The sequence below is a fragment of the Rhinoderma darwinii genome, chromosome 3 (assembly GCF_050947455.1).
Source record: "Rhinoderma darwinii isolate aRhiDar2 chromosome 3, aRhiDar2.hap1, whole genome shotgun sequence".
In the NCBI taxonomy this organism is placed as follows: Eukaryota; Metazoa; Chordata; class Amphibia; order Anura; family Rhinodermatidae; genus Rhinoderma; species Rhinoderma darwinii.
The window spans coordinates 157,032,047-157,104,135 of record NC_134689.1 but is presented as its reverse complement, the minus strand read 5'-3'; the positions used below and the strand labels follow the sequence as shown (position 1 = coordinate 157,104,135).

At 42.0% G+C, this 72,089-nt stretch overlaps 6 long non-coding RNA genes across 6 annotated transcripts; all 6 read left to right on the top strand.

Annotated features, from left to right (window-relative positions):
• The first annotated feature begins 16,710 nt into the window (after positions 1 to 16,710).
• On the top strand, positions 16,711 to 17,232 carry LOC142747902 (uncharacterized). Its single transcript, XR_012882089.1, has 3 exons — positions 16,711 to 16,803; positions 16,903 to 16,977; positions 17,101 to 17,232. It is a non-coding gene; the product is annotated as an uncharacterized LOC142747902 (long non-coding RNA).
• Positions 17,233 to 27,693: 10,461 nt separating this feature from the next.
• Positions 27,694 to 28,134, top strand: LOC142747901 (uncharacterized). Its single transcript, XR_012882088.1, has 3 exons — positions 27,694 to 27,785; positions 27,885 to 27,959; positions 28,081 to 28,134. It is a non-coding gene; the product is annotated as an uncharacterized LOC142747901 (long non-coding RNA).
• Positions 28,135 to 33,072: 4,938 nt separating this feature from the next.
• LOC142747900 (uncharacterized) lies at positions 33,073 to 33,594 on the top strand. The gene is made up of 3 exons (XR_012882087.1): positions 33,073 to 33,165; positions 33,265 to 33,339; positions 33,463 to 33,594. It is a non-coding gene; the product is annotated as an uncharacterized LOC142747900 (long non-coding RNA).
• Positions 33,595 to 45,108: 11,514 nt separating this feature from the next.
• LOC142747899 (uncharacterized) lies at positions 45,109 to 45,549 on the top strand. The gene is made up of 3 exons (XR_012882086.1): positions 45,109 to 45,200; positions 45,300 to 45,374; positions 45,496 to 45,549. It is a non-coding gene; the product is annotated as an uncharacterized LOC142747899 (long non-coding RNA).
• A 4,938-nt stretch (positions 45,550 to 50,487) lies between these two features.
• On the top strand, positions 50,488 to 51,009 carry LOC142747898 (uncharacterized). The gene is made up of 3 exons (XR_012882085.1): positions 50,488 to 50,580; positions 50,680 to 50,754; positions 50,878 to 51,009. It is a non-coding gene; the product is annotated as an uncharacterized LOC142747898 (long non-coding RNA).
• A 9,257-nt stretch (positions 51,010 to 60,266) lies between these two features.
• LOC142747897 (uncharacterized) lies at positions 60,267 to 60,707 on the top strand. Its single transcript, XR_012882084.1, has 3 exons — positions 60,267 to 60,358; positions 60,458 to 60,532; positions 60,654 to 60,707. It is a non-coding gene; the product is annotated as an uncharacterized LOC142747897 (long non-coding RNA).
• The last annotated feature ends 11,382 nt before the right edge of the window (positions 60,708 to 72,089 follow it).

Here is a 72,089-nt window from a genome sequence, read left to right as displayed (position 1 = left end):
TCCTTGTTCCCTCAGGAAAAGTGCCTGATTTCTGTAACAGTTGTGTGAATGTGTTTTAGGTAAAGAATGAGTTTTTGATCATGCCTCACTCATGCTAGGATTGGTTTTTTTTATTGTATTTTTTGGAGTTTTGTTACTATATTGGATTGGTCTGGGTGTGGGTGAGTGTCAGAGACCCCGGTACACAGTTTAAAGCTCTGGCCAGAGTAGTTTGTGGGTGACTGTAGAAAATAGATAGTAAGTGAGTATCTATCGTCACCGTCCCAGTAGACAAGGTGATGCTGGGACAAGTACGTGTTTGGGTGACTGTAGATAGATAGTAAGTGAGTATCTATCAGTCTGTCCTATTCCAGTAGACAAGTTGATGCTGGGACACGTAGCGTGACCAAGATGGGGAATTTAGTGACACTGACACCCCAGATGAAGAAACCCGGAGTTTCCCCTGTGGATATAGTAAAACAAAGGGAAGGGAGAGATGCAGCCAAAAACCTGAGGAGATTTATGAAAGGGGTGAGGTATGTAGAACCCATAGAGGATGGTTGAAAGATAAGATAAAAAGTTTACGGAGCAAGAGAATGCTTGGGTAAAAGTGTCCAAGGAAGTACAGAGAGGAGGGGCGAGGGAAATCGAATGTGGAGGAAAGAGATATATTCATATATTATGAATGTTGTGATGGTAAGAGATGGGGATGACGTCGGGAACAGAGAAAGGAATGAGGAAGTGAAAGAGAAAAAGGGATTTATCCTTTATAGAAGAGTTAAAGAGACCCATAATAGAAGCTGTAGGAGTAGCCTGTCCTGAATGGAGGAGCCTAGACCCACGAGACCTCATGAAAGTGGCGCAAGGGGTAGAACACAGTTAGAAACAACGGAGAAAGAAAAATCCTGTGGCAGGAATGGCTCCCTACTACCCCCAGAATCAGAATCAAGGGGGACAGGGCAGGGGACCCCGAAAACAGATAATTTGTTACAATTGTGATAAGCCTGGACATATTTCCAGAAATTGTAAAGCCCCAAAGAGACCTAGAGACCCCAATTGGCAGCCACGAGCTCAGTCGCAGGAAGGAGCTCAAGAACAACCTCCTCTGCAGCGCTTGGGCAGGCATCGCCTGAATCAGGAGGATTATGGGTAACGATCATGAGAAATTGGCAATCCAGGAGCTGGCACAATAGCTTCAATCCTGCCCATTAAAATAGGACCCGTCCCGTTAGTATCTCTATATATAGAAGGTAATAATTCACTGTATTTTAACGATATATATTGTGCTCCCACAAATATGAACATTTGAAAATTCACTGAAGTGATAAATGAGTAAAATGTATAATTTTTATTTCATAGCTATCTAAAAACAGGGGTACAATCACCACTGTGAAAAGCCCAACCGTGTATTTAAAAACGTATTAAACACAATACTCCCAGTCCTAGTTCGTTTGCGAACCCTTTGTGACTGGGTATGTAAACAGAGATATCAAAATATGGAATCATCTATGCGTGCATGCTTCCGTGTTGTGCAGTAGAATACCTGCTGCTGAAGATATATCGCTGGCATCCTGGCCAGACTGACAGACCCCTGATGATAAGTATAGAAACGCGTAGGGTCAGGTGAAGTGAGGGAATTTTGCGTAGGGGGCAGTGGCATTGTTGTGCATCTGTACATTGGGAGAATCTGGTGCGGTTAACGCAGGCTCCTGTGTGAACGAGGGTCCAAACCACTGCTTTACCAATGTTATACGCTGATTCCATATTTTGATATCTCTGTTTACATACCCAGTCACAAAGGGTTCGCAAACGAACTAGGACTGGGAGTATTGTGTTTAATACGTTTTTAAATACACGGTTGGGCTTTTCACAGTGGTGATTGTACCCCTGTTTTTAGATAGCTAGGAAACAAAAATTATACATTTTACTCATTTATCACTTCAGTGAATTTTCTATCCATAGAAGGGCAGAGGCCAATTCCTTTTCTCATTGATACTGGAGCAGCCACAACAGTAGTAAGTGCCAGTCAAATACCCACTCATTTTATCTCTGGTGAAACACAACCATGTGTGGGGATAGAGGGGAAAGTAGTCCAGAACCACCTCACAAAGCCACTTGTCCTCTCGTTTGGTCCTCACAAATCTGTAATCACTCGCATCGTCACTAGTGAAACTACCCCTGTAAATTTATTAGGAGCAGATTTGTTACAGAGGCTCAGGGCCAGTATACAATATCTAAAAGATGGGATAGTGCAGCGGACAGGACACTGGGGAGAGGAAGAATTATGTCTTATTGCCTCGTGTAATCTTAACCCTTGGGATGAATGGCCGTCGTCTCAAGTGCTATGTTTGTCCCCATCAGAAGTGGAGACACTCCTTAGCGTGATACCACTCAGCCTATGGGCAGCTGGTCCTACGAATGTAGGAGTTCTTCCAGTCCCACCAGTGACTGTAAGTCTCAATCCTGGCCACCCACTCCCACAGAAGACACAATACCCCTTGAGTATGGCTCAGTCAGAAGCCATTTCTGCTAGTGTTCAGGTGTTAAGGATCTGCCAGGCACAGCTTCTGTATCCACTAAATCATTTATGTATAGGATGAAACAATTATCTCTCGTAGATTTGTGGAGACAAGATCATCCCCTAGATAAGGATTTCTCGTTTTATTCCGCAGTACATGACAGTTATTCTCGGATTGACGACATCCTAACTTCCTCCCAGCTATCTGTTAGACCACACAATACCTCATACTGTAAAGGATCTGCCAGGCACAGCTTCGGGGTTAACTCCCATAGGTAATCAGTCTGCACCTGCTTCTATGTCTGAGAGACTGACTCCATCTTCCACCACTCAGGATGGCAGGCTTAGGAGTGGGAGAGCCTATCACAGCCTGGCCAGACGGAGCTAGCTCCCGCCCTCTGTCTATTTATACCTGCCTTTCCTGTTCCTCCTTGCTTGTGATTCTTCTCGTTTTGTTTCCTGGCCCTGCTGCAGCTTCTTGTACCATTTGACCCTGCTTCATATTGACCCTGGCTTACTGACTACTCTCCTGCTCTGCGTTTGGTACCTTGTACACTCCTGGTTTGACTCGGCTTGTTCACTACTCTCCTGCTCTGCGTCTGGTACCTCGTACACTCCTGGTTTGACTCGGCTCGTTCACTACTCTTGTTGCTCACGGTGTTGCCGTGGGCACCTGCCCCTTTTCCCTTGCTTGTGTACCCTTATCTGTTTGTCTGTCGTGCACTTATTGAGCGTAGGGACCGTCGCCCAGTTGTACCCCGTTGGACCACGGTGATATTTTTGGGCCACTGTGTGTCGCAGGGAATTAGACACCTAACACCTGAAAGGGTGCAAATAGTTTCCAGAATACCTCCACCACAAACTTTTAGTGCCCTACGTATCTTTTTAGGGCTAGTATCATATTGTCACCCCTGGATCCGCAATGCTTCGGCTCTTATGCAACCACTTTATGATTGTCTTAAAGCTGAACCTTTTTCTCTCACAGAAGAGGCACTGGATAGTTTTTATTCTCTTAAAATAGCCATAAAACAGCACCCGCTTTAGGAACTCCAGATTATGCCAAACCCTTCAAGCTTTATTGCACTGAATTACACAGACATGCCTGCGCTGTCCTTACACAGTCACATGGTCAACAACACCGTCCTGTTGCTTACTACTCTGTCAGACCGGACCCGGTAGCCAGGGGGGCCCCTTCTTGTGTCAGGGCAATAGTAGCAGTGCAGGCAGTCCTGGACAAGGCAGCAGATCTTGTACTCCACCACCCTGTGACTGTTTACGCCCCCCATGATATTTCAGCAGTACTCACACAGGTCTACCCGAAACACCTGTCTACTGCTCGACATCTGAGATTACAATGTGCTTTGTTTCTTCCTGAGCAGGTGACCCTCCAGAGATGTACCACCCTGAATCCAGCTACCTCAATGCCTCTGGAGCAAGGGGGAGAAGATACAGGTATTTGGTCTAAATTTCTTCCTTCCATGGAAGATCATGATTGCATGGCCATTATGGCCATTGCATAACCCTGACTTTATTCTCTTTGTAGATGGTTCAAGGTACTTCGAGGATGGTAATTTCCATACAGGATATGCAGTAGTAGATACACAAGTAATACACAAAGCCGAGGAACTACCAACACACATGGTCAGCACAGGAAGCGGAGGCACTACCATTACACATGTCAGCACAGGAAGCGGAGGCACTACCATCACACATGTCAGCACAGGAAGTGGAGGCACTACCATCACACATGTCAGCACAGGAAGCGGAGGCGCTACCATCACACATGTCAGCACAGGAAGCTGAGTTGAAAGCTCTCGCAGAAGCCTGTAGGTTAGCAAAAGATAAGACAGCTAACATATATACGGACTCAAGGTATGCTTTTGGGATTGCTCATGATTATGGCCCTGTATGGAAAGCTAGAGCGTTCCTCACGACAGCAGGCACACCTATCAAAAACTCAGACCTGGTAAAAGTCTTAATGGAAGCCCTTATGGAACCTACTGAGGTAGCCATTATAAAAATATAAAAATAAAAGCACACTAACGTGAACAACATGGAAACTAAGGGTAAAGACTTAGCAGATAGAGCAGCCAAAGAAGCAGCCAAAACATCTGCCCCCCCCTGCTACCACAATGACTGTACTACACCCGGAGGATGTGCGTGACTTTGTTAACCCTAAAATGTTACAAGTTCTACAGAAACAAGCCAGCCCAGAGGAACAGCGGACATGGCAGGAAAAAGCTGCCATCCAAGGAGGAGATGGGTTATGCTCTTTGAAAGACAGGCTCTGCCTACTCAGAACGTTACATTCTATGATGGCCCAGGTAACTCACGGTTCGCCAGAAGCTTTCCCAGTGGTCAAAGCGACTGCAATATACACTGCCAAGAAAATAATGGCTGAAGTGGTATGCCGGTATGGAGTACCCGAGGTAATTGAGAGTGACAGAGGTTCTCACTTCACAGGAGAGGTAATGACTCAGATCCATACACCATACCATGCACAAAGTAGTGGGAAGGTCGAGAGGTTAAATGGGACTCTAAAATTAAAAATCCAAAAGGCAATGGTGGAAACCGGGAAACCATGGACCGGGTTTTTACCATTAGCCCTCTTTTTGGTGAGATGCACACCCAACAAAAGGACAGGATTGAGTCCATATGAAGTTTTATTTGGCTCGGTTCCTAGGCTAGGATGTTATTTTCCACAGTTGCTCTAGATGCAGTATGGTAGGTTACTTGATTATGTACAAGCTTTACATGGGCACAGTTTTCTCTTCCATTCCAGATCCAGACAATTGTGAAGGCTTCATAAGCTTCAGCCTGGAGGGTGGGTTGTGATAAAGAGATCTTGACCCCAGATACGATGGTTTTTTCCAGGTGTTGCTAACCACAAGTACCTCGGTGAAACTTGAAGGAAAACCCAACTTCACGCCAGCCACTGTAAAATGGTTCTACATCCCAAGGAGGAGGACACGTAAGAACTCTAAAATTATGAAATTGTTTATTTACTTACAAGTACAATGTCTTCAATATAACGCGTTCAAGATCTGATTGCCCCTGGTACATTGGGAGAAGAGACAGACACAGAGTTGTCTTTGTTAAAATAGACCAAGGAGTAGTTCATTTAACTTATACCATGTTAATATGACTTGATGTGATTTCACCTATAGACAAAAGATCGCACAGTTAAAAGTCACTTCAGCATTGAAATTTGCTGAACTAACGCAGGTGTCTGAATCACTCTATACCAAGTCCCATGTTATTGAATGGGACCATACAAATATTTATGCGCACCCATATTGACACCAACATCAAGACGCATAATATAGACTTATGTCAGCTAACAGACCAAGGGTATGTATTTAACCAACGATCTTCTATGTATGAACCCTGTTTAATGGAACACGTAGACAACGTATGTGCATTCACAATAATACCTAGTGAATACCTACATGTATATGTCGAAATCAGTCCACAGCATATATATATAATAACTAACACACCAGAAACTCTAACACCCGTCAGTAAAACCGGTGCCTTTTCAGGATGTACAGTGGAGGAAATAAGTATTTGATCGCTTGCTGATTTTGTAAGTTTGCCCACTGTCAAAGTCATGAACGGTCTAGAATTTTTAGGCTAGGTTAATTTTACCAGTGAGAGATAGATTATATTAAAAAAAATAAAGAAAATCACATAGTCAAAATTATATATATTTATTTGCATTGTGCACAGAGAAATAAGTATTTGATCCCCTACCAACCATTAAGAGTTCAGCCTCCTCCAGACCAGTTACACGCTCCAAATCAACTTGGTGCCTGCATTAAAGACAGCTGTCTTACATGGTCACCTGTATAAAAGACTCCTGTCCACAGACTCAATTAATCAGTCTGACTCTAACCACTACAACATGGGCAAGACCAAAGAGCTTTCTAAGGATGTCAGGGACAAGATCATAGACCTGCACAAGGCAGGAATGGGCTACAAAACCATAAGTAAGACATTGGGTGAGAAGGAGACTACTGTTGGTGCAATAGTAAGAAAATGGAAGACATACAAAATGACTGTCAATCGACATCGATCTGGGGCTCCATGCAAAGTCTCACCTTGTGGGGTATCCTTGATCCTGAGGAAGGTGAGAGCTCAGCTGAAAACTACACGGGGGGAACTTGTTAATGATCTCAAGGCAGCTGGGACCACAGTCACCAAGAAAACCATTGGTAACACATTACGCCGTAATGGATTAAAATCCTGCAGTGCCCGCAAGGTCCCCCTGCTCAAGAAGGCACATGTACAGGCCCGTCTGAAGTTTGCAAATGAACATCTGGATGATTCTGAGAGTGATTGGGAAAAGGTGCTGTGGTCAGATGAGACTAAAATTGAGCTCTTTGGCATTAACTCAACTCGCCGTGTTTGGAGGAAGAAAAATGCTGCCTATGACCCAAAGAACACTGTCCCCACTGTCAAGCATGGAGGTGGAAACATTATGTTTTGGGGGTGTTTCTCTGCTAAGGGCCCAGGACTACTTCACCGCATCAATGGGAGAATGGATGGAGCCATGTACCGTCAAATCCTGAGTGACAACCTCCTTCCCTCCACCAGGACATTAAAAATGGCTCGTGGCTGGGTCTTTCAGCACGACAATGACCCGAAACATACAGCCAAGGCAACAAAGGAGTGGCTCAAAAAGAAGCACATTAAGGTCATGGAGTGGCCTAGCCAGTCTCCAGACCTTAATCCCATCGAAAACTTATGGAGGGAGCTGAAGATCCGAGTTGCCAAGCGACAGCCTCGAACTCTTAATGATTTACAGATGATCTGCAAAGAGGAGTGGGCCAAAATTCCATCTAACATGTGTGCAAACCTCATCATCAACTACAAAAAAACGTCTGACTGCTGTGCTTGCCAACAAGGGTTTTGCCACCAAGTATTAAGTCTTGTTTGCCAAAGGGATCAAATACTTATTTCTCTGTGCACAATGCAAATAAATATATATAATTTTGACAATGTGATTTTCAGTTTTTTTTTTCATATAATCTATCTCTCACTGGTAAAATTAACCTAGCCTAAAAATTCTAGACTGTTCATGTCTTTGACAGTGGGCAAACTTACAAAATCAGCAAGGGATCAAATACTTATTTCCTTCACTGTATGTATGATATTATACACATACAGTGGAACAACCAAACCATTGTGTTTCTTCCTAATCTAGAGGAAACTATTAGTACAGTATGGGTACCAAAACCTCTACCCTACCAAAATCTTACTTTACCCCTGAATAAACTTAGGGAAATATTACAAGTGTCTGACCAGGTGAGGAAAATGATGACCGCGCACAATGTCACTTTACAAACGGTGAAAATGGAAGCCACTATTACTGGAGGCCATTTAACACATTTGGCATCGCAACTGCAGGATGTCACCACACATCATTGGTATGACATCTTTACAGGGTTCTCATCCATGGCCTCAAAAATATTAAGTTACCTGTTTCAACCACTTATATGTTTAATGATTTTGTTTGTGATATGAACATGTTTTAATTGTTATGCTTTTTGTAAAATAAGGAGGGCTTTTGGTAAAAGGCCTCGATTATATAATGAAAGATTGTTGTGAGATATTATGTCACTGATCTATGGTGAGCCAGGTGAACAAAACCTTCCGTAAGCCCTGACTTTGCTGAAGGAAGTAGCCAAAGTTCCATTTATGGGTAATTCAGGAACCGAATTGATCACAAAAGGTGGGATTTGTTAAGGAATAATTTCAAAATTCCATGTTTTGTATTTTTATGTCAGTATACACTGCACAGTGTAATATTCATTTTTGTTTTTTTTTGTTTGCCTTGTAATGATCTGCAGATGCTCTGCAGAATACTCAGCTATTTCTCTTTGGCAGTAAAACAGTTTATACAAGTAACAGTTCGGGATGGCGCTCAAGGTCAGAGGGAGGAATTCTCCCTTTGCTGATTACGCTCTATGAGTTATGCTCTTTGTTCTGTGTCCTATAAATATACGCTGTATATGATAATAAATAAGAATCTTTCCAATTGAGAACTTGGTCTCAGCATCACTGATTCTCCAGCTTGTATATACCTACTTCTAATATGGAACCTACAGAAATCAAGGCGTAGTGGTACCGTTGCGACCACAGGCTGCCAAGTGTGCAACTGTGAATGACACATAAGATTAAATTAATGAAGAAAATGTTATGCATACATAATATGATATAACATCTCAATAATCCGACATTATATTTTGTTAGATCTTCATTCAGATGATGCATGTGGATTTCTAATGTAATTATATATACGAAGTTCTGAGCAAGTTAACAGGTTTTTCAAAGATATAGTAAAGGACCTAAACAATTTAAATAAAAACACAAATAATTGAAATGCACAGAAAAAATAATAATAACAAATAATTATTCAATTACCTAGTATACCTGCCACATTGCCAATGGTCAAATAAACTCCGCAAAACCCATTACCTCATTGAGACCTTTCGGTTGCATGGTGTTGAGTCGCCAAATCCATTTACATTCACATTGTAATCGTCTTTTTTTAAAATCACCTCCCCTTATGCCAAGATCGATATGATCAATTCCTTTCAGTTTGAGTCGTTTGTGATGGCATTTATGATGCAATCGGAAGTGTTTGGGAATGGTTTTAAGTTTCTCAATGTCTTCCACTTCTTGCACTCCCTTTATATCCCGAACATGTTCCCTTACTCTTATTCTCAACTCTCTAGTAGTCATCCCAATATAAATTTTGGGGCATGGACAGGTGGCATAATAAATGACGCCTTTAGTAGTACAGTTAATAGGCCAAGTTATTTTGAATGTTTGTACATTATCAGAGTCTTGAAAGGTCAATCACTTTTCTATGTTGGGGCAAATAATACAGGCCCCGCAAGGTTTACAACCCCATTTAGGGTTTGGTGTATCTAAGATGTTTTTTGGTTTGTCTGGACAGAGATGGCTGTTAGCCAGGGTGTCTCTCAAATTTTTGGAGCGTAGTCATAGACGGACGGTCTGATATAAATTTTGATAAAATGGGGTCTGTATGTAAAAATGGCCAATATTTCAAAAGGGTTTATTTAACGCCTCATATCCCATCTTGTGTTAAATGTAGATCTTATCTGTTGTTTGATGTTGAGTTTTTGGTTAAAGCAATTGATTTCTAGGCGTATGTTTTGCTCTATTAAATGCTCTTTTTATGCAGCGTTTGCTGTAACTCCTTTCAGTAAATCTTTGTTTAAGATCTTCGGATCTAGACATAAAATCTTCCTCAGTTGAGCAGACCTTACGCATTCTCAAATATTGCCCAATTGGTATAGCGTTTACTGTTTGTCTCGGATGTGATGATGTGGCATGTAGAAGTGAATTAGTAGATGTAGGTTTACGAAACAGATCTGTTTGAATAAAATTGAAATAATCACGTTTAATCGAAATATCCAAAAAATCTATTTCCTGTTTGTTCCACTTAGATGTCAATCTTATATTTCTGTCATTGCAATTCCATTGTGAAATGAAACTATTTAGTTGATCTAGTGACCCCTGCCAGATCATGAAGATATCGTCAATGTAGCGGGCCCATTAAAATAGCACCCCCTGGTGTTCAATCTGTATAGTAATGTGCACATCCTCCGACTGCGCTAATTGAAGGAGGACGCACATGCTCACTTCCACTATCCATCTGCCACCAGCCAATAGAAAATGCCTCCTCTGCTTGTCAGAAAAGTAGTAGACAAGTAGCTTTATTTCAGAAACACCGCTGGTCTTCTTCAGTTATGTAGGGCTGGGCTCTCCCTCTAAAAAAACATGTAATGGGGGCATTTGTAAAGCTTCTCCTAGAGAGGAGGCAGTGAAACAGAACGATCTGCCCATACAAACTATTACAGCGAGGGGGAGGAGCTGATGCAGAAAGGACACGCCCCCTTAGCTGCCAGCCTGGAGAAAATCTAGCAAACCAATTGGAGTAATGAATGGGTAGATCTCGGGATCCGTGTAAGATACAGAACTGGTTGTAGCTTTCTTAGAAAAAGATTGGCACGCACTGTATTATGTCTGATTTTCTCTTTTTCCCAATAATTCTAGGACAACCCCTTTTAAGGGGTTAAATAAAATTATTGATCACCAAAAATTATAAACACCATTTTTAATATAATTCATGTTAATGTTTTTTGATGTTGAGGTTTGCGCAGTAAACTTTTATTAAATTTGTTAATAGTATTTCTATCCTGCAAATTTACTTAATTCATTCTATTTGGAACATTTTTGTATTTCCTTTAAGGAATTATTACTAATAATTTCCTAGCGCATGTCTGTAACAAATGTCCTAACAACCGGCAATATAAGAAGACTTTCCTGGGGTCTATTTAGTCCCAATCAACGTGCTCAACCGGAACATTCACCCCGCTGTGCTGTAATGTATTAAGTGCTCAGCAACCCTGACATCATACATGGTGCATAAACGGGTTAAGAATTAAATAGTCAAATATAACCCTGTTACAATGTAGCACTCTGTATAGGCGCTACTATATACTTATATACATTTCCCTGTAGTGTTGATGATTAAAAATACAGTGTAGAAGCTTGTGTCTGTTGCTGTGATGATGTCCCAATAGTGGGTGTGGCTTGGAGATGACAACACAGTGTTGTGTCTGGTGCTGTGATGATGTCACAATGGTGGGGGTGGCTTGGAGATGACATCACGCAGTGTGTCTGGTGCTGAGATGATGTCACAATGGTGGGTTTGGCTTGGACATGACATCACACAATGTATTGTGACATCATGGTGGTATATAAGGGGCCGCCATCCACCTGCAGCCTTTTTCTGGATTACCATATTTTGGTGACAGGAGATTTTTCTTGGAGACAATGAGGTTTATTCTTCTACTTGTGTTTCTGGATATAATCCACCCAACACAATGTGTTTCACTGCCGGTGAGTATTTAACTTTTATTACACACTGAACCCCTGGATCTGGCTGTACTGTGGGGGATGGGATATATGTGAATATACTGATCTCCTTGTGTCTTCCAGGACTTTTCATACTGGATTAATGTCATTCTGACCTATGAAAGTCAAACCCAACACCTGAGGCCATGGAAGTTTGAGGTAAGTCTCCATTCTCTCCGTATAATAGATGAAGTCCTATTCCTCATGATAAGATTAGGACATTCTTTGTATATATATCTGTATCTTCTTGTCTGGGATCGAATATCAGATCTTGTCTTTCAGGACTTCCAGTCAGAGGACATCGTTCCTCACATAAGGATAATATTACAGCTCTATGGGGTGAGTGATAATTCCAGTATAATACTTTATTATTATTATACTTCACATAAAGCACCAGTCCATCTATAAAACAACTTATACATAGGGGTGCATACTAAAGAGGGGGGACCGCGCACATTTATTATGGAGCTCCTCACGATGTACCGAATGGCCCGGAGGGCACAGCACACATATAATATGAAGCTCCTCCCCATGTACAGAACGGCCGGGGGCACAGCACACTTATAATATTGGGCCCTTCCCCTTGTACACAGCAGCACATATATACATCACTAACGTTCCCTGCCCCCACTGTACACAGTCCCATGTAACAGACTTTGTTTCCTCCGATTGCAGGAATTTGTATCTGACCCCGTTGGTGACCCGTATGTTCCACCTGGTCATAGACGAACACGAGAGCGGTGCATTGGCGTAAGTTCAGCTGATACTTAAACTTTTTTTTATTTATAAATCTGTGATCCTGGGACCCCTGTACTAATTCTCATCACTCCCCTTATAGAATAATCTATCAAAGTCCACTGCCGCCCCCCGAGAGAAGCTGACAATATTACAGAGGACTTATAAATGGATCACAGCGAAGGTCTTTGGGGTAAGTGATAAGTTCTTGGTATTGGGTTTCGGTTAAAGTGCAAGCAGAGCTCGGTCTTATGGCTTCCAACTTATTCTTTGTGTTGGTTCTTTGTATTACAGGACACGCCTCCACCTGTGGTCCCCAGAATGGAGCTCGCTGCGTGTAACGTAAGACGCCGTGATCGGATCATCCATGGTGTGGTGTGTGCTGGACTCATGTCACCGCTCATTGCACTGCAGATCTTGGCTGCATGTGTACTAAGTCAGGGAGAGGATGACAAGACCCATAAACATCTGAAACTCTCCGATGCCAAGAACAAACAAAACCTGCAGATCATCAATAGAGCGGTGGACACTCCACTGGAGGCCGATTCCAAAACTGCGCAAGGCCCAGTAAGATCAGTTGATGTGCCCGAACCATTCCCACTGCCGAAATTCACACCGTTGATGGAAAGGCACCTTTATGAAAAAAGTGACTTGGCCATGTACGTGGAGAAAAAATACATCAAGACTTTGGAGGAGATCATTGTCAAGAAACGTCTTGAGGTGTTCCTTGGGATCAAATCATCAGATGCTGAACCGATGGTGAAGATACCAAACCATCCCCCACTGTTTCAGCAGGTGTATTACCAGACATCTGCCGCTGACAACCAGCAACAAGGGGCTCAGACATCTGCCGCTGACAACCAGCAACAAGGGGCTCAGACATCTGCCGCTGACAACCAGGAACAAGGGGCTCAGTGCATCCGCAAGGGAACATCCGCGGTGCTCAATCAAGACCATCCAGCACCTTCCAAGGCTTCTTCTCCCCAGGAAGCGGAAAATAACAAAACAACTATTGCTCCTGGGGAATCCATCCTCCATGACACCCATGGCGAGAAAATGTCACTCAAACGTAATGTGCGGTTCAGTAATGTCGTCCGTGTCCGACCAATTCGTCCTGACCACCTGTATATGCATGCTCGTACCTCTGAAGAACATTCCGAAAGAATATTCATCTATGACTATGACCTCGACACCGAAGAGAGCGACCTGGACTCCGAAGAGAGCGATCTAGAGAATCAAGAATGCTGCATCTTCATACGGATCCTGCGCCTCATTAAAAACATATTCTGCTGTAACTTGTGCTGCTCAGAAGTCGAGGAAAACTGAGGTACAAAAGAGGAACCGGACAGCTTTTCTGGAGGACATTTCCACCATCAGAATCCTCCACAGTGAGGTCGGACCGGACAATAATATCACAGAGATTAATAAAACATCTTCACTCTGATCCCAGGTGTTAATGTGCCGTGTGTACCGGTAAATGCCCCTAACCGGGGGTCCGGTCTGTGGGTCCTTATTAGTTTAGGGGGTCGGGTCTGGGGTCTGTATTAGTTTAGGGGGTCGGGTCTGGGGTCTGTATTAGTTTTGGGGTGTGATGAAGGAGTTATATGCTCTTGGTACTATCAGGGGCGTAACGAGGCTGGGCTCCATAGCAAACTTTTGAATGGGGGCCCCCCATTGAGTATGAACATTCCCCTTCTCCATGTGAAAGTTATAGAGTACCACATTCACCTTATCTATTTTATTTATATAAAGTATTTTTTTATAGCATTTGTTTTTTAATAATAATTTATTTTTCAGGTGATAAAGTTTTTTTAAATAGAACAGATAGTGTGAAAGTGGTTCTCTTCAGAAGGACACAAAAATAAAATAAAAGTACAACTAGACTACCAAGTTTGCAAAAATGTGAATGACATATAAGATTAAATTATTGAAGAAAATGTTATGCATACATAATATGATATAACATCTCAATAATCCGACATTATATTTTGTTAGATCTTCATTCAGATGATACATGTGGATTTCTAATGTAATTATATATACGAAGTTCTGAGCAAGTTAACAGGTTTTTCAAAGATATAGTAAAGGACCTAAACAATTTAAATAAAAACACAAATAATTGAAATGCACAGAAAAAATAATAATAACAAATAATTATTCAATTACCTAGTATACCTGCCACATTGCGAATGGTCAAATAAACTCTGCAAAACCCATTACCTCATTGAGACCTTTCGGTTGCATGGTGTTGAGTCGCCAAATCCATTTACATTCACATTGTAATCGTCTTTTTTTAATATCACCTCCCCTTATACCAAGATCGATATGATCAATTCATTTCAGTTTGAGTCGTTTGTGATGGCATTTATGATGCAATCGGAAGTGTTTGGGAATGGTTTTAAGTTTCTCAATGTCTTCCACTTCTTGCGCTCCCTTTATATCCTGAACATGTTCCCTTACTCTTATTCTCAACTCTCTAGTAGTCATCCCAATATAAATTTTGTGGCATGGACAGGTGGCATAATAAATGACGCCTTTAGTAGTACAGTTAATAGGCCAAGTTATTTTGAATGTTTGTACATTATCAGAGTCTTGAAAGGTCAATGACTTTTCTATGTTGGTGCAACTAATACAGGCCCCGCAAGGTTTACAACCCCATTTAGGGTTTGGTGTATCGAAGATGTTTTTTGGTTTGTCTGGACAGAGATGGCTGTTAGCCAGGGTGTCTCTCAAATTTTTGGAGCGTAGTCATAGACGGACGGTCTGATATAAATTTTGATAAAATGGGGTCTGTATGTAAAAATGGCCAATATTTCAAAAGGGTTTATTTAACGCCTCATATCCCATCTTGTGTTAAATGTAGATCTTATCTTATCTGTTGTTTGATGTTGAGTTTTTGGTTGAAGCAATTGATTTCTAGGCGTATGTTTTGCTCTATTAAATGCTCTTTTTATGCAGCGTTTGCTGTAACCCCTTTCAGTAAATCTTTGTTTAAGATCTTCGGATCTAGGCATAAAATCTTCCTCAGTTGAGCAGACCTAACGCATTCTCAAAAATTGCCCAATCGGTATAGCGTTTACTGTTTGTCTTGGATGTGATGATGTGGCATGTAGGAGTGAATTAGTAGATGTAGGTTTACAAAACAGATCTGTTTGAATAAAATTTAAATGATCACGTTTAATCGAAATATCCAAAAAATCTATTTCCTGTTTGTTCCACTTAAATGTCAATCTTATATTTCTGTCATTGCAATTCCATTGTGAAATAAAACTATTTAGTTGATCTGGTGACCCCTGCCAGATCATGAAGATATCATCAATGTAGGGGGCCCATTAAAATAGCACCCCCTGGTGTTCAATCAGTATAGTAATGTGCACATCCTCCTACTGCGCTAACTGAGGGAGGATGCACATGCTCACTTCCACTATCCATCTGCCACCAGCCAATAGAAAATGCCTCCTCTGCTTGTCAGTAAATTAGTAGATAAGTAGCTTTATTTCAGAAACACTGCTGTTCTTCTTCAGTTATGTTGGGCTGGGCTCTCCCTCTAAAAAAACATGTAATGGGGGCGTTTGTAAAGCTTCTCCTAGAGAGGAGGCAGTGAAACAGAACAATCTGCCCATACAAGCTATGACAGCGAGGGGGAGGACCTGACGCAGAAAGTACATGCCCCCTTAGCTGCCAGCCTGGAGAAAATATAGCAAACCAATTGGAGTAATGAATGGGTAGATCTCGGGATCCGTGTAAGATACAGAACTGGTTCTAGCTTTCTTAGAAAAAGATTGGCACTCACTATATTATGTCTGATTTTCTCTTTTTCCCAATAATTCTGGGACAACCCCTTTTAAGGGGTTAAATAAAATTATCGATAACCAAAAATGCTAAACACCATTTTTAATATAATTCATGTTAATGTTTTTTGCTGTTGAGGTTTGCGCAGTAAACTTTTATTAAATTTGTTAATAGTATTTCTATCCTCCAAATTTACCTAATTCATTCTATTTGGAACATTTTTGTATTCCCTTTAAGGAATTATTACTAATAATTTCCTAGCGCATGTCTGTAACAAATGTCCTAACAACCGGCAATATAAGAAGACTTTCCTTGGGTCTATTTAGTCCCAATCAACGTGCTCAACCGGAACATTCACCCCGCTGTGCTGTAATGTATTAAGTGCTCAGCAACCCTGACATCATACATGGTGCATAAACGGGTTAAGAATTAAATAGTCAAATATAACCCTGTTACAATGTAGCACTCTGTATAGGCGCTACTATATACTTATATACATTTCCCTGTAGTGTTGATGATTGAAGATACAGTGTAGAAGCTTGTGTCTGTTGCTGTGATGATGTCACAATAGTGGGTGTGGCTTGGAGATGACATCACACAGTGTGTCTGGTGCTGTGATGATGTCACAATGGTGTGTTCGGCTTGGACATGACATCACACAATGTATTGTGACATCATGGTGGTATATAAGGGGCGCCATCCACCTGCAGCCTTTTTCTGGATTACCATATTTTGGTGACAGGAGATTCTTCTTGGAGACAATGAGGTTTATTCTTCTACTTGTGTTTCTGGATATAATCCACCCAACACATTGTGTTTCACTGCCGGTGAGTATTTACCTTTTATTACACCCTGAACCCCTGGACCAGGCTGTACTGTGGGGGATGGGATATATGTGAATATACTGATCTCCTTGTGTCTTCCAGGACTTTTCATACTGGATTAATGTCATTCTGACCTATGAAAGTCCAACCCAACACCTGAGGCCATGGAAGTTTGAGGTAAGTCTCCATTCTCTCCGTATAATAGATGAAGTCCTATTCCTCATGATAAGATTAGGACATTCTTTGTATATATATCTGTATCTTCTTGTCTGGGATCGAATATCAGATCTTGTCTTTCAGGACTTCCAGTCGGAGGACATCGTTCCTCACATAAGGATAATATTACAACTCTATGGGGTGAGTGATAATTCCAGTATAATACTTTATTATTATTATACTTCATATAAAGCACCAGTCCATCTATAAAACGACTTATACATAGGGGTGCATACTAAAGAGGGGGGACCGCGCACATTTATTATGGAGCTCCTCACGATGTACCGAATGGCCCGGAGGGCACAGCACACATATAATATGAAGCTCCTCCTCATGTACAGAACGGCCGGGGGCACAGCACACTTATAATATTGGGCCCTTCCCCTTGTACACAGCAGCACATATATACATCACTAACGTTCCCTGCCCCCACTGTACACAGTCCCATGTAACAGACTTTGTTTCCTCCGATTGCAGGAATTTGTATCTGACCCCGTTGGTGACCCGTATGTTCCACCTGGTCATAGACGGACACGAGAGCGGTGCATTGGCGTAAGTTCAGCTGATACTTAAACTTTTTTTTATTTATAAATCTGTGATCCTGGGACCCCTGTACTAATTCTCATCACTCCCCTTATAGAATAATCTATCAAAGTCCACTGCCGCCCCCCGAGAGAAGCTGACAATATTACAGAGGACTTATAAATGGATCACAGCGAAGGTCTTTGGGGTAAGTGACAAGTTCTTGGTATTGGGTTTCGGTTAAAGTGCAAGTAGAGCTCGGTCTTATGGCTTCCAACTTATTCTTTGTGTTGGTTCTTTGTATTACAGGACACGCCTCCACCTGTGGTCCCCAGAATGGAGCTCGCTGCGTGTAACGTAAGACGCCGTGATCGGATCATCCATGGTGTGGTGTGTGCTGGACTCATGTCACCGCTCATTGCACTGCAGATCTTGGCTGCATGGCTTGTACTAAGTCAGGGAGAGGATGACAAGACCCATAAACATCTGAAACTCTCCGATGCCAAGAACAAACAAAACCTGCAGATCATCAAGAGAGCGGTGGACACTCCACTGGAGGCCGATTCCAAAACTGCGCAAGGCCCAGTAAGATCAGTTGATGTGCTCGAACCATTCCCACTGCCGAAATTCACACCGTTGATGGAAAGGCACCTTTATGAAAAAAGTGACTTGGCCATGTACGTGGAGAAAAAATACATCAAGACTTTGGAGGAGATCATTGTCAAGAAACGTCTTGAGGTGTTCCTTGGGATCAAATCATCAGATGCTGAACCGATGGTGAAGATACCAAACCATCCCCCACTGTTTCAGCAGGTGTATTACCAGACATCTGCCGCTGACAACCAGCAACAAGGGGCTCAGACATCTGCCGCTGACAACCAGCAACAAGGGGCTCAGACATCTGCCGCTGACAACCAGGAACAAGGGGCTCAGTGCATCCGCAAGGGAACATCCGCGGTGCTCAATCAAGATCATCCAGCACCTTCCAAGGCTTCTTCTCCCCAGGAAGCGGAAAATAACAAAACAACTATTGCTCCTGGGGAATCCATCCTCCATGACACCCATGGCGAGAAAATGTCACTCAAACGTAATGTGCGGTTCAGTAATGTCGTCCGTGTCCGACCAATTCGTCCTGACCACCTGTATATGCATGCTCGTACCTCTGAAGAACATTCTGAAAGAATATTCATCTATGACTATGACCTCGACACCGAAGAGAGCGACCTGGACTCCGAAGAGAGCGATCTAGAGAATCAAGAATGCTGCATCTTCATACGGATCCTGCGCCTCATTAAAAACATATTCTGCTGTAACTTGTGCTGCTCAGAAGTCGAGGAAAACTGAGGTAAAAATGAGGAACCGGACAGCTTTTCTGGAGGACATTTCCACCATTAGAATCCTCCACAGTGAGGTCAGACCGGACAATAATATCACAGAGATTAATAAAACATCTTCACTCTGATCCCAGGTGTTAATGTGCGGTGTGTACCGGTAAATGCCCCTAACCGGGGGTCCGGTCTGGGGGTCCTTATTAGTTTAGGGGGTCGGGTCTGGGGTCTGTATTAGTTTAGGGGGTCGGGTCTGGGGTCTGTATTAGTTTTGGGGTGTGATGAAGGAGTTATATGCTCTTGGTACTATCAGGGGCGTAACTAGGCTGGGCTCCATAGCAAACTTTTGAATGGGGGCCCCCCATTGAGTATGAACATTCCCCTTCTCCATGTGAAAGTTATAGAGTACCACATTCACCTTATCTATTTTATTTATATAAAGTATTTTTTTATAGCATTTTTTTTTTTTTTCAACATTAATTTTTTATTGTAATTTTCAAGTAAACAACATATGTTACATAGATAAAGTGCATCGTATAGAAGTATACATCAATGCTTTAAAGTAGTCCATCTTGCACGCATAACTTTTAACAGAGAACCAGAAACAATGGGAGGATCAGGGGGGGAAGGTTAGGAGGGGAGGGAAATTGCTGAAATCTGTGTTATCTCTACATCCACTTTATGATATATTATCCAGGGATTCCAAAAGGCCATATAAGAAGCATACCTATGTTGTCTTGGTAAAAAATGCGTTCATATATACAATGCGTTGACACTCTGGCTACCACCTCCTCTCGAGTGGGTGATATTGGAGACTTCCAGGCCTTAGCTATCAGTAACTTCGCTGTGAGCAAGACATGGCACACTAAGCGTCGGTAAATCGGCAGGAACTTTTCTATCTCTAAGGATAGTAATGCTAACCCTGGTTCCTGAACAACAGGAATCTTCAAGACCTCTGAGAGTAATTTAAAAATATCGGCCCAAAAAGTCACTAGGTGGGGACATCCCCAAAATATGTGATATAGCGAGCCCTCTTTGCCACAATTACGCCAACATAGTTTAGAGGAGTGAGGATATATCCTCGCCAGTTTGGTCGGAGTGTAGTACCAACGTAACAGGACCTTATGGAAGACTTCCAAAAGGTTCTTACACACTGAGGACTTCAAAGTCCATTTAATCGCTGCTTCCCATTGTACTATAGAGAAAGATTTCCCCATGTCCCTCTCCCAGTTCAAGAAGTTTGCTCGTCTAGAAGTCTCCACATCCCCATTCATTGCATCATATATTCTAGCAGTAAGGTTGCTGCCACCCCAGCCAGATCCAGACATAAGTGCTACCGTTGATTTGGAAGCTTGAAGCCCGGTCAAAGGCGAGGACGTCAGATAAGATTTAATCTGAGTATATTTATAGATATCTCTATCTGAGATTCCAAACTGTTTCTGAATGTTGATAAAGGACTTAATCTCTTTCCCCAAAAATAGATCAGAAACGTACTGGATGCCGTTCCCCGGCCAGTGTTTGATTCCTAGGTTGGGAATTAATGTTTCAAGCACCCCCACCGGTATCTGAGTCGTGCCTCTTCCCGGAATCTCCGCGGGTTGCGCTATGAAATGAAGCCAACATTGTATTGCAACTTTAATTGTAGGGATATTAGGAAGGGGAAGGTCAGGCCTCAAGGCATAGGCCATCAGTACTGTGGACAACGGAGGGCCCCCTATCAAGTGTTGTTCAATCGCTGGCCAGCTAACTCCAGAAGAGAAAGTAAACCACTTTTCAGATTGTTTAACTACAAATGTTCTATGATAAGCTAAGAGATTAGGTACTCCTAGCCCTCCTCTATGTTTCCGCTTTAACAAGAGGGATGCTGCTATCCGAGGCCTCCTACCTCCCCACAAAAAGTTCCGAAGCTGCTTCTGGAACCTAGAGATCCATATTTGTGGTATAGGGATTGGCAGGGTGCGTAAGTAGTATAATATTTTGGGTAATATGAACATCTTATAGCACACGTTGCGACCTAACCATGAAGGCTCATGTAAAGCAATTTGATCCAATTCCTTCTGTAAGGACGTTAGAAGAGGATCAAAATTTATTTTTGGAAGTTGCGACAAGGGATAGCTGATTTGAATTCCCAGATAAGGAATTGAAGAGCTTTCCCATTGATATGGGAACTCGGTTATTATAGATTGTTTCAGGGACGGGGAGATAAAGATCCCAAGAATTTGAGATTTAGATGCATTCACTTTGTAATAGGATACTAAACCAAATTTAGAGATAACTTGAGAAATTTCTCTTAGGGAGGATAAAGGGTCAGTAATGGTCAAAATTATATCGTCCGCGAATAAACCAATTTTATGTTGCCGAAACCCTACTGGGACTCCCCGAATCCGCAAGTTAGATCTTATAGATTCTGCTAGAGGTTCCATAACTAGTGTAAACAGTAAGGGGGACAGCGGGCACCCCTGCCTTGTACCATTAGAAATATTAAATGGGGTAGACAAGAAACCATTTGAGAGAACTTTAGCAGTAGGTAGAGTATATAGTGCTTGAATAGCCTTAAATATGTTCCCTTCGAATCCAAATTTCCTCAAAGTCGAAAATGCGAACTCCCAGTGTATTCTATCGAACGCCTTCTCTGCATCCAGGGTGAGGAGGAGAGAAGGCGCTCGAGATTGATTTATTTTAGTTATAAGGTCAATTACCCTTCTAGTTCCATCCGGAGCCTGCCTTCCCTTCGTGAATCCCACCTGATCGGAATGTACTAATGTGGGTAGAATATCAATCAAGCGGGTGGCTATAAGTTTAGCGTATAATTTAGTATCACAGTTAAGGAGGGAAATGGGTCTGAAATTGGCCGGGGTTGTAGGGGATTTCCCAGGTTTAGGGATCGTCACTATCGTGGCTTCCAGCATTTCTTGGGGCATATTTCCTTCTGACATTGCCTTATTAAAGACTGCAGTTAGATGGGGGGCGAGAATGGTATTAAAGGTTCTGTAATATTCGTTGGAAAACCCATCCGGACCAGGGGATTTGTTGGTTTTAGATAAATTAATAATTTTAGACACCTCTAAAAGCGATACCGGGGCGTTTAAACTGGATAATTAATCCGGAGATATAGAAGGCAACCGAACCGATTCCAAAAAGGTTTGGATATCTTCATCTAAAGGTTGTGGAGTTTGGGGGTCAGACTTCAGGTTGTATAGTTTAGAATAATAGGAGCTAAATTGATCTGCTATAGTTTGTGGGTTAGAGATCCTAGACCCATCTGCTGGGTCAACTAAGTGAGTAATTTTAGTTTTTTGCTGGCGTTGTCTCATTTTATTCGCCATCAGTTTACTGGATTTATTATATGACGTATAATAGCTTAATCTTAAGGCAGCAATCTTTTTATCAAATTCGTCTATAAGGAGGGCCTGCAACTTCCTTCTAAGGGTCATGAGTTTGTTATGCAGTGCTGCAGATGGATTTAGTTGGAGTTCCTGTTCCACAGAACGTATATCAGACAGTAAGGAAGTCAGTGCCGCCATTTTCGATCTTTTATATTGCGCCCCTTGCTGCATCAAGAACCCCCTCATAACCGCCTTATGTGCATTCCATAGAGTGAATGGGCTTAGGTCCGGAGAACCATTCAAAAGAAAATACTCTTGTAATTGAGAGGAGATTTTTTCCTTATATTTGGGAAGACTAATAAGAAAATTATTGATTCGCCATGAGGATCTTGGGGAGGGGGCCGGCCCTAAAGAAAGAAGGAGATAAGAGGGAGCGTGATCCGACCAAGTTATCTGACCTATCTCGGAAGCTTTAATCCCTGATATAGAATTCCTATCCACCAAGAAAAGGTCTATTCTAGAAAATGATCGGTGTCTTGTGGAGTAAAAAGTAAATTCTCTAGAAGAGGAATTCATACATCTAAATGTGTCATATAAATCTTCCTTGAGTAACCATGGGGTCAGAGTCGGGGGAGATCTTTTCCCCTGTTTAGTAGAGTCCCATTTAGCGTCTGGGATTATATTGAAATCCCCACATACTATAAGCTTTCCTTGCATAATTTTGCGAATTTTGCGCATAGTCTTGTTGAGGAAACGTATTTGCGACGTATTGGGAGCATAAATATTAGCAATAGTGATGGGACAGTTGTTAAGCAGACCTACCAGTATCAAAAATCTCCCCCGCTCATCATTAATGGAAGACTGCAATTGAAAGGATACTGTGTCCTTAAAGCCTATCATCACTCCTGCTCTTTTCTTATCAGCATTAGAGAGGTAAATTAGTGGAAATTTTGGATGAGTAAATTTGGGACATTGGTCTTTGGCAAAATGTGTCTCTTGTAGACAGATTATATGAGAGTTGGAAGCAAAAGCATCCTTCCACACCGAAGCCCTCTTAAAGGGTGAATTTAGCCCCCTGGTGTTCAGAGATACAAATTTAACCGCCATAGATAATACATGTAAAGTGCTTCATATGAATTAGAACCCATATTCGAGCTAGGATAGGCTTAGAACTTAACATGCCTGGTATATATGACAATAATCGTATAACAGCAATTTTAAGAGAGGAAGACAGGGAAGGAAGGTAAAAACTTTGAAACTTTAGCAAGGATATCATCACGTAGTGAGAAAGTAACTCCGCCAGATTTCCGGCTGAGAGTCACCAAAGACAAGTGGGGAAAGAGTCTACTTGGACACCATCACGACCTCCATTTAGCAGCCAATACCCAAGGACGTTTAAGGACGGGATTTCCCAATCCACTCCGGTGAGAGTCTCGAGGGGGACCTTCTAGCGGGAACTGTATCGGGTAAAACAGGTGTCAGTCCCCATTTCTGAAGCAGGGCCGATCCTTCCTCTATATCCGCCGTAGTATGCAGAACTCCATTCCTATACACCAGTAATTTGGTAGGAAAACCCCATCTGTATCCCACGTCGTTCTTCCTTAGTGCCAGTGTAAGGGGCAGAAATTTCCTCCTAGTTTGCAGGGTTGTTTGGGAGAGATCCGCATAGATGTGTACCTTATCATAAGGTACCGGTAGAGCCGGTAATCTTCGTGCAGCAGACATGAGGGAATCCTTGGTATTATAAAAGTGAATCCTTGCTATCACATCTCGTGGCAGATCCGCAGAAATAGATTTAGGTTTAGGGAGCCTATGGGCTCTATCTATGATAAGATCTGCAGGTTTGGAATTAGGCAATATTTCCTTAATAAGTTGCTGTAAGTAAGCGGTGAGGTTGGAAGGTTGGACGGACTCTGAAATTCCTCTAAATTTGACGTTGTTCCGTCTGTTGCGATCTTCCAAATCAGCCAACTTGTATTTTAAAGCTTGCATTTCTTCCTCCAAAGACACATGAGCATCCACTATATCGTTATGTGCATTAGTGAGTTCGCTCATTTTTGTCTCCACATGGTCTACTCGGTCTCCTAAGTCGTCAATAGCGTTAGAGAGTTTATTGGAGAATCCTAATAAATCGTTATGAAAGGAGCCTCTGAGGGCTAGCATCATATTTGTTATAAAAGCTTCTGAAGCCGCTTGATCCGATGAGGGTATATCTTCTATGGCCACAGACTGTGTAAGTATATCTTCCACACAGGGAGCTTGTGCAGTTGTAAGTCCTGCAGGACTGGGGGGAGGAGACTCCTCAGATACACGAGGTGAGGACGCCATCTTAGGTATGGGGCTATTTGATATTGCAGCAGAGCGTCCTTTCCCCCTAGCTGCCCCTTTAGGCGATACTGCTTCCCCTTCCCCCCAGGGCTCAGACTCACCCTCGGCTGTCGTCTTGGAGGGGTTGACATCCCAATCTCCCTCAGGTAAGGTAGGAGAGGTTGGCGGGACGTTGGTCTCAGAGACTGTCTCGCCTCCATGCTTGCTTTCTTTGGCGGAGAAGAAGTCTGTGAGGCGTTTAGGACCCGTTTTCGAGGACTTCGTACGGGTCATCATGCTGCCGCGATGTTCGGAGGTAAGAGGGCTATCAATCCGGTGGTATGTATCGTCGCTATGGTCGTAGCTGAGAGGTCTCAGAGCGGAGCTCAGGGAGATGCGACCGCTCTGTTCGGCATCCAAGCCACGCCCCGCATTTGTTTTTTAATAATAATTTATTTTTCAGGTGATAAAGTTTTTTTAAATAGAACAGATAGTGTGAAAGTGGTTCTCTTCAGAAGGACACAAAAATAAAATAAAAGTACAACTAGTCTACCAAGTTTGCAAAAATGTGAATGACATATAAGATTAAATTATTGAAGAAAATGTTATGCATACATAATATGATATAACATCTCAATAATCCGACATTATATTTTGTTAGATCTTCATTCAGATGATGTATGTGGATTTCTAATGTAATTATATATACGAAGTTCTGAGCAAGTTAACAGGTTTTTCAAAGATATAGTAAAGGACCTAAACAATTTAAATAAAAACACAAATAATTGAAATGCACAGAAAAAATAATAATAACAAATAATTATTCAATTACCTAGTATACCTGCCACATTGCCAATGGTCAAATAAACTCTGCAAAACCCATTACCTCATTGAGACCTTTCGGTTGCATGGTGTTGAGTCGCCAAATCCATTTACATTCACATTGTAATCGTCTTTTTTTAATATCACCTCCCCTTATACCAAGATCGATATGATCAATTCATTTCAGTTTGAGTCGTTTGTGATGGCATTTATGATGCAATCGGAAGTGTTTGGGAATGGTTTTAAGTTTCTCAATGTCTTCCACTTCTTGCGCTCCCTTTATATCCTGAACATGTTCCCTTACTCTTATTCTCAACTCTCTAGTAGTCATCCCAATATAAATTTTGTGGCATGGACAGGTGGCATAATAAATGACGCCTTTAGTAGTACAGTTAATAGGCCAAGTTATTTTGAATGTTTGTACATTATCAGAGTCTTGAAAGGTCAATGACTTTTCTATGTTGGTGCAACTAATACAGGCCCGCAAGGTTTACAACCCCATTTAGGGTTTGGTGTATCGAAGATGTTTTTTGGTTTGTCTGGACAGAGATGGCTGTTAGCCAGGGTGTCTCTCAAATTTTTGGAGCATAGTCATAGACGGACGGTCTGATATAAATTTTGATAAAATGGGGTCTGTATGTAAAAATGGCCAATATTTCAAAAGGGTTTATTTAACGCCTCATATCCCATCTTGTGTTAAATGTAGATCTTATCTTATCTGTTGTTTGATGTTGAGTTTTTGGTTGAAGCAATTGATTTCTAGGCGTATGTTTTGCTCTATTAAATGCTCTTTTTATGCAGCGTTTGCTGTAACCCCTTTCAGTAAATCTTTGTTTAAGATCTTCGGATCTAGGCATAAAATCTTCCTCAGTTGAGCAGACCTAACGCATTCTCAAAAATTGCCCAATCGGTATAGCGTTTACTGTTTGTCTCGGATGTGATGATGTGGCATGTAGGAGTGAATTAGTAGATGTAGGTTTACGAAACAGATCTGTTTGAATAAAATTTAAATGATCACGTTTAATCGAAATATCCCAAAAATCTATTTCCTGTTTGTTCCACTTAAATGTCAATCTTATATTTCTGTCATTGCAATTCCATTGTGAAATAAAACTATTTAGTTGATCTGGTGACCCCTGCCAGATCATGAAGATATCATCAATGTAGCAGGCCCATTAAAATAGCACCCCCTGGTGTTCAATCGGTATAGTAATGTGCACATCCTCCTACTGCGCTAACTGAGGGAGGATGCACATGCTCACTTCCACTATCCATCTGCCACCAGCCAATAGAAAATGCCTCCTCTGCTTGTCAGTAAATTAGTAGATAAGTAGCTTTATTTCAGAAACACTGCTGTTCTTCTTCAGTTATGTTGGGCTGGGCTCTCCCTCTAAAAAAATATGTAATGGGGGCGTTTGTAAAGCTTCTCCTAGAGAGGAGGCAGTGAAACAGAACAATCTGCCCATACAAGCTATGACAGCGAGGGGGAGGAGCTGACGCAGAAAGTACATGCCCCCTTAGCTGCCAGCCTGGAGAAAATCTAGCAAACCAATTGGAGTAATGAATGGGTAGATCTCGGGATCCGTGTAAGATACAGAACTGGTTCTAGCTTTCTTAGAAAAAGATTGGCGCTCACTATATTATGTCTGATTTTCTCTTTTTCCCAATAATTCTGGGACAACCCCTTTTAAGGGGTTAAATAAAATTATCGATAACCAAAAATGATAAACACCATTTTTAATATAATTCATGTTAATGTTTTTTGCTGTTGAGGTTTGCGCAGTAAACTTTTATTAAATTTGTTAATAGTATTTCTATCCTCCAAATTTACCTAATTCATTCTATTTGGAACATTTTTGTATTTCCTTTAAGGAATTATTACTAATAATTTCCTAGCGCATGTCTGTAACAAATGTCCTAACAACCGGCAATATAAACAGACTTTCCTGGGGTCTATTTAGTCCCAATCAACGTGCTCAACCGCAACATTCACCTTGCTGTGCTGTAATGTATTAAGTGCTTAGCAACCCTGACATCATACATGGTGCATAAACGGGTTAAGAATTAAATAGACAAATATAACCCTGTTACAATGTAGCACTCTGTATAGGCGCTACTATATACTTATATACATTTCCCTGTAGTGTTGATGATTGAAGATACAGTGTAGAAGCTTGTGTCTGTTGCTGTGATGATGTCACAATAGTGGGTGTGTCTTGGAGATGACATCACAGTGTTGTGTCTGGTGCTGTGATGATGTCACAATGGTGGGGGTGGCTTGGACATGACATCACACAGTGTATTGTGACATCATGGTGGTATATAAGGGGCCGCCATCCACCTGCAGCCTTTTTCTGGATTACCATATTTTGGTGACAGGAGATTCTTCTTGGAGACAATGAGGTTTATTCTTCTACTTGTGTTTCTGGATATAATCCACCCAACACATTGTGTTTCACTGCCGGTGAGTATTTTCCTTTTATTACACCCTGAACCCCTGGACCTGGCTGTACTGTGGGGGATGGGATATATGTGAATATACTGATCTCCTTGTGTCTTCCAGGACTTTTCATACTGGATTAATGTCATTCTGACCTATGAAAGTCCAACCCAACACCTGAGGCCATGGAAGTTTGAGGTAAGTCTCCATTCTCTCCGTATAATAGATGAAGTCCTATTCCTCATGATAAGATTAGGACATTCTTTGTATATATCTGTATCTTCTTGTCTCGGATCGAATATCAGATCTTGTCTTTCAGGACTTCCAGTTGGAGGACATCGTTCCTCACATAAGGATAATATTACAGCTCTATGGGGTGAGTGATAATTCCAGTATAATAGTTTATTATTATTATACTGCATATAAAGCACCAGTCCATCTATACAACGACTTATACATAGGGGTGCATACTAAAGAGGGGGGATCGCGCACATTTATTATGGAGCTCCTCACGATGTACCGAATGGCCCGGAGGGCACAGCACACATATAATATGAAGCTCCTCCCCATGTACAGAACGGCCGAGGGCACAGCACACTTATAATATTGGGCCCTTCCCCTTGTACACAGCAGCACATATATATACATCACTAACGTTCCCTGCCCCCACTGTACACAGTCCCATGTAACAGACTTTGTTTCCTCCGATTGCAGGAATTTGTATCTGACCCCGTTGGTCACCCGTATGTTCCACCTGGTCATAGACGGACACGAGAGCGGTGCATTGGCGTAAGTTCAGCTGATACTTAAACTTTTTTTTATTTATAAATCTGTGATCCTGGGACCCCTGTACTAATTCTCATCACTCCCCTTATAGAATAATCTATCAAAGTCCACTGCCGCCCCCCGAGAGAAGCTGACAATATTACAGAGGACTTATAAATGGATCACAGCGAAGGTCTTTGGGGTAAGTGATAAGTTCTTGGTATTGGGTTTCGGTTATAGTGCAAGCAGAGCTCGGTCTTATGGCTTCCAACTTATTCTTTGTGTTGGTTCTTTGTATTACAGGACACGCCTCCACCTGTGGTCCCCAGAATGGAGCTCGCTGCGTGTAATGTAAGACGCCGTGATCGGATCATCCATGGTGTGGTGTGTTCTGGACTCATGTCACCGCTCATTGCACTGCTGATCTTGGCTGCATGGCTTGTACTAAGTCAGGGAGAGGATGACAAGACCCATAAACATCTGAAACTCTCCGATGCCAAGAACAAACAAAACCTGCAGATCATCAAGAGAGTGGTGGACACTCCACTGGAGGCCGATTCCAAAACTGCGCAAGGCCCAGTAAGATCAGTTGATGTGCCCGAACCATTCCCACTGCCGAAATTCACACCGTTGATGGAAAGGCACCTTTATGAAAAAAGTGACTTGGCCATGTACGTGGAGAAAAAATACATCAAGACTTTGGAGGAGATCATTGTCAAGAAACATCTTGAGGCGTTCCTTGGGATCAAATCATCAGATGCTGAACCGATGGTGAAGATACCAAACCATCCCCCACTGTTTCAGCAGGTGTATTACCAGACATCTGCCGCTGACAACCAGCAACAAGGGGCTCAGACATCTGCCGCTGACAACCAGCAACAAGGGGCTCAGACATCTGCCGCTGACAACCAGGAACAAGGGGCTCAGTGCATCCGCAAGGGAACATCCGCGGTGCTCAATCAAGATCATCCAGCACCTTCCAAGGCTTCTTCTCCCCAGGAAGCGGAAAATAACAAAACAACTATTGCTCCTGGGGAATCCATCCTCCATGACACCCATGGCGAGAAAATGTCACTCAAACGTAATGTGCGGTTCAGTAATGTCGTCCGTGTCCGACCAATTCGTCCTGACCACCTGTATATGCATGCTCGTACCTCTGAAGAACATTCCGAAAGAATATTCATCTATGACTATGACCTCGACACCGAAGAGAGCGACCTGGACTCCGAAGAGAGCGATCTAGAGAATCAAGAATGCTGCATCTTCATACGGATCCTGCGCCTCATTAAAAACATATTCTGCTGTAACTTGTGCTGCTCAGAAGTCGAGGAAAACTGAGGTACAAAAGAGGAACCGGACAGCTTTTCTGGAGGACATTTCCACCATCAGAATCCTCAACAGTGAGGACGGACCGGACAATAATATCACAGAGATTAATAAAACATCTTCACTCTGATCCCAGGTGTTAATGTGCGGTGTGTACCGGTAAATGCCCCTAACCGGGGGTCCGGTCTGTGGGTCCTTATTAGTTTAGGGGGTCGGGTCTGGGGTCTGTATTAGTTTAGGGGGTCGGGTCTGGGGTCTGTATTAGTTTTGGGGTGTGATGAAGGAGTTATATGCTCTTGGTACTATCAGGGGCGTAACGAGGTTGGGCTCCATAGCAAACTTTTGAATGGGGGCCCCCCATTGAGTATGAACATTCCCCTTCTCCATGTGAAAGTTATAGAGTACCACATTCACCTTATCTATTTTATTTATATAAAGTATTTTTTTATAGCATTTGTTTTTTAAGAATAATTTATTTTTCAGGTGATAAAGTTTTTTTAAATAGAACAGATAGTGTGAAAGTGGTTCTCTTCAGAAGGACACAAAAATAAAATAAAAGTACAACTAGACTACCAAGTTTGCAAAAATGTGAATGACATATAAGATTAAATTATTGAAGAAAATGTTATGCATACATAATATGATATAACATCTCAATAATCCGACATTATATTTTGTTAGATCTTCATTCAGATGATACATGTGGATTTCTAATGTAATTATATATACGAAGTTCTGAGCAAGTTAACAGGTTTTTCAAAGATATAGTAAAGGACCTAAACAATTTAAATAAAAACACAAATAATTGAAATGCACAGAAAAAATAATAATAACAAATAATTATTCAATTACCTAGTATACCTGCCACATTGCCAATGGTCAAATAAACTCTGCAAAACCCATTACCTCATTGAGACCTTTCGGTTGCATGGTGTTGAGTCGCCAAATCCATTTACATTCACATTGTAATCGTCTTTTTTTAATATCACCTCCCCTTATACCAAGATCGATATGATCAATTCATTTCAGTTTGAGTCGTTTGTGATGGCATTTATGATGCAATCGGAAGTGTTTGGGAATGGTTTTAAGTTTCTCAATGTCTTCCACTTCTTGCGCTCCCTTTATATCCTGAACATGTTCCCTTACTCTTATTCTCAACTCTCTAGTAGTCATCCCAATATAAATCTTGTGGCATGGACAGGTGGCATAATAAATGACGCCTTTAGTAGTACAGTTAATAGGCCAAGTTATTTTGAATGTTTGTACATTATCAGAGTCTTGAAAGGTCAATGACTTTTCTATGTTGGTGCAACTAATACAGGCCCCGCAAGGTTTACAACCCCATTTAGGGTTTGGTGTATCGAAGATGTTTTTTGGTTTGTCTGGACAGAGATGGCTGTTAGCCAGGGTGTCTCTCAAATTTTTGGAGCGTAGTCATAGACGGACGGTGTGATATAAATTTTGATAAAATGGGGTCTGTATGTGAAAATGGCCAATATTTCAAAAGGGTTTATTTAACGCCTCATATCCCATCTTGTGTTAAATGTAGATCTTATCTTATCTGTTGTTTGATGTTGAGTTTTTGGTTGAAGCAATTGATTTCTAGGCGTATGTTTTGCTCTATTAAATGCTCTTTTTATGCGGCGTTTGCTGTAACCCCTTTCAGTAAATCTTTGTTTAAGATCTTCGGATCTAGGCATAAAATCTTCCTCAGTTGAGCAGACCTAACGCATTCTCAAAAATTGCCCAATCGGTATAGCGGTATAGGTATTACTGTTTGTCTTGGATGTGATGATGTGGCATGTAGGAGTGAATTAGTAGATGTAGGTTTACAAAACAGATCTGTTTGAATAAAATTTAAATGATCACGTTTAATCGAAATATCCCAAAAATCTATTTCCTGTTTGTTCCACTTAAATGTCAATCTTATATTTCTGTCATTGCAATTCCATTGTGAAATAAAACTATTTAGTTGATCTGGTGACCCCTGCCAGATCATGAAGATATCATCAATGTAGGGGGCCCATTAAAATAGCACCCCCTGGTGTTCAATCAGTATAGTAATGTGCACATCCTCCTACTGCGCTAACTGAGGGAGGATGCACATGCTCACTTCCACTATCCATCTGCCACCAGCCAATAGAAAATGCCTCCTCTGCTTGTCAGTAAATTAGTAGATAAGTAGCTTTATTTCAGAAACACTGCTGTTCTTCTTCAGTTATGTTGGGCTGGGCTCTCCCTCTAAAAAAACATGTAATGGGGGCGTTTGTAAAGCTTCTCCTAGAGAGGAGGCAGTGAAACAGAACAATCTGCCCATACAAGCTATGACAGCGAGGGGGAGGACCTGACGCAGAAAGTACATGCCCCCTTAGCTGCCAGCCTGGAGAAAATATAGCAAACCAATTGGAGTAATGAATGGGTAGATCTCGGGATCCGTGTAAGATACAGAACTGGTTCTAGCTTTCTTAGAAAAAGATTGGCACTCACTATATTATGTCTGATTTTCTCTTTTTCCCAATAATTCTGGGACAACCCCTTTTAAGGGGTTAAATAAAATTATCGATAACCAAAAATGATAAACACCATTTTTAATATAATTCATGTTAATGTTTTTTGCTGTTGAGGTTTGCGCAGTAAACTTTTATTAAATTTGTTAATAGTATTTCTATCCTCCAAATTTACCTAATTCATTCTATTTGGAACATTTTTGTATTTCCTTTAAGGAATTATTACTAATAATTTCCTAGCGCATGTCTGTAACAAATGTCCTAACAACCGGCAATATAAGAAGACTTTCCTTGGGTCTATTTAGTCCCAATCAACGTGCTCAACCGGAACATTCACCCCGCTGTGCTGTAATGTATTAAGTGCTCAGCAACCCTGACATCATACATGGTGCATAAACGGGTTAAGAATTAAATAGTCAAATATAACCCTGTTACAATGTAGCACTCTGTATAGGCGCTACTATATACTTATAAACATTTCCCTGTAGTGTTGATGATTGAAGATACAGCGTAGAAGCTTGTGTCTGTTGCTGTGATGATGTCACAATAGTGGGTGTGGCTTGGAGATGACATCACACAGTGTGTCTGGTGCTGTGATGATGTCACAATGGTGTGTTCGGCTTGGACATGACATCACACAATGTATTGTGACATCATGGTGGTATATAAGGGGCGCCATCCACCTGCAGCCTTTTTCTGGATTACCATATTTTGGTGACAGGAGATTCTTCTTGGAGACAATGAGGTTTATTCTTCTACTTGTGTTTCTGGATATAATCCACCCAACACATTGTGTTTCACTGCCGGTGAGTATTTACCTTTTATTACACCCTGAACCCCTGGACCAGGCTGTACTGTGGGGGATGGGATATATGTGAATATACTGATCTCCTTGTGTCTTCCAGGACTTTTCATACTGGATTAATGTCATTCTGACCTATGAAAGTCCAACCCAACACCTGAGGCCATGGAAGTTTGAGGTAAGTCTCCATTCTCTCCGTATAATAGATGAAGTCCTATTCCTCATGATAAGATTAGGACATTCTTTGTATATATATCTGTATCTTCTTGTCTGGGATCGAATATCAGATCTTGTCTTTCAGGACTTCCAGTCGGAGGACATCGTTCCTCACATAAGGATAATATTACAACTCTATGGGGTGAGTGATAATTCCAGTATAATACTTTATTATTATTATACTTCATATAAAGCACCAGTCCATCTATAAAACGACTTATACATAGGGGTGCATACTAAAGAGGGGGGACCGCGCACATTTATTATGGAGCTCCTCACGATGTACCGAATGGCCCGGAGGGCACAGCACAGATATAATATGAAGCTCCTCCCCATGTACAGAACGGCCGGGGGCACAGCACACTTATAATATTGGGCCCTTCCCCTTGTACACAGCAGCACATATATACATCACTAACGTTCCCTGCCCCCACTGTACACAGTCCCATGTAACAGACTTTGTTTCCTCCGATTGCAGGAATTTGTATCTGACCCCGTTGGTGACCCGTATGTTCCACCTGGTCATAGACGGACACGAGAGCGGTGCATTGGCGTAAGTTCAGCTGATACTTAAACTTTTTTTTATTTATAAATCTGTGATCCTGGGACCCCTGTACTAATTCTCATCACTCCCCTTATAGAATAATCTATCAAAGTCCACTGCCGCCCCCCGAGAGAAGCTGACAATATTACAGAGGACTTATAAATGGATCACAGCGAAGGTCTTTGGGGTAAGTGATAAGTTCTTGGTATTGGGTTTCGGTTAAAGTGCAAGCAGAGCTCGGTCTTATGGCTTCCAACTTATTCTTTGTGTTGGTTCTTTGTATTACAGGACACGCCTCCACCTGTGGTCCCCAGAATGGAGCTCGCTGCGTGTAACGTAAGACGCCGTGATCGGATCATCCATGGTGTGGTGTGTGCTGGACTCATGTCACCGCTCATTGCACTGCAGATCTTGGCTGCATGGCTTGTACTAAGTCAGGGAGAGGATGACAAGACCCATAAACATCTGAAACTCTCCGATGCCAAGAACAAACAAAACCTGCAGATCATCAAGAGAGCGGTGGACACTCCACTGGAGGCCGATTCCAAAACTGCGCAAGGCCCAGTAAGATCAGTTGATGTGCCCGAACCATTCCCACTGCCGAAATTCACACCGTTGATGGAAAGGCACCTTTATGAAAAAAGTGACTTGGCCATGTACGTGGAGAAAAAATACATCAAGACTTTGGAGGAGATCATTGTCAAGAAACGTCTTGAGGTGTTCCTTGGGATCAAATCATCAGATGCTGAACCGATGGTGAAGATACCAAACCATCCCCCACTGTTTCAGCAGGTGTATTACCAGACATCTGCCGCTGACAACCAGCAACAAGGGGCTCAGACATCTGCCGCTGACAACCAGCAACAAGGGGCTCAGACATCTGCCGCTGACAACCAGGAACAAGGGGCTCAGTGCATCCGCAAGGGAACATCCGCGGTGCTCAATCAAGATCATCCAGCACCTTCCAAGGCTTCTTCTCCCCAGGAAGCGGAAAATAACAAAACAACTATTGCTCCTGGGGAATCCATCCTCCATGACACCCATGGCGAGAAAATGTCACTCAAACGTAATGTGCGGTTCAGTAATGTCGTCCGTGTCCGACCAATTCGTCCTGACCACCTGTATATGCATGCTCGTACCTCTGAAGAACATTCTGAAAGAATATTCATCTATGACTATGACCTCGACACCGAAGAGAGCGACCTGGACTCCGAAGAGAGCGATCTAGAGAATCAAGAATGCTGCATCTTCATACGGATCCTGCGCCTCATTAAAAACATATTCTGCTGTAACTTGTGCTGCTCAGAAGTCGAGGAAAACTGAGGTACAAAAGAGGAACCGGACAGCTTTTCTGGAGGACATTTCCACCATTAGAATCCTCCACAGTGAGGTCAGACCGGACAATAATATCACAGAGATTAATAAAACATCTTCACTCTGATCCCAGGTGTTAATGTGCGGTGTGTACCGGTAAATGCCCCTAACCGGGGGTCCGGTCTGGGGGTCCTTATTAGTTTAGGGGGTCGGGTCTGGGGTCTGTATTAGTTTAGGGGGTCGGGTCTGGGGTCTGTATTAGTTTTGGGGTGTGATGAAGGAGTTATATGCTCTTGGTACTATCAGGGGCGTAACTAGGCTGGGCTCCATAGCAAACTTTTGAATGGGGGCCCCCCATTGAGTATGAACATTCCCCTTCTCCATGTGAAAGTTATAGAGTACCACATTCACCTTATCTATTTTATTTATATAAAGTATTTTTTTATAGCATTTTTTTTTTTTTTCAACATTAATTTTTTATTGTAATTTTCAAGTAAACAACATATGTTACATAGATAAAGTGCATCGTATAGAAGTATACATCAATGCTTTAAAGTAGTCCATCTTGCACGCATAACTTTTAACAGAGAACCAGAAACAATGGGAGGATCAGGGGGGGAAGGTTAGGAGGGGAGGGAAATTGCTGAAATCTGTGTTATCTCTACATCCACTTTATGATATATTATCCAGGGATTCCAAAAGGCCATATAAGAAGCATACCTATGTTGTCTTGGTAAAAAATGCGTTCATATATACAATGCGTTGACACTCTGGCTACCACCTCCTCTCGAGTGGGTGATATTGGAGACTTCCAGGCCTTAGCTATCAGTAACTTCGCTGTGAGCAAGACATGGCACACTAAGCGTCGGTAAATCGGCAGGAACTTTTCTATCTCTAAGGATAGTAATGCTAAGGGGGGATTCACACGAGCGTGTATTCGGTCCGTGCGGGCCGCGTGGTTTTCACGCGGCACGCATGGACCAATACAAGTCTATGGGGCAGTACAGACAGTCCGTGCTTTTTGCGCAGCGTTTGTCTGCTGCGCAAAAAGCGCGACAGGTTCAATAACTCTGCGTATTTCGCGCATCACGCACCCATTGAAGTCAATGGGTGCGTGAAAATCACGCGCACCACACGGAAGCACTTCCGTGGGACGAGCGTGATTCGCGCAACAGCAGTGAAAAGGATGAATGAAAACCGAAAAGCACCACGTGCTTTTCTGTTTCCGAACATCCAAACGGAGTGTCTTTGCGATGAGCGAAGCCGGACAAGCGTACCGAACTTCACCGGGTTCGGCCAAACTCGTTTTGGCCGATCCCGGCAAAAAAATTATCGGTACGCGACGTCAGGAGATAGTCACTGTCCATGGTGCTGAAAGAGTTAAACTGTTTCAGCACCATGGACAGTGACTAGCGATCCCAAAATACATTAACCTGTAAAAAAAAACCGAAGTTCTAACTTACCGATTACTCCTGTCTCCTTCCTGCAGTCCGACCTCCCGGGATGACACTTCAGTTCAAGTGACAGCTCCAGCCAATCACAGGCCAAGCACAGGCTGCAGCCAATCACAGGCTGCAGCGGTCACTTGGACTGCTGCGTCATCCAGGGAGGTGGGGCCCGATGTCAAGAGAGGCGCGTCACCAAGGACGCGTCACCAAGGACGCGTCACCAAGGCAACGGCCGGGAAGTTCTCGGTAAGTAGGAACTTTATCTTTTTTTTTTACAGGTTTTTCGCTGTTGTGTTCGGCATTCACTGTCGAGGGTGCTGAAAGATTTAGCTCTTTCAGCACCTTGGACAGTGACGGGCGTTGACAAGCCTCATCTCTATGATGCCGGCTGCGCGAAAATCACGCAGCCGCGCATCAGACACGCATGACACACGCAGCTGTCAAATGGTTTTTGCGCTCGCAAAACGCTGCGCTGTTTGCGCGCGCAAAAACGCAACGTTCGTGTGAATCTCCCCTAACCCTGGTTCCTGAACAACAGGAATCTTCAAGACCTCTGAGAGTAATTTAAAAATATCGGCCCAAAAAGTCACTAGGTGGGGACATCCCCAAAATATGTGATATAGCGAGCCCTCTTTGCCACAATTACGCCAACATAGTTTAGAGGAGTGAGGATATATCCTCGCCAGTTTGGTCGGAGTGTAGTACCAACGTAACAGGACCTTATGGAAGACTTCCAAAAGGTTCTTACACACTGAGGACTTCAAAGTCCATTTAATCGCTGCTTCCCATTGTACTATAGAGAAAGATTTCCCCATGTCCCTCTCCCAGTTCAAGAAGTTTGCTCGTCTAGAAGTCTCCACATCCCCATTCATTGCATCATATATTCTAGCCGTAAGGTTGCTGCCACCCCAGCCAGATCCAGACATAAGTGCTACCGTTGATTTGGAAGCTTGAAGCCCGGTCAAAGGCGAGGACGTCAGATAAGATTTAATCTGAGTATATTTATAGATATCTCTATCTGAGATTCCAAACTGTTTCTGAATGTTGATAAAGGACTTAATCTCTTTCCCCAAAAATAGATCAGAAACGTACTGGATGCCGTTCCCCGGCCAGTGTTTGATTCCTAGGTTGGGAATTAATGTTTCAAGCACCCCCACCGGTATCTGAGTCGTGCCTCTTCCCGGAATCTCCGCGGGTTGCGCTATGAAATGAAGCCAACATTGTATTGCAACTTTAATTGTAGGGATATTAGGAAGGGGAAGGTCAGGCCTCAAGGCATAGGCCATCAGTACTGTGGACAACGGAGGGCCCCCTATCAAGTGTTGTTCAATCGCTGGCCAGCTAACTCCAGAAGAGAAAGTAAACCACTTTTCAGATTGTTTAACTACAAATGTTCTATGATAAGCTAAGAGATTAGGTACTCCCAGCCCTCCTCTATGTTTCCGCTTTAACAAGAGGGATGCTGCTATCCGAGGCCTCCTACCTCCCCACAAAAAGTTCCGAAGCTGCTTCTGGAACCTAGAGATCCATATTTGTGGTATAGGGATTGGCAGGGTGCGTAAGTAGTATAATATTTTGGGTAATATGAACATCTTATAGCACACGTTGCGACCTAACCATGAAGGCTCATGTAAAGCAATTTGATCCAATTCCTTCTGTAAGGACGTTAGAAGAGGATCAAAATTTATTTTTGGAAGTTGCGACAAGGGATAGCTGATTTGAATTCCCAGATAAGGAATTGAAGAGCTTTCCCATTGATATGGGAACTCGGTTATTATAGATTGTTTCAGGGACGGGGAGATAAAGATCCCAAGAATTTGAGATTTAGATGCATTCACTTTGTAATAGGATACTAAACCAAATTTAGAGATAACTTGAGAAATTTCTCTTAGGGAGGATAAAGGGTCAGTAATGGTCAAAATTATATCGTCCGCGAATAAACCAATTTTATGTTGCCGAAACCCTACTGGGACTCCCCGAATCCGCAAGTTAGATCTTATAGATTCTGCTAGAGGTTCCATAACTAGTGTAAACAGTAAGGGGGACAGCGGGCACCCCTGCCTTGTACCATTAGAAATATTAAATGGGGTAGACAAGAAACCATTTGAGAGAACTTTAGCAGTAGGTAGAGTATATAGTGCTTGAATAGCCTTAAATATGTTCCCTTCGAATCCAAATTTCCTCAAAGTCGAAAATGCGAACTCCCAGTGTATTCTATCGAACGCCTTCTCTGCATCCAGGGTGAGGAGGAGAGAAGGCGCTCGAGATTGATTTATTTTAGTTATAAGGTCAATTACCCTTCTAGTTCCATCCGGAGCCTGCCTTCCCTTCGTGAATCCCACCTGATCGGAATGTACTAATGTGGGTAGAATATCAATCAAGCGGGTGGCTATAAGTTTAGCGTATAATTTAGTATCACAGTTAAGGAGGGAAATGGGTCTGAAATTGGCCGGGGTTGTAGGGGATTTCCCAGGTTTAGGGATCGTCACTATCGTGGCTTCCAGCATTTCTTGGGGCATATTTCCTTCTGACATTGCCTTATTAAAGACTGCAGTTAGATGGGGGGCGAGAATGGTATTAAAGGTTCTGTAATATTCGTTGGAAAACCCATCCGGACCAGGGGATTTGTTGGTTTTAGATAAATTAATAATTTTAGACACCTCTAAAAGCGATACCGGGGCGTTTAAACTGGATAATTAATCCGGAGATATAGAAGGCAACCGAACCGATTCCAAAAAGGTTTGGATATCTTCATCTAAAGGTTGTGGAGTTTGGGGGTCAGACTTCAGGTTGTATAGTTTAGAATAATAGGAGCTAAATTGATCTGCTATAGTTTGTGGGTTAGAGATCCTAGACCCATCTGCTGGGTCAACTAAGTGAGTAATTTTAGTTTTTTGCTGGCGTTGTCTCATTTTATTCGCCATCAGTTTACTGGATTTATTATATGACGTATAATAGCTTAATCTTAAGGCAGCAATCTTTTTATCAAATTCGTCTATAAGGAGGGCCTGCAACTTCCTTCTAAGGGTCATGAGTTTGTTATGCAGTGCTGCAGATGGATTTAGTTGGAGTTCCTGTTCCACAGAACGTATATCAGACAGTAAGGAAGTCAGTGCCGCCATTTTCGATCTTTTATATTGCGCCCCTTGCTGCATCAAGAACCCCCTCATAACCGCCTTATGTGCATTCCATAGAGTGAATGGGCTTAGGTCCGGAGAACCATTCAAAAGAAAATACTCTTGTAATTGAGAGGAGATTTTTTCCTTATATTTGGGAAGACTAATAAGAAAATTATTGATTCGCCATGAGGATCTTGGGGAGGGGGCCGGCCCTAAAGAAAGAAGGAGATAAGAGGGAGCGTGATCCGACCAAGTTATCTGACCTATCTCGGAAGCTTTAATCCCTGATATAGAATTCCTATCCACCAAGAAAAGGTCTATTCTAGAAAATGATCGGTGTCTTGTGGAGTAAAAAGTAAATTCTCTAGAAGAGGAATTCATACATCTAAATGTGTCATATAAATCTTCCTTGAGTAACCATGGGGTCAGAGTCGGGGGAGATCTTTTCCCCTGTTTAGTAGAGTCCCATTTAGCGTCTGGGATTATATTGAAATCCCCACATACTATAAGCTTTCCTTGCATAATTTTGCGAATTTTGCGCATAGTCTTGTTGAGGAAACGTATTTGCGACGTATTGGGAGCATAAATATTAGCAATAGTGATGGGACAGTTGTTAAGCAGACCTACCAGTATCAAAAATCTCCCCCGCTCATCATTAATGGAAGACTGCAATTGAAAGGATACTGTGTCCTTAAAGCCTATCATCACTCCTGCTCTTTTCTTATCAGCATTAGAGAGGTAAATTAGTGGAAATTTTGGATGAGTAAATTTGGGACATTGGTCTTTGGCAAAATGTGTCTCTTGTAGACAGATTATATGAGAGTTGGAAGCCAAAGCATCCTTCCACACCGAAGCCCTCTTAAAGGGTGAATTTAGCCCCCTGGTGTTCAGAGATACAAATTTAACCGCCATAGATAATACATGTAAAGTGCTTCATATGAATTAGAACCCATATTCGAGCTAGGATAGGCTTAGAACTTAACATGCCTGGTATATATGACAATAATCGTATAACAGCAATTTTAAGAGAGGAAGACAGGGAAGGAAGGTAAAAACTTTGAAACTTTAGCAAGGATATCATCACGTAGTGAGAAAGTAACTCCGCCAGATTTTCGGCTGAGAGTCACCAAAGACAAGTGGGGAAAGAGTCTACTTGGACACCATCACGACCTCCATTTAGCAGCCAATACCCAAGGACGTTTAAGGACGGGATTTCCCAATCCACTCCGGTGAGAGTCTCGAGGGGGACCTTCTAGCGGGAACTGTATCGGGTAAAACAGGTGTCAGTCCCCATTTCTGAAGCAGGGCCGATCCTTCCTCTATATCCGCCGTAGTATGCAGAACTCCATTCCTATACACCAGTAATTTGGTAGGAAAACCCCATCTGTATCCCACGTCGTTCTTCCTTAGTGCCAGTGTAAGGGGCAGAAATTTCCTCCTAGTTTGCAGGGTTGTTTGGGAGAGATCCGCATAGATGTGTACCTTATCATAAGGTACCGGTAGAGCCGGTAATCTTCGTGCAGCAGACATGAGGGAATCCTTGGTATTATAAAAGTGAATCCTTGCTATCACATCTCGTGGCAGATCCGCAGAAATAGATTTAGGTTTAGGGAGCCTATGGGCTCTATCTATGATAAGATCTGCAGGTTTGGAATTAGGCAATATTTCCTTAATAAGTTGCTGTAAGTAAGCGGTGAGGTTGGAAGGTTGGACGGACTCTGGAATTCCTCTAAATTTGACGTTGTTCCGTCTGTTGCGATCTTCCAAATCAGCCAACTTGTATTTTAAAGCTTGCATTTCTTCCTCCAAAGACACATGAGCATCCACTATATCGTTATGTGCATTAGTGAGTTCGCTCATTTTTGTCTCCACATGGTCTACTCGGTCTCCTAAGTCGTCAATAGCGTTAGAGAGTTTATTGGAGAATCCTAATAAATCGTTATGAAAGGAGCCTCTGAGGGCTAGCATCATATTTGTTATAAAAGCTTCTGAAGCCGCTTGATCCGATGAGGGTATATCTTCTATGGCCACAGACTGTGTAAGTATATCTTCCACACAGGGAGCTTGTGCAGTTGTAAGTCCTGCAGGACTGGGGGGAGGAGACTCCTCAGATACACGAGGTGAGGACGCCATCTTAGGTATGGGGCTATTTGATATTGCAGCAGAGCGTCCTTTCCCCCTAGCTGCCCCTTTAGGCGATACTGCTTCCCCTTCCCCCCAGGGCTCAGACTCACCCTCGGCTGTCGTCTTGGAGGGGTTGACATCCCAATCTCCCTCAGGTAAGGTAGGAGAGGTTGGCGGGACGTTGGTCTCAGAGACTGTCTCGCCTCCATGCTTGCTTTCTTTGGCGGAGAAGAAGTCTGTGAGGCGTTTAGGACCCGTTTTCGAGGACTTCGTACGGGTCATCATGCTGCCGCGATGTTCGGAGGTAAGAGGGCTATCAATCCGGTGGTATGTATCGTCGCTATGGTCGTAGCTGAGAGGTCTCAGAGCGGAGCTCAGGGAGATGCGACCGCTCTGTTCGGCATCCAAGCCACGCCCCGCATTTGTTTTTTAATAATAATTTATTTTTCAGGTGATAAAGTTTTTTTAAATAGAACAGATAGTGTGAAAGTGGTTCTCTTCAGAAGGACACAAAAATAAAATAAAAGTACAACTAGTCTACCAAGTTTGCAAAAATGTGAATGACATATAAGATTAAATTATTGAAGAAAATGTTATGCATACATAATATGATATAACATCTCAATAATCCGACATTATATTTTGTTAGATCTTCATTCAGATGATGTATGTGGATTTCTAATGTAATTATATATACGAAGTTCTGAGCAAGTTAACAGGTTTTTCAAAGATATAGTAAAGGACCTAAACAATTTAAATAAAAACACAAATAATTGAAATGCACAGAAAAAATAATAATAACAAATAATTATTCAATTACCTAGTATACCTGCCACATTGCCAATGGTCAAATAAACTCTGCAAAACCCATTACCTCATTGAGACCTTTCGGTTGCATGGTGTTGAGTCGCCAAATCCATTTACATTCACATTGTAATCGTCTTTTTTTAATATCACCTCCCCTTATACCAAGATCGATATGATCAATTCATTTCAGTTTGAGTCGTTTGTGATGGCATTTATGATGCAATCGGAAGTGTTTGGGAATGGTTTTAAGTTTCTCAATGTCTTCCACTTCTTGCGCTCCCTTTATATCCTGAACATGTTCCCTTACTCTTATTCTCAACTCTCTAGTAGTCATCCCAATATAAATTTTGTGGCATGGACAGGTGGCATAATAAATGACGCCTTTAGTAGTACAGTTAATAGGCCAAGTTATTTTGAATGTTTGTACATTATCAGAGTCTTGAAAGGTCAATGACTTTTCTATGTTGGTGCAACTAATACAGGCCCGCAAGGTTTACAACCCCATTTAGGGTTTGGTGTATCGAAGATGTTTTTTGGTTTGTCTGGACAGAGATGGCTGTTAGCCAGCGTGTCTCTCAAATTTTTGGAGCATAGTCATAGACGGACGGTCTGATATAAATTTTGATAAAATGGGGTCTGTATGTAAAAATGGCCAATATTTCAAAAGGGTTTATTTAACGCCTCATATCCCATCTTGTGTTAAATGTAGATCTTATCTTATCTGTTGTTTGATGTTGAGTTTTTGGTTGAAGCAATTGATTTCTAGGCGTATGTTTTGCTCTATTAAATGCTCTTTTTATGCAGCGTTTGCTGTAACCCCTTTCAGTAAATCTTTGTTTAAGATCTTCGGATCTAGGCATAAAATCTTCCTCAGTTGAGCAGACCTAACGCATTCTCAAAAATTGCCCAATCGGTATAGCGTTTACTGTTTGTCTCGGATGTGATGATGTGGCATGTAGGAGTGAATTAGTAGATGTAGGTTTACGAAACAGATCTGTTTGAATAAAATTTAAATGATCACGTTTAATCGAAATATCCCAAAAATCTATTTCCTGTTTGTTCCACTTAAATGTCAATCTTATATTTCTGTCATTGCAATTCCATTGTGAAATAAAACTATTTAGTTGATCTGGTGACCCCTGCCAGATCATGAAGATATCATCAATGTAGCAGGCCCATTAAAATAGCACCCCCTGGTGTTCAATCGGTATAGTAATGTGCACATCCTCCTACTGCGCTAACTGAGGGAGGATGCACATGCTCACTTCCACTATCCATCTGCCACCAGCCAATAGAAAATGCCTCCTCTGCTTGTCAGTAAATTAGTAGATAAGTAGCTTTATTTCAGAAACACTGCTGTTCTTCTTCAGTTATGTTGGGCTGGGCTCTCCCTCTAAAAAAACATGTAATGGGGGCGTTTGTAAAGCTTCTCCTAGAGAGGAGGCAGTGAAACAGAACAATCTGCCCATACAAGCTATGACAGCGAGGGGGAGGAGCTGACGCAGAAAGTACATGCCCCCTTAGCTGCCAGCCTGGAGAAAATCTAGCAAACCAATTGGAGTAATGAATGGGTAGATCTCGGGATCCGTGTAAGATACAGAACTGGTTCTAGCTTTCTTAGAAAAAGATTGTCGCTCACTATATTATGTCTGATTTTCTCTTTTTCCCAATAATTCTGGGACAACCCCTTTTAAGGGGTTAAATAAAATTATCGATAACCAAAAATGATAAACACCATTTTTAATATAATTCATGTTAATGTTTTTTGCTGTTGAGGTTTGCGCAGTAAACTTTTATTAAATTTGTTAATAGTATTTCTATCCTCCAAATTTACCTAATTCATTCTATTTGGAACATTTTTGTATTTCCTTTAAGGAATTATTACTAATAATTTCCTAGCGCATGTCTGTAACAAATGTCCTAACAACCGGCAATATAAACAGACTTTCCTGGGGTCTATTTAGTCCCAATCAACGTGCTCAACCGCAACATTCACCTTGCTGTGCTGTAATGTATTAAGTGCTTAGCAACCCTGACATCATACATGGTGCATAAACGGGTTAAGAATTAAATAGACAAATATAACCCTGTTACAATGTAGCACTCTGTATAGGCGCTACTATATACTTATATACATTTCCCTGTAGTGTTGATGATTGAAGATACAGTGTAGAAGCTTGTGTCTGTTGCTGTGATGATGTCACAATAGTGGGTGTGTCTTGGAGATGACATCACAGTGTTGTGTCTGGTGCTGTGATGATGTCACAATGGTGGGGGTGGCTTGGAGATGACATCACACAGTGTATTGTGACATCATGGTGGTATATAAGGGGCCGCCATCCACCTGCAGCCTTTTTCTGGATTACCATATTTTGGTGACAGGAGATTCTTCTTGGAGACAATGAGGTTTATTCTTCTACTTGTGTTTCTGGATATAATCCACCCAACACATTGTGTTTCACTGCCGGTGAGTATTTTCCTTTTATTACACCCTGAACCCCTGGACCTGGCTGTACTGTGGGGGATGGGATATATGTGAATATACTGATCTCCTTGTGTCTTCCAGGACTTTTCATACTGGATTAATGTCATTCTGACCTATGAAAGTCCAACCCAACACCTGAGGCCATGGAAGTTTGAGGTAAGTCTCCATTCTCTCCGTATAATAGATGAAGTCCTATTCCTCATGATAAGATTAGGACATTCTTTGTATATATCTGTATCTTCTTGTCTCGGATCGAATATCAGATCTTGTCTTTCAGGACTTCCAGTTGGAGGACATCGTTCCTCACATAAGGATAATATTACAGCTCTATGGGGTGAGTGATAATTCCAGTATAATAGTTTATTATTATTATACTGCATATAAAGCACCAGTCCATCTATACAACGACTTATACATAGGGGTGCATACTAAAGAGGGGGGATCGCGCACATTTATTATGGAGCTCCTCACGATGTACCGAATGGCCCGGAGGGCACAGCACACATATAATATGAAGCTCCTCCCCATGTACAGAACGGCCGAGGGCACAGCACACTTATAATATTGGGCCCTTCCCCTTGTACACAGCAGCACATATATATACATCACTAACATTCCCTGCCCCCACTGTACACAGTCCCATGTAACAGACTTTGTTTCCTCCGATTGCAGGAATTTGTATCTGACCCCGTTGGTGACCCGTATGTTCCACCTGGTCATAGACGGACACGAGAGCGGTGCATTGGCGTAAGTTCAGCTGATACTTAAACTTTTTTTTATTTATAAATCTGTGATCCTGGGACCCCTGTACTAATTCTCATCACTCCCCTTATAGAATAATCTATCAAAGTCCACTGCCGCCCCCCGAGAGAAGCTGACAATATTACAGAGGACTTATAAATGGATCACAGCGAAGGTCTTTGGGGTAAGTGATAAGTTCTTGGTATTGGGTTTCGGTTATAGTGCAAGCAGAGCTCGGTCTTATGGCTTCCAACTTATTCTTTGTGTTGGTTCTTTGTATTACAGGACACGCCTCCACCTGTGGTCCCCAGAATGGAGCTCGCTGCGTGTAATGTAAGACGCCGTGATCGGATCATCCATGGTGTGGTGTGTTCTGGACTCATGTCACCGCTCATTGCACTGCTGATCTTGGCTGCATGGCTTGTACTAAGTCAGGGAGAGGATGACAAGACCCATAAACATCTGAAACTCTCCGATGCCAAGAACAAACAAAACCTGCAGATCATCAAGAGAGCGGTGGACACTCCACTGGAGGCCGATTCCAAAACTGCGCAAGGCCCAGTAAGATCAGTTGATGTGCCCGAACCATTCCCACTGCCGAAATTCACACCGTTGATGGAAAGGCACCTTTATGAAAAAAGTGACTTGGCCATGTACGTGGAGAAAAAATACATCAAGACTTTGGAGGAGATCATTGTCAAGAAACATCTTGAGGCGTTCCTTGGGATCAAATCATCAGATGCTGAACCGATGGTGAAGATACCAAACCATCCCCCACTGTTTCAGCAGGTGTATTACCAGACATCTGCCGCTGACAACCAGCAACAAGGGGCTCAGACATCTGCCGCTGACAACCAGCAACAAGGGGCTCAGACATCTGCCGCTGACAACCAGGAACAAGGGGCTCAGTGCATCCGCAAGGGAACATCCGCGGTGCTCAATCAAGATCATCCAGCACCTTCCAAGGCTTCTTCTCCCCAGGAAGCGGAAAATAACAAAACAACTATTGCTCCTGGGGAATCCATCCTCCATGACACCCATGGCGAGAAAATGTCACTCAAACGTAATGTGCGGTTCAGTAATGTCGTCCGTGTCCGACCAATTCGTCCTGACCACCTGTATATGCATGCTCGTACCTCTGAAGAACATTCCGAAAGAATATTCATCTATGACTATGACCTCGACACCGAAGAGAGCGACCTGGACTCCGAAGAGAGCGATCTAGAGAATCAAGAATGCTGCATCTTCATACGGATCCTGCGCCTCATTAAAAACATATTCTGCTGTAACTTGTGCTGCTCAGAAGTCGAGGAAAACTGAGGTACAAAAGAGGAACCGGACAGCTTTTCTGGAGGACATTTCCACCATCAGAATCCTCAACAGTGAGGACGGACCGGACAATAATATCACAGAGATTAATAAAACATCTTCACTCTGATCCCAGGTGTTAATGTGCGGTGTGTACCGGTAAATGCCCCTAACCGGGGGTCCGGTCTGTGGGTCCTTATTAGTTTAGGGGGTCGGGTCTGGGGTCTGTATTAGTTTAGGGGGTCGGGTCTGGGGTCTGTATTAGTTTTGGGGTGTGATGAAGGAGTTATATGCTCTTGGTACTATCAGGGGCGTAACGAGGTTGGGCTCCATAGCAAACTTTTGAATGGGGGCCCCCCATTGAGTATGAACATTCCCCTTCTCCATGTGAAAGTTATAGAGTACCACATTCACCTTATCTATTTTATTTATATAAAGTATTTTTTTATAGCATTTGTTTTTTAATAATAATTTATTTTTCAGGTGATAAAGTTTTTTTAAATAGAACAGATAGTGTGAAAGTGGTTCTCTTCAGAAGGACACAAAAATAAAATAAAAGTACAACTAGACTACCAAGTTTGCAAAAATGTGAATGACATATAAGATTAAATTATTGAAGAAAATGTTATGCATACATAATATGATATAACATCTCAATAATCCGACATTATATTTTGTTAGATCTTCATTCAGATGATACATGTGGATTTCTAATGTAATTATATATACGAAGTTCTGAGCAAGTTAACAGGTTTTTCAAAGATATAGCAAAGGACCTAAACAATTTAAATAAAAACACAAATAATTGAAATGCACAGAAAAAATAATAATAACAAATAATTATTCAATTACCTAGTATACCTGCCACATTGCCAATGGTCAAATAAACTCTGCAAAACCCATTACCTCATTGAGACCTTTCGGTTGCATGGTGTTGAGTCGCCAAATCCATTTACATTCACATTGTAATCGTCTTTTTTTAATATCACCTCCCCTTATACCAAGATCGATATGATCAATTCATTTCAGTTTGAGTCGTTTGTGATGGCATTTATGATGCAATCGGAAGTGTTTGGGAATGGTTTTAAGTTTCTCAATGTCTTCCACTTCTTGCGCTCCCTTTATATCCTGAACATGTTCCCTTACTCTTATTCTCAACTCTCTAGTAGTCATCCCAATATAAATCTTGTGGCATGGACAGGTGGCATAATAAATGACGCCTTTAGTAGTACAGTTAATAGGCCAAGTTATTTTGAATGTTTGTACATTATCAGAGTCTTGAAAGGTCAATGACTTTTCTATGTTGGTGCAACTAATACAGGCCCCGCAAGGTTTACAACCCCATTTAGGGTTTGGTGTATCGAAGATGTTTTTTGGTTTGTCTGGACAGAGATGGCTGTTAGCCAGGGTGTCTCTCAAATTTTTGGAGCGTAGTCATAGACGGACGGTCTGATATAAATTTTGATAAAATGGGGTCTGTATGTAAAAATGGCCAATATTTCAAAAGGGTTTATTTAACGCCTCATATCCCATCTTGTGTTAAATGTAGATCTTATCTTATCTGTTGTTTGATGTTGAGTTTTTGGTTGAAGCAATTGATTTCTAGGCGTATGTTTTGCTCTATTAAATGCTCTTTTTATGCAGCGTTTGCTGTAACCCCTTTCAGTAAATCTTTGTTTAAGATCTTCGGATCTAGGCATAAAATCTTCCTCAGTTGAGCAGACCTAACGCATTCTCAAAAATTTCCCAATCGGTATAGCGGTATAGGTATTACTGTTTGTCTTGGATGTGATGATGTGGCATGTAGGAGTGAATTAGTAGATGTAGGTTTACAAAACAGATCTGTTTGAATAAAATTTAAATGATCACGTTTAATCGAAATATCCCAAAAATCTATTTCCTGTTTGTTCCACTTAAATGTCAATCTTATATTTCTGTCATTGCAATTCCATTGTGAAATAAAACTATTTAGTTGATCTGGTGACCCCTGCCAGATCATGAAGATATCATCAATGTAGGGGGCCCATTAAAATAGCACCCCCTGGTGTTCAATCAGTATAGTAATGTGCACATCCTCCTACTGCGCTAACTGAGGGAGGATGCACATGCTCACTTCCACTATCCATCTGCCACCAGCCAATAGAAAATGCCTCCTCTGCTTGTCAGTAAATTAGTAGATAAGTAGCTTTATTTCAGAAACACTGCTGTTCTTCTTCAGTTATGTTGGGCTGGGCTCTCCCTCTAAAAAAACATGTAATGGGGGCGTTTGTAAAGCTTCTCCTAGAGAGGAGGCAGTGAAACAGAACAATCTGCCCATACAAGCTATGACAGCGAGGGGGAGGACCTGACGCAGAAAGTACATGCCCCCTTAGCTGCCAGCCTGGAGAAAATATAGCAAACCAATTGGAGTAATGAATGGGTAGATCTCGGGATCCGTGTAAGATACAGAACTGGTTCTAGCTTTCTTAGAAAAAGATTGGCACTCACTATATTATGTCTGATTTTCTCTTTTTCCCAATAATTCTGGGACAACCCCTTTTAAGGGGTTAAATAAAATTATCGATAACCAAAAATGATAAACACCATTTTTAATATAATTCATGTTAATGTTTTTTGCTGTTGAGGTTTGCGCAGTAAACTTTTATTAAATTTGTTAATAGTATTTCTATCCTCCAAATTTACCTAATTCATTCTATTTGGAACATTTTTGTATTTCCTTTAAGGAATTATTACTAATAATTTCCTAGCGCATGTCTGTAACAAATGTCCTAACAACCGGCAATATAAGAAGACTTTCCTTGGGTCTATTTAGTCCCAATCAACGTGCTCAACCGGAACATTCACCCCGCTGTGCTGTAATGTATTAAGTGCTCAGCAACCCTGACATCATACATGGTGCATAAACGGGTTAAGAATTAAATAGTCAAATATAACCCTGTTACAATGTAGCACTCTGTATAGGCGCTACTATATACTTATATACATTTCCCTGTAGTGTTGATGATTGAAGATACAGTGTAGAAGCTTGTGTCTGTTGCTGTGATGATGTCACAATAGTGGGTGTGGCTTGGAGATGACATCACACAGTGTGTCTGGTGCTGTGATGATGTCACAATGGTGTGTTCGGCTTGGACATGACATCACACAATGTATTGTGACATCATGGTGGTATATAAGGGGCGCCATCCACCTGCAGCCTTTTTCTGGATTACCATATTTTGGTGACAGGAGATTCTTCTTGGAGACAATGAGGTTTATTCTTCTACTTGTGTTTCTGGATATAATCCACCCAACACATTGTGTTTCACTGCCGGTGAGTATTTACCTTTTATTACACCCTGAACCCCTGGACCAGGCTGTACTGTGGGGGATGGGATATATGTGAATATACTGATCTCCTTGTGTCTTCCAGGACTTTTCATACTGGATTAATGTCATTCTGACCTATGAAAGTCCAACCCAACACCTGAGGCCATGGAAGTTTGAGGTAAGTCTCCATTCTCTCCGTATAATAGATGAAGTCCTATTCCTCATGATAAGATTAGGACATTCTTTGTATATATATCTGTATCTTCTTGTCTGGGATCGAATATCAGATCTTGTCTTTCAGGACTTCCAGTCGGAGGACATCGTTCCTCACATAAGGATAATATTACAACTCTATGGGGTGAGTGATAATTCCAGTATAATACTTTATTATTATTATACTTCATATAAAGCACCAGTCCATCTATAAAACGACTTATACATAGGGGTGCATACTAAAGAGGGGGGACCGCGCACATTTATTATGGAGCTCCTCACGATGTACCGAATGGCCCGGAGGGCACAGCACAGATATAATATGAAGCTCCTCCCCATGTACAGAACGGCCGGGGGCACAGCACACTTATAATATTGGGCCCTTCCCCTTGTACACAGCAGCACATATATACATCACTAACGTTCCCTGCCCCCACTGTACACAGTCCCATGTAACAGACTTTGTTTCCTCCGATTGCAGGAATTTGTATCTGACCCCGTTGGTGACCCGTATGTTCCACCTGGTCATAGACGGACACGAGAGCGGTGCATTGGCGTAAGTTCAGCTGATACTTAAACTTTTTTTTATTTATAAATCTGTGATCCTGGGACCCCTGTACTAATTCTCATCACTCCCCTTATAGAATAATCTATCAAAGTCCACTGCCGCCCCCCGAGAGAAGCTGACAATATTACAGAGGACTTATAAATGGATCACAGCGAAGGTCTTTGGGGTAAGTGATAAGTTCTTGGTATTGGGTTTCGGTTAAAGTGCAAGCAGAGCTCGGTCTTATGGCTTCCAACTTATTCTTTGTGTTGGTTCTTTGTATTACAGGACACGCCTCCACCTGTGGTCCCCAGAATGGAGCTCGCTGCGTGTAACGTAAGACGCCGTGATCGGATCATCCATGGTGTGGTGTGTGCTGGACTCATGTCACCGCTCATTGCACTGCAGATCTTGGCTGCATGGCTTGTACTAAGTCAGGGAGAGGATGACAAGACCCATAAACATCTGAAACTCTCCGATGCCAAGAACAAACAAAACCTGCAGATCATCAAGAGAGCGGTGGACACTCCACTGGAGGCCGATTCCAAAACTGCGCAAGGCCCAGTAAGATCAGTTGATGTGCTCGAACCATTCCCACTGCCGAAATTCACACCGTTGATGGAAAGGCACCTTTATGAAAAAAGTGACTTGGCCATGTACGTGGAGAAAAAATACATCAAGACTTTGGAGGAGATCATTGTCAAGAAACGTCTTGAGGTGTTCCTTGGGATCAAATCATCAGATGCTGAACCGATGGTGAAGATACCAAACCATCCCCCACTGTTTCAGCAGGTGTATTACCAGACATCTGCCGCTGACAACCAGCAACAAGGGGCTCAGACATCTGCCGCTGACAACCAGCAACAAGGGGCTCAGACATCTGCCGCTGACAACCAGGAACAAGGGGCTCAGTGCATCCGCAAGGGAACATCCGCGGTGCTCAATCAAGATCATCCAGCACCTTCCAAGGCTTCTTCTCCCCAGGAAGCGGAAAATAACAAAACAACTATTGCTCCTGGGGAATCCATCCTCCATGACACCCATGGCGAGAAAATGTCACTCAAACGTAATGTGCGGTTCAGTAATGTCGTCCGTGTCCGACCAATTCGTCCTGACCACCTGTATATGCATGCTCGTACCTCTGAAGAACATTCTGAAAGAATATTCATCTATGACTATGACCTCGACACCGAAGAGAGCGACCTGGACTCCGAAGAGAGCGATCTAGAGAATCAAGAATGCTGCATCTTCATACGGATCCTGCGCCTCATTAAAAACATATTCTGCTGTAACTTGTGCTGCTCAGAAGTCGAGGAAAACTGAGGTACAAAAGAGGAACCGGACAGCTTTTCTGGAGGACATTTCCACCATCAGAATCCTCCACAGTGAGGTCAGACCGGACAATAATATCACAGAGATTAATAAAACATCTTCACTCTGATCCCAGGTGTTAATGTGCGGTGTGTACCGGTAAATGCCCCTAACCGGGGGTCCGGTCTGGGGGTCCTTATTAGTTTAGGGGGTCGGGTCTGGGGTCTGTATTAGTTTAGGGGGTCGGGTCTGGGGTCTGTATTAGTTTTGGGGTGTGATGAAGGAGTTATATGCTCTTGGTACTATCAGGGGCGTAACTAGGCTGGGCTCCATAGCAAACTTTTGAATGGGGGCCCCCCATTGAGTATGAACATTCCCCTTCTCCATGTGAAAGTTATAGAGTACCACATTCACCTTATCTATTTTATTTATATAAAGTATTTTTTTATAGCATTTTTTTTTTTTCAACATTAATTTTTTATTGTAATTTTCAAGTAAACAACATATGTTACATAGATAAAGTGCATCGTATAGAAGTATACATCAAGAGAAAGTAAACCACTTTTCAGATTGTTTAACTACAAATGTTCTATGATAAGCTAAGAGATTAGGTACTCCCAGCCCTCCTCTATGTTTCCGCTTTAACAAGAGGGATGCTGCTATCCGAGGCCTCCTACCTCCCCACAAAAAGTTCCGAAGCTGCTTCTGGAACCTAGAGATCCATATTTGTGGTATAGGGATTGGCAGGGTGCGTAAGTAGTATAATATTTTGGGTAATATGAACATCTTATAGCACACGTTGCGACCTAACCATGAAGGCTCATGTAAAGCAATTTGATCCAATTCCTTCTGTAAGGACGTTAGAAGAGGATCAAAATTTATTTTTGGAAGTTGCGACAAGGGATAGCTGATTTGAATTCCCAGATAAGGAATTGAAGAGCTTTCCCATTGATATGGGAACTCGGTTATTATAGATTGTTTCAGGGACGGGGAGATAAAGATCCCAAGAATTTGAGATTTAGATGCATTCACTTTGTAATAGGATACTAAACCAAATTTAGAGATAACTTGAGAAATTTCTCTTAGGGAGGATAAAGGGTCAGTAATGGTCAAAATTATATCGTCCGCGAATAAACCAATTTTATGTTGCCGAAACCCTACTGGGACTCCCCGAATCCGCACGTTAGATCTTATAGATTCTGCTAGAGGTTCCATAACTAGTGTAAACAGTAAGGGGGACAGCGGGCACCCCTGCCTTGTACCATTAGAAATATTAAATGGGGTAGACAAGAAACCATTTGAGAGAACTTTAGCAGTAGGTAGAGTATATAGTGCTTGAATAGCCTTAAATATGTTCCCTTCGAATCCAAATTTCCTCAAAGTCGAAAATGCGAACTCCCAGTGTATTCTATCGAACGCCTTCTCTGCATCCAGGGTGAGGAGGAGAGAAGGCGCTCGAGATTGATTTATTTTAGTTATAAGGTCAATTACCCTTCTAGTTCCATCCGGAGCCTGCCTTCCCTTCGTGAATCCCACCTGATCGGAATGTACTAATGTGGGTAGAATATCAATCAAGCGGGTGGCTATAAGTTTAGCGTATAATTTAGTATCACAGTTAAGGAGGGAAATGGGTCTGAAATTGGCCGGGGTTGTAGGGGATTTCCCAGGTTTAGGGATCGTCACTATCGTGGCTTCCAGCATTTCTTGGGGCATATTTCCTTCTGACATTGCCTTATTAAAGACTGCAGTTAGATGGGGGGCGAGAATGGTATTAAAGGTTCTGTAATATTCGTTGGAAAACCCATCCGGACCAGGGGATTTGTTGGTTTTAGATAAATTAATAATTTTAGACACCTCTAAAAGCGATACCGGGGCGTTTAAACTGGATAATTAATCCGGAGATATAGAAGGCAACCGAACCGATTCCAAAAAGGTTTGGATATCTTCATCTAAAGGTTGTGGAGTTTGGGGGTCAGACTTCAGGTTGTATAGTTTAGAATAATAGGAGCTAAATTGATCTGCTATAGTTTGTGGGTTAGAGATCCTAGACCCATCTGCTGGGTCAACTAAGTGAGTAATTTTAGTTTTTTGCTGGCGTTGTCTCATTTTATTCGCCATCAGTTTACTGGATTTATTATATGACGTATAATAGCTTAATCTTAAGGCAGCAATCTTTTTATCAAATTCGTCTATAAGGAGGGCCTGCAACTTCCTTCTAAGGGTCATGAGTTTGTTATGCAGTGCTGCAGATGGATTTAGTTGGAGTTCCTGTTCCACAGAACGTATATCAGACAGTAAGGAAGTCAGTGCCGCCATTTTCGATCTTTTATATTGCGCCCCTTGCTGCATCAAGAACCCCCTCATAACCGCCTTATGTGCATTCCATAGAGTGAATGGGCTTAGGTCCGGAGAACCATTCAAAAGAAAATACTCTTGTAATTGAGAGGAGATTTTTTCCTTATATTTGGGAAGACTAATAAGAAAATTATTGATTCGCCATGAGGATCTTGGGGAGGGGGCCGGCCCTAAAGAAAGAAGGAGATAAGAGGGAGCGTGATCCGACCAAGTTATCTGACCTATCTCGGAAGCTTTAATCCCTGATATAGAATTCCTATCCACCAAGAAAAGGTCTATTCTAGAAAATGATCGGTGTCTTGTGGAGTAAAAAGTAAATTCTCTAGAAGAGGAATTCATACATCTAAATGTGTCATATAAATCTTCCTTGAGTAACCATGGGGTCAGAGTCGGGGGAGATCTTTTCCCCTGTTTAGTAGAGTCCCATTTAGCGTCTGGGATTATATTGAAATCCCCACATACTATAAGCTTTCCTTGCATAATTTTGCGAATTTTGCGCATAGTCTTGTTGAGGAAACGTATTTGCGACGTATTGGGAGCATAAATATTAGCAATAGTGATGGGACAGTTGTTAAGCAGACCTACCAGTATCAAAAATCTCCCCCGCTCATCATTAATGGAAGACTGCAATTGAAAGGATACTGTGTCCTTAAAGCCTATCATCACTCCTGCTCTTTTCTTATCAGCATTAGAGAGGTAAATTAGTGGAAATTTTGGATGAGTAAATTTGGGACATTGGTCTTTGGCAAAATGTGTCTCTTGTAGACAGATTATATGAGAGTTGGAAGCCAAAGCATCCTTCCACACCGAAGCCCTCTTAAAGGGTGAATTTAGCCCCCTGGTGTTCAGAGATACAAATTTAACCGCCATAGATAATACATGTAAAGTGCTTCATATGAATTAGAACCCATATTCGAGCTAGGATAGGCTTAGAACTTAACATGCCTGGTATATATGACAATAATCGTATAACAGCAATTTTAAGAGAGGAAGACAGGGAAGGAAGGTAAAAACTTTGAAACTTTAGCAAGGATATCATCACGTAGTGAGAAAGTAACTCCGCCAGATTTCCGGCTGAGAGTCACCAAAGACAAGTGGGGAAAGAGTCTACTTGGACACCATCACGACCTCCATTTAGCAGCCAATACCCAAGGACGTTTAAGGACGGGATTTCCCAATCCACTCCGGTGAGAGTCTCGAGGGGGACCTTCTAGCGGGAACTGTATCGGGTAAAACAGGTGTCAGTCCCCATTTCTGAAGCAGGGCCGATCCTTCCTCTATATCCGCCGTAGTATGCAGAACTCCATTCCTATACACCAGTAATTTGGTAGGAAAACCCCATCTGTATCCCACGTCATTCTTCCTTAGTGCCAGTGTAAGGGGCAGAAATTTCCTCCTAGTTTGCAGGGTTGTTTGGGAGAGATCCGCATAGATGTGTACCTTATCATAAGGTACCGGTAGAGCCGGTAATCTTCGTGCAGCAGACATGAGGGAATCCTTGGTATTATAAAAGTGAATCCTTGCTATCACATCTCGTGGCAGATCCGCAGAAATAGATTTAGGTTTAGGGAGCCTATGGGCTCTATCTATGATAAGATCTGCAGGTTTGGAATTAGGCAATATTTCCTTAATAAGTTGCTGTAAGTAAGCGGTGAGGTTGGAAGGTTGGACGGACTCTGGAATTCCTCTAAATTTGACGTTGTTCCGTCTGTTGCGATCTTCCAAATCAGCCAACTTATATTTTAAAGCTTGCATTTCTTCCTCCAAAGACACATGAGCATCCACTATATCGTTATGTGCATTAGTGAGTTCGCTCATTTTTGTCTCCACATGGTCTACTCGGTCTCCTAAGTCGTCAATAGCGTTAGAGAGTTTATTGGAGAATCCTAATAAATCGTTATGAAAGGAGCCTCTGAGGGCTAGCATCATATTTGTTATAAAAGCTTCTGAAGCCGCTTGATCCGATGAGGGTATATCTTCTATGGCCACAGACTGTGTAAGTATATCTTCCACACAGGGAGCTTGTGCAGTTGTAAGTCCTGCAGGACTGGGGGGAGGAGACTCCTCAGATACACGAGGTGAGGACGCCATCTTAGGTATGGGGCTATTTGATATTGCAGCAGAGCGTCCTTTCCCCCTAGCTGCCCCTTTAGGCGATACTGCTTCCCCTTCCCCCCAGGGCTCAGACTCACCCTCGGCTGTCGTCTTGGAGGGGTTGACATCCCAATCTCCCTCAGGTAAGGTAGGAGAGGTTGGCGGGACGTTGGTCTCAGAGACTGTCTCGCCTCCATGCTTGCTTTCTTTGGCGGAGAAGAAGTCTGTGAGGCGTTTAGGACCCGTTTTCGAGGACTTCGTACGGGTCATCATGCTGCCGCGATGTTCGGAGGTAAGAGGGCTATCAATCCGGTGGTATGTATCGTCGCTATGGTCGTAGCTGAGAGGTCTCAGAGCGGAGCTCAGGGAGATGCGACCGCTCTGTTCGGCATCCAAGCCACGCCCCGCATTTGTTTTTTAATAATAATTTATTTTTCAGGTGATAAAGTTTTTTTAAATAGAACAGATAGTGTGAAAGTGGTTCTCTTCAGAAGGACACAAAAATAAAATAAAAGTACAACTAGTCTACCAAGTTTGCAAAAATGTGAATGACATATAAGATTAAATTATTGAAGAAAATGTTATGCATACATAATATGATATAACATCTCAATAATCCGACATTATATTTTGTTAGATCTTCATTCAGATGATGTATGTGGATTTCTAATGTAATTATATATACGAAGTTCTGAGCAAGTTAACAGGTTTTTCAAAGATATAGTAAAGGACCTAAACAATTTAAATAAAAACACAAATAATTGAAATGCACAGAAAAAATAATAATAACAAATAATTATTCAATTACCTAGTATACCTGCCACATTGCCAATGGTCAAATAAACTCTGCAAAACCCATTACCTCATTGAGACCTTTCGGTTGCATGGTGTTGAGTCGCCAAATCCATTTACATTCACATTGTAATCGTCTTTTTTTAATATCACCTCCCCTTATACCAAGATCGATATGATCAATTCATTTCAGTTTGAGTCGTTTGTGATGGCATTTATGATGCAATCGGAAGTGTTTGGGAATGGTTTTAAGTTTCTCAATTTCTTCCACTTCTTGCGCTCCCTTTATATCCTGAACATGTTCCCTTACTCTTATTCTCAACTCTCTAGTAGTCATCCCAATATAAATTTTGTGGCATGGACAGGTGGCATAATAAATGACGCCTTTAGTAGTACAGTTAATAGGCCAAGTTATTTTGAATTTTTGTACATTATCAGAGTCTTGAAAGGTCAATGACTTTTCTATGTTGGTGCAACTAATACAGGCCCGCAAGGTTTACAACCCCATTTAGGGTTTGGTGTATCGAAGATGTTTTTTGGTTTGTCTGGACAGAGATGGCTGTTAGCCAGGGTGTCTCTCAAATTTTTGGAGCGTAGTCATAGACGGACGGTGTGATATAAATTTTGATAAAATGGGGTCTGTATGTAAAAATGGCCAATATTTCAAAAGGGTTTATTTAACGCCTCATATCCCATCTTGTGTTAAATGTAGATCTTATCTTATCTGTTGTTTGATGTTGAGTTTTTGGTTGAAGCAATTGATTTCTAGGCGTATGTTTTGCTCTATTAAATGCTCTTTTTATGCAGCGTTTGCTGTAACCCCTTTCAGTAAATCTTTGTTTAAGATCTTCGGATCTAGGCATAAAATCTTCCTCAGTTGAGCAGACCTAACGCATTCTCAAAAATTGCCCAATCGGTATAGCGTTTACTGTTTGTCTCGGATGTGATGATGTGGCATGTAGGAGTGAATTAGTAGATGTAGGTTTACGAAACAGATCTGTTTGAATAAAATTTAAATGATCACGTTTAATCGAAATATCCCAAAAATCTATTTCCTGTTTGTTCCACTTAAATGTCAATCTTATATTTCTGTCATTGCAATTCCATTGTGAAATAAAACTATTTAGTTGATCTGGTGACCCCTGCCAGATCATGAAGATATCATCAATGTAGCAGGCCCATTAAAATAGCACCCCCTGGTGTTCAATCGGTATAGTAATGTGCACATCCTCCTACTGCGCTAACTGAGGGAGGATGCACATGCTCACTTCCACTATCCATCTGCCACCAGCCAATAGAAAATGCCTCCTCTGCTTGTCAGTAAATTAGTAGATAAGTAGCTTTATTTCAGAAACACTGCTGTTCTTCTTCAGTTATGTTGGGCTGGGCTCTCCCTCTAAAAAAACATGTAATGGGGGCGTTTGTAAAGCTTCTCCTAGAGAGGAGGCAGTGAAACAGAACAATCTGCCCATACAAGCTATGACAGCGAGGGGGAGGAGCTGACGCAGAAAGTACATGCCCCCTTAGCTGCCAGCCTGGAGAAAATCTAGCAAACCAATTGGAGTAATGAATGGGTAGATCTCGGGATCCGTGTAAGATACAGAACTGGTTCTAGCTTTCTTAGAAAAAGATTGGCGCTCACTATATTATGTCTGATTTTCTCTTTTTCCCAATAATTCTGGGACAACCCCTTTTAAGGGGTTAAATAAAATTATCGATAACCAAAAATGATAAACACCATTTTTAATATAATTCATGTTAATGTTTTTTGCTGTTGAGGTTTGCGCAGTAAACTTTTATTAAATTTGTTAATAGTATTTCTATCCTCCAAATTTACCTAATTCATTCTATTTGGAACATTTTTGTATTTCCTTTAAGGAATTATTACTAATAATTTCCTAGCGCATGTCTGTAACAAATGTCCTAACAACCGGCAATATAAACAGACTTTCCTGGGGTCTATTTAGTCCCAATCAACGTGCTCAACCGGAACATTCACCTTGCTGTGCTGTAATGTATTAAGTGCTTAGCAACCCTGACATCATACATGGTGCATAAACGGGTTAAGAATGAAATAGTCAAATATAACCCTGTTACAATGTAGCACTCTGTATAGGCGCTACTATATACTTATATACATTTCCCTGTAGTGTTGATGATTGAAGATACAGTGTAGAAGCTTGTGTCTGTTGCTGTGATGATGTCACAATAGTGGGTGTGTCTTGGAGATGACATCACAGTGTTGTGTCTGGTGCTGTGATGATGTCACAATGGTGGGGGTGGCTTGGAGATGACATCACACAGTGTATTGTGACATCATGGTGGTATATAAGGGGCCGCCATCCACCTGCAGCCTTTTTCTGGATTACCATATTTTGGTGACAGGAGATTCTTCTTGGAGACAATGAGGTTTATTCTTCTACTTGTGTTTCTGGATATAATCCACCCAACACATTGTGTTTCACTGCCGGTGAGTATTTTCCTTTTATTACACCCTGAACCCCTGGACCTGGCTGTACTGTGGGGGATGGGATATATGTGAATATACTGATCTCCTTGTGTCTTCCAGGACTTTTCATACTGGATTAATGTCATTCTGACCTATGAAAGTCCAACCCAACACCTGAGGCCATGGAAGTTTGAGGTAAGTCTCCATTCTCTCCGTATAATAGATGAAGTCCTATTCCTCATGATAAGATTAGGACATTCTTTGTATATATCTGTATCTTCTTGTCTCGGATCGAATATCAGATCTTGTCTTTCAGGACTTCCAGTTGGAGGACATCGTTCCTCACATAAGGATAATATTACAGCTCTATGGGGTGAGTGATAATTCCAGTATAATAGTTTATTATTATTATACTGCATATAAAGCACCAGTCCATCTATACAACGACTTATACATAGGGGTGCATACTAAAGAGGGGGGATCGCGCACATTTATTATGGAGCTCCTCACGATGTACCGAATGGCCCGGAGGGCACAGCACACATATAATATGAAGCTCCTCCCCATGTACAGAACGGCCGAGGGCACAGCACACTTATAATATTGGGCCCTTCCCGTTGTACACAGCAGCACATATATATACATCACTAACGTTCCCTGCCCCCACTGTACACAGTCCCATGTAACAGACTTTGTTTCCTCCGATTGCAGGAATTTGTATCTGACCCCGTTGGTGACCCGTATGTTCCACCTGGTCATAGACGGACAAGAGAGCGGTGCATTGGCGTAAGTTCAGCTGATACTTAAACTTTTTTTTATTTATAAATCTGTGATCCTGGGACCCCTGTACTAATTCTCATCACTCCCCTTATAGAATAATCTATCAAAGTCCACTGCCGCCCCCCGAGAGAAGCTGACAATATTACAGAGGACTTATAAATGGATCACAGCGAAGGTCTTTGGGGTAAGTGATAAGTTCTTGGTATTGGGTTTCGGTTATAGTGCAAGCAGAGCTCGGTCTTATGGCTTCCAACTTATTCTTTGTGTTGGTTCTTTGTATTACAGGACACGCCTCCACCTGTGGTCCCCAGAATGGAGCTCGCTGCGTGTAATGTAAGACGCCGTGATCGGATCATCCATGGTGTGGTGTGTTCTGGACTCATGTCACCGCTCATTGCACTGCTGATCTTGGCTGCATGGCTTGTACTAAGTCAGGGAGAGGATGACAAGACCCATAAACATCTGAAACTCTCCGATGCCAAGAACAAACAAAACCTGCAGATCATCAAGAGAGCGGTGGACACTCCACTGGAGGCCGATTCCAAAACTGCGCAAGGCCCAGTAAGATCAGTTGATGTGCCCGAACCATTCCCACTGCCGAAATTCACACCGTTGATGGAAAGGCACCTTTATGAAAAAAGTGACTTGGCCATGTACGTGGAGAAAAAATACATCAAGACTTTGGAGGAGATCATTGTCAAGAAACATCTTGAGGCGTTCCTTGGGATCAAATCATCAGATGCTGAACCGATGGTGAAGATACCAAACCATCCCCCACTGTTTCAGCAGGTGTATTACCAGACATCTGCCGCTGACAACCAGCAACAAGGGGCTCAGACATCTGCCGCTGACAACCAGCAACAAGGGGCTCAGACATCTGCCGCTGACAACCAGGAACAAGGGGCTCAGTGCATCCGCAAGGGAACATCCGCGGTGCTCAATCAAGATCATCCAGCACCTTCCAAGGCTTCTTCTCCCCAGGAAGCGGAAAATAACAAAACAACTATTGCTCCTGGGGAATCCATCCTCCATGACACCCATGGCGAGAAAATGTCACTCAAACGTAATGTGCGGTTCAGTAATGTCGTCCGTGTCCGACCAATTCGTCCTGACCACCTGTATATGCATGCTCGTACCTCTGAAGAACATTCCGAAAGAATATTCATCTATGACTATGACCTCGACACCGAAGAGAGCGACCTGGACTCCGAAGAGAGCGATCTAGAGAATCAAGAATGCTGCATCTTCATACGGATCCTGCGCCTCATTAAAAACATATTCTGCTGTAACTTGTGCTGCTCAGAAGTCGAGGAAAACTGAGGTACAAAAGAGGAACCGGACAGCTTTTCTGGAGGACATTTCCACCATCAGAATCCTCAACAGTGAGGACGGACCGGACAATAATATCACAGAGATTAATAAAACATCTTCACTCTGATCCCAGGTGTTAATGTGCGGTGTGTACCGGTAAATGCCCCTAACCGGGGGTCCGGTCTGTGGGTCCTTATTAGTTTAGGGGGTCGGGTCTGGGGTCTGTATTAGTTTAGGGGGTCGGGTCTGGGGTCTGTATTAGTTTTGGGGTGTGATGAAGGAGTTATATGCTCTTGGTACTATCAGGGGCGTAACGAGGTTGGGCTCCATAGCAAACTTTTGAATGGGGGCCCCCCATTGAGTATGAACATTCCCCTTCTCCATGTGAAAGTTATAGAGTACCACATTCACCTTATCTATTTTATTTATATAAAGTATTTTTTTATAGCATTTGTTTTTTAATAATAATTTATTTTTCAGGTGATAACGTTTTTTTAAATAGAACAGATAGTGTGAAAGTGGTTCTCTTCAGAAGGACACAAAAATAAAATAAAAGTACAACTAGGCTACCAAGTTTGCAAAAATGTGAATGACATATAAGATTAAATTATTGAAGAAAATGTTATGCATACATAATATGATATAACATCTCAATAATCAGACATTATATTTTGTTAGATCTTCATTCAGATGATGCATGTGGATTTCTAATGTAATTATATATACGAAGTTCTGAGCAAGTTAACAGGTTTTTCAAAGATATAGTAAAGGACCTAAACAATTTAAATAAAAACACAAATAATTGAAATGCACAGAAAAAATAATAATAAATAATAATTATTCAATTACCTAGTATACCTGCCACATTGCCAATGGTCAAATAAACTCTGCACAACCCATTACCTCATTGAGACCTTTCGGTTGCATGGTGTTGAGTCGCCAAATCCATTTACATTCACATTTTAATCGTCTTTTCTTAATATCACCTCCCCTTATACCAAGATCGATATGATCAATTCCTTTCAGTTTGAGTCGTTTGTGATGGCATTTATGATGCAATCGGAAGTGTTTGGGAATGGTTTTAAGTTTCTCAATGTCTTCCACTTCTTGCGCTCCCTTTATATCCCGAACATGTTCCCTTACTCTTATTCTCAACTCTCTAGTAGTCATCCCAATATAAATTTTGTGGCATGGACAGGTGGAATAATAAATGACGCCTTTAGTAGTACAGTTAATAGGCCAAGTTATTTTGAATGTTTGTACATTATCAGAGTCTTGAAAGGTCAATGACTTTTCTATGTTGGTGCAACTAATACAGGCCCGGCAAGGTTTACAACCCTATTTAGGGTTTGGTGTATCGAAGATGTTTTTTGGTTTGTCTGGACAGAGATGGCTGTTAGCCAGGGTGTCTCTCAAATTTTTGGAGCGCAGTCATAGACGGACGGTCTGATATAAATTTTGATAAAATGGGGTCTGTATGTAAAAATGGCCAATATTTCAAAAGGGTTTATTTAACGCCTCATATCCCATCTTGTGTTAAATGTAGATCTTATCTTATCTGTTGTTTGATGTTGAGTTTTTGGTTGAAGCAATTGATTTCTAGGCGTATGTTTTGCTCTATTAAATGCTCTTTTTATGCAGCGTTTGCTGTAACCCCTTTCAGTAAATCTTTGTTTAACCCCTTGCGTACCTTCGCCGTAATAGTACGTCGCTGGCTGCTTATTGCAGCGTACCTTCGCCGTACTATTACGGCGCAGGAATAAACTGTCACTATGTGAAATCACATAGTGATATAACAGTGGCGGCAGCTGTCATTGACAGCTAACCGTCTCTGCTGCCGGCCTGGGGACCAATTAGCAGTCCCCAATGCCGGCGATTGCTGTGATTGGTCAGTCTCTGAAGACTGACCAATCACAGCCGTCTGTGACGTCGTCTGCAGGAGAAAGCTCCTGTCACTTTCTCTGATCTCCTCATTTCTGTGAGATACGTGAGGAGATCAGAGAAAGCGGTGTAAAAAAACAAAACACTATTTTTATTAACCCCTTCCCGAAAATGGGCGTATAGTAACGCCCTGAGGATGAAGCGGGCACAGGAGCTGTGCTCGCTCCATCTTCATCGGATGTCGGCTGTAATATACAGCCGACATCTCACTGCAACTACAGCGATCACTGTCCTCTCCGATCGCTGTAGTTTAACCCCTTAAATGCCGCTGTCAATAGCGACAGCGGCATTTAAATGATTGATACAGAGGGAGGGGGCTCCATCTGCACCCCATTGCCACCCCCCCCGCGAAAAATCGCGGGGTTCTGATGGTTGCAATGGCAACCAGGAAGCCTAGCAATGGCTTCCTGGTTGCCAGGTACGGGAGCCTATTAGGTCCTGCCCAAGGCAGGACGTAATAGGCTCAACTGTCAGTTGTAAAGTGACAGTTACAATATACTGCACTAAACAAGTACATACAGAAGTAGTGCAGTGCATTGTACAGGGGATCAGAAGATCAGATCTTCCAGTCCCCTAGTATGTGTAAAATAAAAAGTGAAAAAAAGTTAAAAAAAAAGTTTTAGATAAATAAATAAATAAAAGTTTTACGTAATAAAAACAATAATCGCCCTGTTTCCCTGATCAAGCCCTTTATAATTAGAAAAAAAATGAAAAAAAAGACAAAAACTAGACATAATAGGTATCGCCGCGTTCGTATCGGTGTGACCTAAAAAAATATTATATTATTTATCCCGCACGGTGAACACAGTAAAAAAAATACCATAAAAAACAATGGCAGAATTTCCTTTTTTGGTCACGTTGTTTCCAAAAAAATGAATAAAAAGTGATCAAAAAGTCGCGCGTAGCCAAACATGGTACCAATAAAAACTACAGTGTGTCACGCAAAAAAGAAGCCCTCACAAAGCAACATCGACAAAAAAATAAAAAAGTTATGGCTCTCAGGACATGGTGACACTAAAACATTTTATTTAGAAAAAAGTGTTTTTAGTTTGTAAAAGTAGTAAAACATATAAAAACTATATAAATTTGGTATTGCCATAATCGTATGAAACCGCAGAATAAAGTAAACATGTTGTTTATACTACACAGAGAACGCCGGTAAAAATGTATAACAAAAAATAGTGAAAGAATTTCTGTTTTTTGGTCTCCTCACCTCACAAAAAATGGAATAAAAACTGATCAAATTTTCGCATGTACCCCAAAATGATACTAATAAAAACGACAGCTCGTCCTATGAAAATCAAGCACTCACACAGCTCGTCAACGGAAAAATAAAAAGTTATGACTCTTGGAACGCAATAATGCAAAACGACGGCCCAGACTAATTTATATGTGCAGCAGTTCTTCACCTAAAACCCCACGTCATCATTTGCAGCCCCCACTGGTAGACCCTGTAAATGCAGCGGAAACTATGACATTTTGGGGTCTGTGCTACATATGGGGCTAGTGAAGAAGTCAAAGATTAGGCAATACTGGAGTGCGGATGTTTTGTACAATACCACGGACACCCATTAGAAGTGCGACTCCTGCACCCAATAATCCGGCCTGTGCATGAAGGATTGGTTCAAAGCGTACGTCACTATCCATGGATAATTAATTTTATTATTCATTCTCCCCATTATTACATCATCCTATTATGTATGACCTGTTGCACTCCGCCCAGCTTACATATACCCTGATGTACTCCACATAGCTTATATATACCCTGATACACTCCGCCCAGCAAACATATACCCTGATGAGCTCCGCCCAGCGTACATATACCCTGATGTACTCCACCCAGCTTACATATACCCTGATGTACTCCGCACAGCTTACATATACCCTGATGTACCCGCACATATTACATATACCCTGATGTACTCCACATAGCTTATATATACCCTGATACACTCCGCCCAGCAAACATATACCCTGATGAGCTCCGCCCAGCGTACATATACCCTGATGTACTCCACCCAGCTTACATATACCCTGATGTACTCCGCACAGCTTACATATACCCTGATGTACCCGCACATATTACATATACCCTGATGTACTCCGCACAGTTTACATATACCCTGATGTACTCCGCCCAGCTTACATATGCCCTGATGTACTCCGCCCAGCTTACATATGCCCTGATGTACTCCGCCCAGCTTACATATACCCTGATGTACTCCGCACAGCTTACATATACCCTGATGTACTCCGCCCAGCTTACATATACCCTGATGTACTCTGCACAGCTTACATATACCCTGATGTACTCCGCCCAGCTTACATATACCCTGATGTACTCCGCCCAGCTTACATATGCCCCCACATTATAAACTGAAACACCAGTAAAACACTAAACAAAACTACTACCAAGCAAAATCTGCGTTTCAAAAGCCAAATGGCGCTCCTTCTGGGCCTGGCAGTGTGCCCAAACAGCAGTTTATGACCACATATGGGGTATTACCGTACTCTGGAGAACCGCTTAACAATTTATGGGGCGTATGTCTCCAGTGGTACAAGCTGGGCCCAACACATTGGGCACTGAAATAGCATATATGTGGAAAATGTCAATTTTCAATCTGCAACATCCACTGTGCACTAATTTCTGCAAAACCTTTGGGGGTCAAAATGCTCACTACACTTCTAGATGAATTCCTTGAGGGGTGTAGTTTCCTAAATGGGGTCACTTCTCATGAGTTTTCACTGTACTGGTACCTCAGCGCAATGCAACATGGCGTCAAAAACAAATTTTGTAAAATCTCCACTCCAAAAACGAAATTGCACTTTTTCCGTTTAGACCCTTGCCGTGTGTCCAAATAGCCGTTTACAACCACATATGGGGTATTTCCGTAATCAGGAGAAATTGTGTAACACATTTTGGGGTGTCTTTTCTCCTGTATTCCTTGTGGAAATGAAAAATTCTAAGCTAAATCTACAGGTTATTGGGAAAAAAAAAATTTTCATTTTCACGGACCAATTCTAATAAAATCTATAAAACACCTGAGGGCTCAAAATGCTCACTACACCTCTAATTTAATTCTTTCAGGGGTATAGTCTCCAAATTGGGATCACATCTGGGGAATTTCTACTGTACTGGTACTTCAAGGACTCTGCAAATGCGACATGGCCCCCAGAAACCAATTCAGCAAAATCTGAGCTGCAAAATCCAAATGGTGCTCCGTCCCTTCTGAGCCCTGCCGTGGGTCCAAACAGCAGTTTATTACCACATATGGGGTATTACCGTAATCAGGAGACATTGCTTTACAAATGTTGAGGTGCTTTTTCTCCTTTATTCCTTATAAAAATTAGAAAATTCTGTGTTTTTTCCAAAAAAAAGTCTCTCTTCATCTTCACAGACTAATTCCAATAAATTCAGCAAAAAACCTGTGGGGTCAAAATGCTAACTATACCACTAGAAAAATTCCTTGAGGGGTATAGTTTACAAAATGGGGTCACTTTTGGGGAGATTCCACTGTTTAGGTCCCTCCAGGGCGTTGCAAACGTGACACGGCACCGAAAACCATTCCAGCAAAATCAGAGCTCCAAAATCCAAATGGGGGTTATTCACTTCTGAGCCCTGCTGTGGGTCCAAACAGCAGTTTATTACCACATATGGGGTATTTCCGTAATCGCGAGAAATTGCTTTACAAATGTTGGGGTGCTTTCTCTCCTTTATTTCTTGTAAAAATGTGAAATTTTTAAGTTTTTCCAGAAAAAAAGTAGATTTTCATTTTCACAGACTAACTCCAGAAAATATAGCAAAATACGTGTGGGGTCAAAATGCTAACTATACCCTTAGATAAATTCCCTGAGGGGTGTAGATTAAAAAATGGGGGTCACTTTTGGGGGTTTCCACTGTTTTGGCACCACAAGATCTCTTCAAACCTGACATGGTGCCTAAAATATATTCTGAAAAAAGGAGGCCCCAAAATCCAAGAGGTGCTCCTTTGCTTCTGAGGCCTGTGTTTCAGTCCATTAGCGCACTAGGGCCACATGTGGGATATTTCTAAAAACTGCAGAATCTGGGCAATAAATATTGAGTTGCGTTTCTCAGGTAAAACCTTCTGTGGTACAGAAGAAAATGTATTACAAATGAATTTTGTAAAAAATGAAATTTGAAAATTTCAGCTCTACTTTCCTTCAATTCCTGTAAAACGCCTAAAGGGTTGAAACACTTTCTGAATGCTGTTTTGGATACTTTGAGGGGTGCAGTTTTCAAAATGGGGTGTTTTATAGGGGTTTCTAATATATAGGGCACTCAAAACCACTTCAGAACTGAACTCGTCCCTGAAAAAATAGCTTTTTTAAATTTTCTTAAAAATATGAGAAATTGCTGCTAAAGTTCTAAGCCTTGTAACGTCCTAGAAAAATAAAAGGATGTTAAAAAAATGATGCAAACATAAAGTAGACATATGAGGGATGTTAATTAGTAACTATTTTGTGTGGTATAACTATCTGTTTTACAAGCAGATACATTTAAATTTGGAAAAATCATAATTTCTTCATATTTTCTCTAAATTTTGGTGTTTTTCACAAATAAGCAATGAATTTATCGACCAAATTTTTGCACTAACCTAAAGTACAATATGTCACGAGAAAACAATCTCAGAATCAATTGGATATGTAAAAGCGTTCCGGAGTTATTACCACATAAAGTGATACATGTCAGATTTGAAAAAATGGGTCTGGTCCTCAAGGCCAAAATGAGCTGGGTACTCAAGGGGTTAAGATCTTCGGATCTAGGCATAAAATCTTCCTCAGTTGAGCAGACCTAACGCATTCTCAAAAATTGCCCAATCGGTATAGCGTTTACTGTTTGTCTCGGATGTGATGATGTGGCATGTAGGAGTGAATTAGTAGATGTAGGTTTACGAAACAGATCTGTTTGAATAAAATTGAAATGATCACGTTTAATCGAAATATCCCAAAAATCTATTTCCTGTTTGTTCCACTTAGATGTCAATCTTATATTTCTGTCATTGCAATTCCATTGTGAAATAAAACTATTTAGTTGATCTGGTGACCCCTGCCAGATCATGAAGATATCGTCTATGTAGCGGGCCCATTAAAATAGCACCCCCTGGTGTTCAATCTGTATAGTAATGTGAACATCCTCCTACTGCGCTAACTGAGGGAGGACGCACATGCTCACTTCCACTATCCATCTGCCACCAGCCAATAGAAAAGTAGATAAGTAGCTTTATTTCAGAAACACCGCTGTTCTTCTTTAGTTATGTTGGGCTGGGCTCTCCCTCTAAAAAAACATGTAATGGGGGCATTTGTAAAGCTTCTCCTAGAGAGGAGGCAGTGAAACAGAACGATCTGCCCATACAAGCTATGACAGCGAGGGGGAGGAGCTGACGCAGAAAGGACATGCCCCCTTAGCTGCCAGCCTGGAGAAAATCTAGCAAACCAATTGGAGTAATGAATGGGTAGATCTCGGGATCCGTGTAAGATACAGAACTGGTTCTAGCTTTCTTAGAAAAAGATTGGCACTCACTATATTATGTTTGATTTTCTCTTTTTCCCAATAATTCTGGGACAACCCCTTTTAAGGGGTTAAATAAAATTATCGATCACCAAAAATTATAAACACAATTTTTAACCCCTTCCCGACATTTGTTGTATGGGTACGCCATGGAAAGCATTGACTTCCCGCATCTTGCCGTACCCATACGCCGAATGTTTGGGACCGGCTCAGAAGCTGAGCCGGTGCCATCATCACCGGATCTCAGCTGTATCTTACAGCTGAGATCCGGCTGTAACGGCGGGGACCGAAATTAGCTTCGATCCCCACCATTAACCCCTTAAGTGCAGCGCTCAAACGCGATCACTGCATTTAAGGTGTTTGCAGCTCATCGGAACCCCAGCAATGATCCCGGTGGCTGCGATTGCAACCGGAGGACTAATACTGGCCTCTTGGTCTGCCTAGCACGGAAACCGGTCAAGATCCGCCCGGCGGCGGAGCCTGATCGGCTTCCGTAGCTGCCGGCAAGATGGCGCCGGCTCAGGAGCTGATCCGGCGTCATCAGCGGTGGAATTCAGCTGTATGTTATAGCTGACATCCACCTGTAATGGCAGGAACCGGAGCTAGCTCCGATCCCTGCCATTAACCCCTTTGATGCAGCAATCAAAAGCGATTGCTGCATCGTAGCGGTTACTAGCAGATCGCCAGCCCTGACAGGCAATCGGGACTGGCGACTGCTGCTATGGCAACAGGAGACACAATGGTCTCCTGCTCTGCCATTACGGAAGCCGATTAGGTTCCGCCGGGAGGCGAAGCCTAATCGGCTTGCTGTCAGTGAATAACTGACACATCTAATACATTGCACTACGTAGGTAGTGCAATGTATTAGAAAAAAATAAATCTGACAGCTGGACCTTCAAGTCCCCTAGTGGGACTTGAGAAAAAGTGTAAAAAATGTTATAAAAAAGTGTAAAAAAAGTGAAAAAAATCAAAGTTTGAAAACAATAAAAGTTTCAAGTAATAAAATAAAACACAATCCCCCTTTTACTCTTATCAAGTCCTTTATTATTGAAAAAAATAAATAAACCATACGTATTTGGTATCGCTGCGACCGTAACGACCTGAGGTATCAAAATATTATATTATTTATTGCACGCGGTTAACAGCGTAAAAAAAACCCGTAAAAATCTATACCAGAGTTTCTGTTTTCTGTTTTCTGTTCGCAAAAAACAAGCCCTCATACAACTCCGTAGACAAAAAAAATAAAAAGTTATGGTTCTCACAACTTGGCGACAGAAAAAATACATTATTTTTACAAAAGTCGTTTTATTGTGCAAAAAGTTGTAAAACATAAAAAAGTCCTATAAAATAGGTATCGCCGGAATCGTACTGACCCGCAGAATAAAGGTAACATGTAATTTATAACGCATGGTGAACGCTGTATAAAAAAAACTAAATTAAAACCATGCCAGAATAGCGTTTTTTTGTTTACCTGGCCTCCCAAAAAATAGGATAAAAGGTAAAATAGTACCAATAATAACTACAGCTCGTCCCGCAAAAAAACAGCCCTCATACCACTACATCTATGAAAAAATAAAATTAGTTATGGCTCCAATAAGTCAGGAAATAAAAAATATGCAGTTGTGCCCGAGGGGAACATTTCTTCTGTTTGAAGAGGCGATTTATCAAGGACCTAAAATTAGGGAACCAGGAAAGGGAGGGCCCAAACATATCCGCTGGAAGCGACGGTGCCCGTATTATACCAGGACAACACTTTCCCAGCAAAATTCCCCAAACTGCAAAGGCGCGGAGTGTGGATCTAAAGGGGGATAATAAAGGACGCCATATATCAGTGCGACAACGGCCTGTGCAGAAAGGATTGAGCACAGCGTAACACACATCTATGGATCATTTTATTGTTTTTTTTTACCCCATTATTATACCACCTGACTATGCCCCTTATATACTCCGCCCGGCTTACATGTACCGCCACATTATAAACGGAAACACCAGCAATACTCAAACAAATCTACAACCAAGCAAAATCCGCTCTCCAAAAGCCAAATGGCGTTTCCTCCCATCTGAACCCTATAGCATCCCCAAACAGCAGTTTCCTTCCACATATATGGCACCGCCATACCCGGGAGAACCCTTTTAGCAATTTTTGTGTCTCCAGTGGCATAAGCTGGGCACGACATATTTGCCACTGAA